Below are 63414 nucleotides of genomic sequence, written 5' to 3' on the forward strand. Positions count from 1 at the left end.
AGTCATATAAGTACATCATTTTAATTCTCTCACTTTTTAATTGTATTTTGACTAATTGTTTTTTCTTTGTTTTCAGCACTTCTTATTTTTATCTCAAGGAAAAAAGGTGGGGTGTAAATAAATAAAATAAACAAAAGAAAGTCACACAAAAATGTGTTTCAATTTTTTTGTGTGCACTTAAAAGAAATGTTATAGACAAAACTAATGTGGAAATGAGGAACTGAGAGAATCAGATATATTTGTTGCTCTCTAGCTCTCAAGACGCCTGCTTCTTGGGAGAAAAGCAATGACAAACCTAGACAGCATCTAAAAAGCAGAGACATCACCTTGCTGACAAAGGTCCATATAGTTAAAGCTATGGTTTTCCCAGTAGTGATGTATGGAAGTGAGAGCTGGACCATAAAGAAGGCTGATTGCCGAAGAATTGATGCTTTTGAATTATGGTGCTGGAGGAGACTCTTGAGAGTCCCATGGACTGCAAGAAGATCAAACCTATCCATTCTTAAGGAAATCAGCCCTGAGTGCTCCCTGGAAGGACAGATCGTGAAGCGGAGGCTCCAATACTTTGGCCACCTCATTAGAAGAGAGGAATCTTTGGAAAAGACCCTGATGTTGGGAAAGATGGAGGGCACTAGGAGAAGGGGACGACAGAGGACGAGATGGTTGGACAGTGTTCTCGAAGCCACCAACATGGAGTCTGCCAAGGAGTGTGGTGGAGTCTCCTTCTTTGGAGGTCTTTAAGCAGAGGCTTGACAGCCATCTGTCAGGAATGCTTTGATGGTGTTTCCTGCTTGGCAGGGGGTTGGACTGGATGGCCCTTGTGGTCTCTTCCAACTCTATGATTCTATGATTCTATGATTCTAACATGAGTCTGACCAAACTGCGGGAGGCAGTGGAAGACAGGAGTGCCTGGCATGCTCTGGTCCATGGGGTCACGAAGAGTCGGACACGACTAAACGACTAAACAACAACAACAACAATAACAACAACAACAGCAGCAGCAGCAGCAGCAAGCTCTCAAGTGCCCAAGAGCAATGCAATCAAACACTGTCTTATTTATTTCATGGTGGTGGTGGTTTATATACAGTCCTTTATCCAAAGTTCCCAGGGTGGTGTACAACATTAAGAACATAATTTACACAACATACAAATGAAGACATAATACATAGCATTATAATAAAATAATCACAATCACAATCTGCACCCCCCCCCACACACACACACATTTACGAGGCCATAGATTAATGGCTGAAGGCCTGGGTAAAGAGGAATGTTTTCACCTAGTGCCTATAGATATATAATGATGGCACCAGGCAAACATTTCTGGGGAGAGCATTCCACAGACAGGGAGCCACCACAGAAAAGGCCTTTTCTCGTGTTCCCACCCTTGGAACTTCTCAGAGAGGGGGGACAGAGAGAACTAAGGGCCTTGGATGACAAGCACAGAGTCTGGGTCAGTTTGTATGGGGAGAGGCAGTCCTTAAGGTATTGAGGTCCTGGGCCTTGTAAGGCTTTATAGGTCAGCACCAGCACTTTGAATTGGGTCTGGAAACTAATTGGCAGCCAGTGCAGCTGAATCTTAGGATTTCAATGAAGTCATGCCCTGAGCAGAGAACCGTCTATTTTATTTTAATCCCCTGGGGAGGCATTCAGTGAGGTTGAAAACTGTTGGGGAAAGCCAGGCTTGCTCCCTGACCCCCGGAGAAATGCTTTGGGATAAGTGCTTTGGGGGACTGATTTGTAGTGCATGTCCATTACCGCCGCCACCAAATCCTCTGGGGAATGGGAAATTTACATTCAAGTGACCTAGTTGGGGAAAGGGGTGGTGATGGAGCCATTAATTTTCATTTATGTAAAATTCTATCAATTTGACAAGTGTGGAAAGAGGCGCTGCTTATTTGCATTCACTGCCTGCTAGAAAAGATGAAGTGAAGCCCAACTTTTGGAAATGCAATAGCACTTAAGAGATAGTCTGTTCGTGGAAAAGATTTTTTGTAGTTTTATGTGAAACATCGCCATGGCTGGATCAGAGGCAGACCCATGAACTGAAAAGCTCCTGGTGCAACTTTGGAGTTCACAGGTATGCTGGGAACCAGAAAAGTGTATACATTATTGGTGCAGTTCCAAGGAAGGATGGGAAAGACTCCTGCCAGAGCTCCCGAATCTTATGTGAAGCAGTTGAGGGAGCTGGGTGTGCGTTGCCTGGATAAGATATGTTTTGACTGAGAGATGATATGATAGCCATCTTCAAATATCTGAAGGCATTGGAGAGGGAACAAGCTTGTTTTCTCAGATTTCTCCTGCTCTGGAGGGTAGGACCCAAACCAATGGCTTCAAGTTACAAGAAAGGAGATTCCAAGTCAACATCAGGAAGAACTTTCTAACAGTAAGAGTTGTTCCACAGTGGAATAGACTCTCTCAAAGAGAATGCAGCTCACCTGGGGCCAGTCACTGCATCTCAGCCTAACCTACCTCACAGGGTTGTTGTGAGGATTAAATGGGGAGGGGGAGAATGATGTGGGCCACGTTGAGCTCCTTGGAGAAAATGGTGGGATATAAATGAAATATAAATAAATGAGAGAGAGAGAGAGAGAGAGAGAGAGAGAGAGAGAGAAGGCACTTGAGACCTCCTGCGTGCAAAATGCTTGCTCTGCCACTGGCCTATAGGATTTCTACTTTTCACAGCATTTTTATTATTGCTGTAGTGGGTATGAATGCCAGAGCATTAAACACATGTGTAGCATTTATTTATTTATCTACCCAGCAGAGTCTCCTTTAAAATATGGACAGAGGCCCAGACTCAGCCGATTCACCATGTATGCCTATTAGAAAGTGGTCTGTAACAGATTAGCCCCAGGATGGAAGATTTATTACACCCTGGATTAGAAAGAGTTAATCCACCTCCAGCTTAACTGACAATGCATCTTTAGGAGGCGGGATGGTGCCCGGTTTAAAAAGGAGGGAATAACCGTTTTGGCAGTGGGAAGAGGGGGAGTGTGGTGACGAAGAGGGAAGAAGAAGGTTGTGGGGCCAGGATAGTGGTAGTTTAGGTTAGGCTTAGGATAACTTGATGGTGCTGGAGGAGACTCTTGAGAGTCCCATGGACTGCAAGAAGATCAAACCTATCCATTCTTAAGGAAATCAGCCCTGAGTGCTCTCTGGAAGGACAGATCGTGAAGCTGAGGCTCCAATACTTTGGCCACCACATGAGAAGAGAAGAATCCTTGGAAAAGACCCTGATGTTGGGAAAGATTGAGGGCACTAGGAGAAGGGGACGACAGAGGACAAGATGGTTGGACAGTGTTCTCGAAGCTACGAACATGAGTTTGACCAAACTGCGGGAGGCAGTGCAAGACAGGAGTGCCTGGCGTGCTATGGTCCATGGGGTCATGAAGAGTCGGACACGACTAAACGACTAAACAACAACAACAACTTGAAGTTAAAGTCTGACAGTTAATGTATAACTGTAACTAAGCTTATAAACATGCATCGTTAAGAAAAGAAAAACCTATGTTCTCAAGAAAATAAAATTCAACTTCTTTTTGTGCCAAAGAGTATCATCTTGGTTATTCCAGCAGCGTATTAAAACTCACAGAGGTGGAGACTCAGAAAAGGGCAAAACTTACCTAAGGAAAAGGGGGTAGTTTGTGTCCTAGAGTCACACAGGAAGGGCAGTATGGTGAAAACCTAGAGTGCCACAAGTTTGCCAGGGTGATATGGCAGACTGATACAGTGGGGATCTGAGTTGAGGAAGTTCCTGTTCTGTAGGCAAGAGGTTGTTCATTCAAATAGCCCTGAGTGTTTGTGAAATCAGGCCACGAAAGCTGGAATTAGACTCTCTTTACTGAGAAGCCCAGAATTGAGGGGTTTATTTTAAGGCGTAAGGAATTGAGTGGGGATTGCTTTACCCCTGTACCCTTTAGTCTCATAATCCATTTGCAACGTCGGTGAGGGGGTTCGTCGCATGGTCCATGGTGGTACATACATATCTGCACCTGACATGCTCATGCACAGCACATGGATGTAACAGTCAGATATCTGTACTCAAAGATGACAACAGAAACCAATAAATGTTATTATGGAAGGTATACAGCACATGTCTATAGATGTGGACCGGTCTCCCTTGGGAGGTTGTGGACTCTCCTTCCTCAGAGGTTTTCGATCAGAATTTGGATGGTCATCTGTTATGGATGCTTTAGCTGAGATTCTGGTATTGCAGGGGGGTTGACTAGATGACTCTTGGGGTACCCTTCCAACTCTGTGATTCTATTATTCTATGTGTCTACTCAGAGAGCTTAATAGCATTCACTCCAGAGTGAATGTATATAAAGCTGCAGCCCCACTGTATTATCTGTAAGCCTCAGTATTAGAAATATAATTTTGCATTTTCAAGAACAGTTTGGATCATTATTGGATGATGCTGAAGATATAAAGCAGAAACGCCCCCTACTGGTGATTAATATAACTACCGTTCACTTTGTAAATAAAACAAGGTTCTTCAACACTGAGTCTACAGACATATACACAACACACTCCAGCTGCTTTTATAGGCATTTCCTTTCCCCAGGGAATGCAGGAGCCTGTAGACTCTGAACAGATCATTCTCAGCATGTTCAGCAAACTGCATGTCCCAAGATACTTGAGGAAACATTGACAGTTATATATACATGTATAAAACCAAGATACATTTGTAGTGTAGATTGGGATAAGCAGATTTTAGGATTTGGGGTACTGCCTTCTTCTTTTAAGCAGAACACTGGGAGCCACCAGCAGAAGACAGGTGCAAACTATAGACTCTCCACGTGTCCCTATTTTCCAGGAATGATCCAGGATTTACAGGAGCTGTCCTGGCCTCTAACTTGATCCGGGAATGTCCCGCTTTTCCTTAGAATGTCCCTATTTTCACTGGAGAAATGTCAGATGGTATGGAGTTATCTGAGCCAAGGAGACAAGTAACTACACAACCTTCAGAAGTTTTATTGTTTTTATATATGTTGGAAGCCACCCAGAGTGGCTGGGGCAACCCAGTCAGATGAGTGGGATATAAATGATAAAATTATTATCATTATCATTAGGACACCCCTATTTTCATTGGAGAAATGTCAGAGGGACCCAGGTGGCGCTGTGGTTAAACCACTGAGCCTAGGGCTTGCTGATCAGAAGGTCGGCAGTTCGAATCCCTGTGACGGGGTGAGCTCCCGTTGCTTGGTCCCAGCTCCTGCCAACCTAGCAGTTCGAAAGCACGTCAAAATGCAAGTAGATAAATAGGAACCGCTACAGCGGGAAGGTAAACGGCGTTTCCATGTGCTGCTCTGGTTCGCCAGAAGTGGCTTTGTCATGCTGGCCACATGACTTGGAAGCTATACGCCGGCTCCCTCGGCCAATAATGCGAGATGAGCGCGCAACCCCAGAGTCGGTCACGACTGGACCTAATGGTCAGGGGTCCCTTTACCTTTACCTTTATATATGTTGGAAGCCACCCAGAGTGGCTGGGGCAACCCAGTCAGATGAGTGGGATATAAATGATAAAATTATTATCATTATCATTAGGACACCCCTATTTTCATTGGAGAAATGTCAGAGGTTATGGAGTTATGTGATGCCCGAGTCAAGGAGATAAAGCGATAAGATACAACCTTTAGAGGACATCTGAAGGCAGCCCTGCATAGGGAAGTTTTTTTAATGTTTAATGTTTTATTATGTTTTTATATAGGCCGGAAGCCAACCAGAGTGGCTGGTCAGATGGGCAGGGTAGAGTAAGAATAAGAATAAGAATAATAGAATATGTCCCTATTTTCATTGGAGGGTATGAATACAATTCTGGACATTGATATATACATACAGCTTGTAGGCTTTGCACATACAGATGCAGATACAGGTATATACAACTGGAAAGCATCTCTATTGCTCCAGAAATTCAAGACATAACACAGATTCCTACTCCTCAAGACTGACCCCAACACATGAACAGACTACCTGACTAATGAGATGACTTGCCTTAATCACTTATATTGATGGCACTGGGCTGTTGCCGTGGCAACTGGCTTGGCTGACCTGTTGACTTATCTCCTCTATGGGGTGATTTGTGCTCATGAAGGAAATTAACCCTTTCCTCCATGCCCAGTTCCTCCAGCATCTTGTATTATTTCTTTGGTGTGCATTGCTTTGAACCCAGGACGTTTTGCATGCAAAGCAGATCCTCCCAGCAAACCCATCACAAGGGGAAGGATCATAGCCCAGTGCTTGAACATCTGCCTTGCACGCAAAAGATCCCAGGTTTAATTCTCAGCATCTCCAGGTAGGGCTAGGCGAGACCCCAGCCTGAAACCCTGGAGAGCCACTGCCAGTCAGTGTGTAGACAGTATTGACCTAGATGGGTTGATGGATCTGGCTCAATATAAAGCAGCTTCCTGTGTTCTTGAGAGTTCATTCACTGGTGTTAACCTCTTTTCAAAATCAATGGGGTGTTTTTCACAATACTGAACTTTAGTTTTGTGGCTCTGCTGGTAATCTGCAAATGCTTTTTTCTTTCTTACTTACTTACTTTCAATGGCCCCAAGTAACACATCTCACTACAGTGGAACCTTGGTTCTCGAATTTAATCCATTCTGGAAGTCCGTTCGACTCCCAGAAACCAAAGCACAGCTTCCGATTGGCTGCAGGAGCCTCTTGTACTTAAGCGGAAGCCGCGTCGGACGTTTGACTTCCGAAAAACATTCACAAACTGGAACAGCGTTTGGGAGCTGATTTGTTCAGCAGCTAAGCCGTTCGAGAACCAAAGTACCACTGTAATTTATAAGGTGTTTCAAAATCACAATGCTAGGGGCCTTTTCACACATTACACTGTTAAGTGTACACTTATGATGTGTTAAGTGTCCACCTAAAACGTAAAGTATGAATGATGAAAGACAGTATTGAAATCTGCTCTCCAAGACTGAACATTTCCACTTTTTCTTACAGCTGACAATGGCTTTTAGATTAGTGTTTGTATGGTAAAGAGTCTAGCAATTGTCACTGCAACAGAAAGTCTCAATGTAGGTCCTTACAGTGCCCTCCAGTGGTCCAGAGATTCTTGAATGTTGTCTGAATAAGCAATATATAAAATCCATCAAAACCTGTTTTTATTTAACTGTCTCCATTGGGTTCAGAAGCACGCAAGTTTACTAGTTTTCATATTAAATAAGATGATTTGCAGATGGAATGGATAAATGTCTTCATTCTCATGACCAATCTAAAAATACTGCATGTATAAAAATATAAGGAACGCCCCGCTGGATTAGAATAAAGGCACATCCAGACTTGTACAGTATCCTCTTTCTCACTCTGGCCAACCAGATTCCTATGGAAAGATATCAGAAAGTTTCAGGAAGTGAGAAGTAGGTAAATTTGACTTTATTTTTATTTTTTTTAAATAATTTTTATTACAATAATTCACATACATAAATCCATCCATCATTGTCCCAACATAATTCTCTTCACAACACAAAAAAGAAAAAGGTATCAAAATTTAGCGTACTTAGACCCCCTTTCCATTTTGGCCTAATGGCAGTCCTGCAAAACAAGGTAGCCGGACAAATTAGCCCATGATTTCCCCCAGAGCCAGTGTGGTGTAGTGGTTAAGAGCGGCAGACTCGTAATCTGGGGAACCGGGTTCGCGTCTCCGCTCCTCCATGTGCTGGGTAATCTTGGGCTAGTCACACTTCTTTGAAGTCTCTCAGCCTCACTCACCTCACAGAGTGTTTGTTGTGGGGGAAGGAAGTGAAAGGAGAATGTTAGCTGCTTTGAGACTCCTTCCGGTAGTGATAAAGCGGGATATCAAATCCAAACTCTTCTTCTTCTTCTTCTTCACACACACTAAAAAACAAAATTAACCATTCCTGGCATGTTCCATTACAGATTTTTGCAATATAAATTAGAGCACATACTGCTGCCACAGGGAAGCCATCTGACAAGTAAGCAGGAGAAGAGATATAAAAACTTATTGGACCTGTCCAATGGCCCACCTTATTCAGCATTATCCATACTGGTGGCTGATATTCTGAAGCATACTGTCTCTGACAGTGGAGGGAGAACCTGATAGCCCTAACTTCCATGAATTTGTCTAATCCTCTGTTACAGTTACTGCATATATTAATTTTGTACAGCTTTCTTTGAATGTCTTTTTATAATGTGTTGACGGCTCTAAATTTTATGTATTCATTCATTCATTCATTCATTTACTGCCATTCAACAAAAATTTCCAAGGTCAACCAGAGCACAGTAACATTTTTAATGATTATGAATATAAAACCAGGCACAGTAGTTGTTCTAGACTAAGGAATCTGAGCTGTGATCCTGTGCATTTGTGATTTATTTGCTTTGGGACAAGTCTTTGGACCATAATTAAACACAGGCATCGTTAAACATGATGAATTGTGCTAATGATGCTACTTGCACATGCAAAAGTTCCAAGGCAGACACACTGCTTCATTTCCAATCAGTGTGTGTCCTGTAACTTCCTGCTGAAATCGTGTAGCTTTTCAGATTACAAATGTTCCCAAGATTGGTGGGTTTTTCTTGCTTTTGTTGTGTTACAGTGCAAGAGCATCCCTCCAGGTGTCTGGGACAGGTACCCTGGGGAAGCATCACAAAACAACTAATAAAACAGAATGAAGTGTGGACAGCCCAGTATAAATGCACCACTAATGCACTATTATTGTACCATCAGTGACAAATTGCAGAACACCCCTGCAAACAAATTTCTTCATGTCTTCATTGAAAGTAACAGTGAACGTATGCTTACTCAATCCAGTCACTAGAGGGAGTCATATATATATTTAGCTGGTCCCCAACAGCTAAACTTTGCTACTATGCCATCTCCCGTTACAGACAAATGCTCTAGTTTATATGTAATAACTCAGTGGTGTGCCCACATCTGAAATATTGGTGAGGTGTCTTGGTTGCCCCATTTTTCTTCTCCTTTTAATGTATGCCTGCTTCTTATTCTTCTTTATGGTTCGGGTATGTAAATACAATCTGATATTCAGTGAAGTATGATTGCGATTTGGTAAACTGGTTTGCTGTCATTATTTCATTCTGCAACTCTGTTATTTTTCTTTCTTTTTCAGTGTCTGTATGTTTTTGTATGCAACAAGCATTTTTGGGGGGGAGGGGTAATTTAATGCAGACCTGAAGAGAATATGGTATTAAAAAAAGAATAATTAATATTATCAGAGGTTTGCTCATTAGAAAGCTAATAGGGAGAACCTCCATTGAAACCCCCTGTATCTCTCCCCATACCAGAACTTGGGATTATCAATTTAGGAGAGAAAATTTTTTTTCACACAAGAACAAGAGAAAAATAACATGATGACAGCCACCAGTTTAGATGTAATGGAGAAGAGTTCTAATTCTAATCAACAGTTATTATCTTTATTAGCTATATTAGGTGGGACCTGAAAAATGCCTGGTGGAATGCTCCTGTTCAATGTTCCAGCTAGCTAGTCAGGCCCCATGGATCTGTTTTTGAGACCGAAAGTCCCCACCTCTTGACAGCTATCTAAGTCCCCTCCTCTCCAGGGCTTTTTCTAAGCAATCAGAGACTATGCCTGCATGAAGCCAACCTCTGCTCCGCCCTTTTCATGCATCTTCTGGTTCTGGGAGACAAGGGGGGAGGAGAGCTTGTCACAGTACAAAAGCACCTTGTCCAGATGCTGGATATTTGCAAAATGTCAAAAGCAATGGCTGATTCCCACAGCTGTAAGTTTATGTTAACTGCATTCATCAGGTCCTGGGTGGATGGAGACTGTTGAGGGCTGTCCGTTGGAGCAAGTTGACTTCTGTAGTCACATCTGATATTCTCTGACTCACAAATTATTGCTTTAAAGGTGCTTTATTTTTGAAACAATGCATTGCATTCATGGCATTGCATTCCTATTGTATGTCTGCATTTGGTTATACCATATTAAGGAAAAGCAATTTAACTTCTTTTTGCGATCAGGTGAGTGCTTGTTGAATTTAGTATTGAGTTTTGGGGTTGTAGTCTCATTTTGCTGGGGTTACATTAAGTCCATACAAGTGTGACCAGCTAGTTGTGTACAAGCAGTATCAAGAACAGGACAAGATTTTCCTGCATACTACTGTTAAATACTACAGCTTACTACAGAAAGACCTTGCCCCACCAGGCTCCCAGTTCAGCTCCCAGAATCTCAATAACAGACCTTCTTTGGCCTCTTTTCCCCATTGTGTGCCAAGCCAGACATCGCAATACCTTCATGTAAGCAATGCTCTCCCACTTAACTAGGATAAAATAAACTTCAAGGTGTCTGCATACAGCTTAGGGCCAATGCCGAACAGAACCAAAGATTTAATATCTGTACCACTGGCAAGTTCTGGGCACAGAGCTGGAGGGGAAGTCCCGAGGGACAGTGCCCGGAAGGGAGGACAATGGTATATATATGTAGTACGGATGAAAACTGTAATGGGTGTCACTTCATGGAAACTGTGTTGCATTGATTTGACAGTGTTCTCACATTTGCCCCTACGTAGGAAAGGGGGGGGGCCAAGGAAATTCTAGGCCTTAGGAAAGAGGCACAATAATCATTGCTATTTAAAGCACCACTAGTGCAATGTATGTCATTCTGATGGATGAAGGAAAGGCCTGTCCATTGCATGCACTTGGCACACAGATCGCTCACTGCACCATCCTGTGAATGCATCTGTTTAAAACTCTCCCTTTCCAGCTTTAGGATCATGGCTTAAAGCAGGCATCCCCAAACTGCGGCCCTCCAGATGTTTTGGCCTTCAACTCCCATGATCCCTAGCTAACAGGACCAGTGGTCAGGGATGATGGGAATTGTAGTCCAAAACATCTGGAGGGCCAAAGTTTGGGGATGCCTGGCTTAAAGGAATAAAAACAATATACTTAAAGCTGTTAATTGCAGCAGGACCTTGGAGGTAACGGGGGGGGGGAGCAAATGTGATGGAGCCCTGCATAGGATATTGGATCATTAATAACAGGGATCAAATTATGGGGGCGAGGAGACCACCTCCTACCTTCTGTGATAACCCCTATAACTGCTGTTTAAAGAAGGCATTTCAGGTGGGAGCATAGAATCATAGAATGGTAGAGTTGGACGGGGCCATTAGGGTCATCTAGTCCAGCCTCCTGAAATGCAGGAATCTTTCACCCACCATGGGGCTTGAACCCACAACCCTGGGATTAAGAGTCTCATGCTCTACTGCATGTTCTGCCTAAACCAGGGTGGTGGGGGGTGGTGCGGAGTTGAAGAACTGAGTTTGAGGGTTCTTGCTCACTGCTTTGCAGTCCTGAGTTGCTCCTGAACTAACTACATTTTAGGACCTAACTAGAACAGACACCACTCACTCATTGCATGAATGATATTTCAACAGTAAAGTCCAGGCACAGGGAGATCAATTTCAGGAGCCTGGCAGGCAGCAAGGGGGTTTAACATTTTGCTCTCTGCTGTATCCCCAGTCAAGGGGCATTCACCTGCTACTTGCATTAGCTGGGTTAACCTTCCGTTGGTTCAAAAGGTTTTGGTGAACATGTCCAGGGAAAAGCAGAGAATTAACCCAGGAGAAGTATTTAAACAGTTGACAGGAGAATCCACTTCTCTTGTTGTGGATTAATATCTATTCATGCAATCACAAGCCTTACCTCCACTGGCCAAGGTATTGCATCAAGATGCAATGTTTTTGATGTCTTTAGCTCAGGTATGCAAGATTTAATATAAAAATAAAAAGCTTGTAATGGGAAAGGAAGCTAGATTAGGACTGTGGGCTGGGTGGGTTGTTTTAATTCTTTGCCCCTCATGGTCCCAGTTCAAACCAGGGTGCTATCGGATGGCCATCTGCAATGGGAAGGCAGCACCTATTGGCATCATTACCTGAAAGTCAACTGACAGGTGCCAGATTAGTGAAGAGGAGAAGGGACAGAAAAAAAGAGTACAGTCGTATTCTGGTTTCACCTCAGATCGTATAAATCTTTCGCCTTTTGAAAAAAAGAGGACAGTCAAACCTTGTTTTTTGAACATCTTGGTTGCCGAACGTTTCAGAAGCTGAATGCCGAAAAACTGGAAGTGAATGCTTCCATTTTTTAATGTGCCTCAGAAATCGAATGGCTTCTGAGGCATGTTTCTCAATTTTCCCCCATTGAACTTGCTGACAGTCCTTTGATCCTCGGTTTTTGAATGTTTTGGAAGTCGAACGGACTTCTGGAACAGATTAAATTCGAAAACCGAGGTTCCACTGTAGCAAAGTTGCAGAGAGCAATGGCTCAAAAAAAATTTATAAGCAGACATTGCAGAACTATAAGGGGAGAACATAGGAAATATGCTTTATACTGTGTTAGACCATTGATCCATCTAGATCAGCAGTGTCTACACAGCATCTCTCCAGAGTTTCAGACAGAGGTCTCTCCCAGCCCTACCTGGAGATGATGGGGATTGAACTTGTGACCTTCTACATGCAGGACAGATGCTCTACCACTGAGTCATGGTCCTCCCCCAGGACCTGGCTTGCTGTCTCACCCACTTTAACAGCGTCCTACTCTCTGCGTGTTTTAACGACCCAAACGTTGTTTCTCATGCAGAATGTTAGATGGGAGATTTAGTGGTTTAAGATTGCAAAGCTACAAAATGAGCACAAGCTTCAATCTCAGATCAGAGACTCTCCATTCTACACACAACACACACACACAGACACACACACACACACCTCCATGCTTTCAAGAATAAAAAGAGTTGGTTACAGCCACGATTATGGGATTTGGTTGGCTCTCATTATGTAAGCGCAGTGTTGGCCGCCGTGCATTTCCTCCAATGATTTAGCCATAAATTTTCTGTCCATTAGTGAAACCAGTTTCTTTCTTAAGGAAACAGCTGTGTCCTGCCTGCAGCCTGCAAAAGAATGGCCTTAGTCACATGCCGTCCAACGCAAAGCACAATTGAAAAGTTCGCTGTATGAGACTGACAGCGGCTATTCATATCAAATCATTCCACCATCTGCCTGAATGGCAGGCTTCTGGGTAGAAGCAACTCCTCCCCTCCCCCTGCAGGCCGTCCTCATGGGCCTCAAAATTTAGCTCATAATGTAAATCTCCAGAGTAGAAGAGACAGAGAGGCAAAGAGGAGACGTGCAAGATTGTGAACTCTGCTCTACACCCAGCCCTAGAAAAGCAATGGAGTTGATTACACTAAATACCGTATATGTAACTATATGTGTGTATATGTATAGTCTATCTATCTATCTATCCATCCATCCATCCATCCATCCATCCATCTGTAACTGTCTATTAGTTTCTCCATCCATCCATCCTTCCATCCATCCAGTTTTATGGACACAAGCTTACTTTGGATGAACTGAGTGCTCTAGTGTCAATTTAGCTTCCCACTCATTCATAAGGATGGGAGAGAAGTTGGTCCAGTTTGCATTTTACACTTCTCAAATCTGTGCACAAGAATGCACATATTACTGAAAACATCTGATGAAAATGCACACGAGGCAAAATTGGGTACAAAAATGCACTTATTAGAAAAAGGTGTGTGAGAAAACGCATTCAACTTTTGTGCAAACTTTTAAGCGGGGGAAGCAAATGGATGGGATTATCTGAAATTAGGACCGGAGAAATGATCTGAGAAAAAGCAAATATTTACATCCCACCCCATGAACACCCCTTCACCCTTGAGAGGCCTTCTGCCAGGTTCCCTGTAGTTTCACTTCTTACAGTGAAGGAACTGCCAGAAGGCCCTTGGCGCTGGACCTACATGTCTGGGCTGAGCCAACAGGGGTGGAGACACTCCTTCAGGTATACAGGGCTGAAGCTGGGAAAGGAAGAGGCAAGCTTTGGAGCAACAGTCCCTTCACTAGCTGACAGATTGATATATTAAGCACACAGCCCTGATGCTACCCTCATGATGTGGCATTCTTACTGTTTTCTCTCTTTACAGCTTTAGACAGTCATTGGAGACAAGTCTCTTTTCCGTGGGCTTTTGAACTCTTATTGTTAGGGCACTTAACCCACTCCAGGACCTTACAGTGAAGATCAGGCAACATAATAAATACTACTATTAGTAGTACAGTGGTACCTCGGGTTAAGAACTTAATTCGTTCTGGAGGTCCGTTCTTAATCTGAGGTACCATTTTAGTTAATAGGGCCTCCCACTGCTGCCGCGCTGCTGCCACATGATTTCTGTTCTCATCCTGAAGCAAAGTTCTTAACCCAAGGTACTATTTCTGGGTTAGTGGAGTCTGTAACCTGAAGCATCTGTAACCTGAGGTACCACTGTAGTAATAATACTAATCTTCCGAGACAGAGACACTGTGGTTTCCAGGTCCAAGAATTTGGGGTTTTGAGTGTCCTTGATGGGGTTGCACAAAGAAGTTAATAGCAGTCACTGAGTGCACTGGAGTACCCGGAAGATAGAGAATAAACCTGGCCATATTCTGTGGTAACCCCCTTGTACCAACTGAGCACATAGGGCGAATAGTTTCTTATCTCTAGCAAAGAGTACACAACTATGACTTCTTATTAAGTCTTGTCTGTCTGTCTGTCATTGTCAGGGGGACTCCCTACAGAGAGCCTCCCCCTGTCATCCTGACCAGCACTTCGCCCAGCGACAGCACGAGCAGCGAGTCAGGGGGAGGGAATGAGGAATTGAGTGGAATGGAGAGAGGGCTCAGTGAGGCGTCTGAGCCCTGGCAACACTTTGGGGAACAGAGCATGCAGGAGGGGCTCAGAGACGCGTCAGAGCCTTGGCACCGCTCTGGTCGAGGGTCAGCAGATGAGGGGCTCAGTGAGACGTCGGAGCCCAGGCGCCGCCCCAGCCAGCAAGAGGGGAGACCTCTCCTTCCGGCACCTGAATTGAGGCATGCGCCCACACATAGGGCGAAGGGGCGGCGTTTTGGGGTGTCCAGGCTTTTATGCTGGCCGAAAAGCAGACGGCAGCCATTGCCGGGTTCTGAGTCGGACTAGGTGGTCATGTTTTCTGTTATCTCTGCACTGTGAATAGTATGCACAATAAAACTCTTAAAGACATTGCAGACTAGAGCATCTTTACTCGAGAGTAGCCGCAACAACCCCCTGACAGTCGGTATACATACATGTGTTTTTTGTATTATATTTGGATGTGGCCAAACTCAAGACATTATCTTAAGTAGGTAAAGGTAAAGGGACCCCTGACCATTAGGTCCAGTCGTGACCGACTCTGGGGTTGCGCGCTCATCTCGCATTATTGGCCGAGGGAGCCGGCGTATAGTTTCCAGGTCATGTGGCCAGCATGACAAAGCCGCTTCTGGCAAACCAGAGCAGCACACGGAAACGCCGTTTACCTTCCCGCTGTAGCGGTTCCTATTTATCTACTTGCATTTTTGACGTGCTTTCGAACTGCTAGGTTGGCAGGAGCTGGGACCAAGCAACAGGAGCTCACCCCATCACAGGGATTCGAACCGCCGACCTTCTGATCAGCAAGCCCTAGGCTCAGTGGTTTAACCACAGCACCACCTGGGTCCCTATCTTAAGTAGGTTTTTTTGAAATTAAAAAATCCCAACCTTTTCCTCTTTTGAGAAAAAGAAAGAGGTTTTGAAAGATAGGGGGGGAGGTTTGCTGCATTTTAAATGCATTTGCTTTTGTGAAATATTCCCCACCCCTTTCAAACCTTCACATACCAGAACACTCAGGAGGCCAGCTGTCAACAGAGTGACATGTCAGATATGAAGTGGTTCTACAGCTGGTCCCTGTCTGCATGCTGGGAAGGCATGTGGAGGCATTTTTTTCAACTGCTGTACGGCTTTGACAGTCTCACAGTTAAAATGATGTATCATTCTTATGCCTTTCCTCAGTGGGCACTTCAAAGTGCATTAGAAACTCCAAGAGGAGTGCCCTATTGTTAATTGTTTCTTTCAGATGTACATTGGGATGTACATGGCTAAAGGAGAGAGGAACAAAAGGGTTCCGGTGGCCTCTTTGGAAAACCCCTGTGCAGCTCAACCTGAGACTGACCTTGAAAGGTTTTCCTTTATTCAGAAAACCCGTGCTCTTCACTCCATTGCCCTATTGTCATCCAGCGGCAGGGGACGGGGTCTCTAAAGAAGGGAATGTCGGCACATCAAGAACAACTTTCTGCAGCAGCATGGCGTATTTAGCTGGGGGTCTTAAAACATTAAATACATCAGGTCCTAAATAATAATGCAAATGGGAATGTGGTGTTAAGAATATAGTATGGGATTGCATCCCTACTGGTGTTTTTTCATACACATTGCTACTAATAATCACTCAGGATCTGGCATAAGATTTCTTGAAATGACTCTGGGCTGGAGCTCATTTAGCCAAAAGCATTCACTGCTTTTCATGATTCCCCCCCCCAGCAGAATTGAATGGTGCTCCAGATTTTTCAGTGATTGCTTGAGAAGTATATGTCTGTTTGGAAAGCATTAGTTTGAATTGACTTTGCCCTCTGTGATGGAGACACGTAGCTGAATCTGACTGGCTATATATTTAATGCTGTGATATCATTCTGTTTACTGTGAGATCACCAGGTGACTGGGATCACCCATGTAATGAAATCCAGAAAAAAAGACATTACAGAAGCAGGGAAAATGACACTAAAGAAGCAGCAAACAGGGAAAGCAATAGCAAAGAGCGGGATTTCAAAAAAGTAATTTAGCAGGACGTATTTCTGCCTACTGAAAATTTTGACCTGAAAATCAAAATGAGGTAACATTCTTTGCAACTCTAGCCTAACCACAGATTTTATACCACCTCTCTTCCAAGCTACATAGCATGTCCCTCCTCCGATTTCCAGCAACTGCTATTCAGAAGCAAACTGCCTCTGACTGTGGAGGCAGAGTAAAAAAAAAAAAGGTAAAGGTAAAGTACCCCTGGACGGTTAAGTCCAGTCAAAGGCGACTAGGGGGTTTGGCAGCCATCTCGCTTCAGGCTGAGGGAGCTGGCGTTTGTCCACAGACAGCTTTCTGGGCCATATGGCCAGCATGACTAAACCGCTTCTGGCCCAACGGGACACCATGACGGAAGCCAGAGTGCACGGAAACACCATTTACCTTCCCACCGCAATGGTACCTACTTATCTACTTGCACTGGTGTGCTTTCAAACTGCTAGGTTGGCAGGAGCTGGGACAGACCAATGGGAACTCACTCATCATGCAGATTTGAACTGCCAACCTTCGGGTCAGCAACTCCAAGAGGCTCAGTGGCATAGACTACAGTGCCACCCGCTCCCTATAGGAGGCAGAGTATAGCCATTGTGAACACAAAGATAGTGCTAGGCAAACCTATCCGAGAAATATTTTCCATTACTGTACTGAAAAGGCCCTCTCCCTGGTGGCAGGAACCAGAGCAACTTTTGACTTGCATAAGCAAATCAATCTAAATGAACTACCAGCATCTTAAAATAATCTGGCTTCACCTACTTAAAAGGTGCAATGCTTGTTTTCTTATCTGTATGGCATGCTGGTGAATACTGAATTTCTACTTCATGCTGGAGCTCACCTGATCCATACATTTTGATTCAGCAGGGGAGACATAAGCACAGATGGTGCAGATGCATATTGCAGTATTTACCCGGTTGCTACTGAAGTTCATGGATGCATTCTCTGCCTATCATAATCCAAGAACAAAGTTTGTTCGGAGCTGGAATTGTTTCCTTAGAAAACTGAATTATAAGAAACTTTGGTTGCATGTACTGAATTTTAGAATATGGAGAATGAAATAAAAATGTGCAAGTGCATATATTATAAAAAGTATGTTTCTGGACTTTGAGGATGTGTTTTGAAGTTAAAATGTCTTTCTTTAGCTGAGCATATCCCACAGTACCTTACAAATTGCCTCACACTACTCTGCATTTCCATAGTTTGTGTAATATTAACCATTGCCACCTATTTCTATTTCTGTGTGAATATTGGGACTTGATATATGATGAGTCAGGATTATGTGGGATGATTCAGATGACGACCTCCAACATTACATGGTCACAGTTGTACAACTTTTTTGAAGGCAAACTGATTTCTGGGGTAAAGCTGAGGAAAGCTGGGAATAGGTATAGGAACAGCCCTCAAAAACTTTCTGTATGACTCCTAGAATAGTCCTTGATTCCAAAGATCAATACAAACATGTGCCCCTCAGCCACTTTCTCATGGCAGAAGCAAAGGACTCATTGACTTTTTTCTTCAGTTGTGAACAGCAAGAGGCTTTGGCACAGCCTTCCCGTTATTAAGCATCTCAGACGTTTGGCCCCTTGCATAAGCCAAGACAGAAGCAATGAATCATAGAATCATAGAGTTGGAAGAGACCACAAGGGCCATCCAGTCCAACCCCCTGCCAAGCAGGAAACACCATCAAAGCATTCTTGACATATGCCTGTCAAGCCTCTGCTTAAAGACCTCCAAAGAAGACTTCACCACACTCCTTGGCAGCAAATTCCACTGCCGAACAGCTCTTGCTGTCAGGAAGTTCTTCCTAATGTTTAGGTGGAATCTTCTTTCTTGTAGTTTGAATCCATTGCTCTGTGTCCGCTTCTCTGGAGCAGCAGAAAACAATCTTTCTCCCTCCTCTATATGACATCCTTTTATATATTTGAACATGGCTATCATATCACTCCTTAACCTTCTCTTCTCCAGGCTAAACATACCCAGCTCCCTAAGCCGTTCCTCATATGGCATCGTTTCCAGGCCTTTGAGCAGCTGATGTGTCTATTGCTGTTCAAATTGGGAGGCTGAAGGTTATCAAATCTATTGCCTATCCAGTAGTGTAGACTAGCTTCCAGACACTGTTGAGAAGAACTGCTCTGAGCAAGTTCACAAAAATAGCAACCTCTTGTCTGTACTACATCTTCCAGCTAAGGGTCACTGCTGTTGAAATAAATGCTGGAAAAGATTATGGGCTAGGAATTAGAACATTAAAATAACAATCGACATAATTTGAAATTATCCAAGTTAACTTTTCTTTTTCCTTGGTGAGAGAAAATATTATATGCTTCACCAACAGTTTGGGGTCGGTATGCAATTGCACAACCTACTTCTTTACATTCCAAAAAGGTTATGTGAGTTTACCCTTAATTTGTGGTAATTAACTCCAATCCAAACTACACAAATTGCCAACCAATTCACAGCTACACAGTGTTCTAAGGGGACAAATATCAAAAGAAATAAACAGTTTTGACTCAAAGGGAGATGATAAAATTTAATTATCCAAAATCTAGATATATTTTCTAGAACATTTATAAATGTCCATAAAATAGAACGCTACAGTCCCATGCACTTCATTAGGAGTAAGCTAATGAGGAGTAAGCTCCATTTATATCAATGAAATTTGCTTCTGAAAAAATAAGGTTAGGATCTGGATGTTAGTCTAATTTATTATTTCTGAAGCTCTTCTGATATTTCAACTTCAAGTCAATCATATAGTGCTGTTGTTGCTTTTTTAAAACATTGTTTGACAAGCTACTGCCCTGGTGGGGTACAGCTTTTGCTGCCCTGATCAACATCAGTATTTGAGTGTTCATACAGAATTTTATATATCCTGAAGTCCGCAGTGCATGTGCTAAGACTGAAAAACACTTGGGCTCCTGTCTGCTGCAGTCTCAGTTGTGAGTGGACGTACCACATTGCAAGCTGGCTTTATTCCTGAATGTCTAGCATTTCTGAAATTCATTCAGGGTAACTTCACTCTCCCCCCACTGCTATTCTTAAAGATCTCTGTGGGGATAGCACACAGTGCGGGACTCCCAGGTTTAGCATGCTATTAAGTTATTGCCACCCCTAAGGACAATCCTGCAAGGAGGATGAGGACTCACATAACTCTGAATCAATAAAGGAAGCAGCTCAATTAGCATTTCACATGCTTTTCTTCCCTCGCTTCTTACCTTCCCTGCAGTGGGCATGCTTTCCCCTTAAAGGATTGTCCTGTTTCTGCTCCTTGCCAGCGTTGGCAGGGTGACAGTAGTCGAGTGTGCAAACTTGTGCTATTGTCCCTGGGCCAGGGGGAGTCATGGAGACCCACTAATATGACACAGGAAAATGTTTGCTGATGGCAATTCTATGGGCTTTGTCTAACTCTTTCTCCATCATGACGACTCGATTTAAGTCTCTAACTGTTTGACTACAGATGCAAGAGTACTATCCAACTCCATCCTTTTGTCCCGGTGGTTTGAATGGGTAATTCAGCTTTTGTGTGGCTCAATTGAGGGGGCAAACATAAAGACAAGATTCTTGAGCGCTCAAGCTCCTTTTCCATGGATATCTGCACATCTCTTTAGAGATTTGTTCCATTCCTACCTTTTTCTGACATCACCCTCCCTTTGGTGGATTTTTTGGGGGGGGGGGCAGAGGCCCTGATCAAGAACAGTTTAAAAAGTAGGCTAGCCAGGTCTTCGAAACTAGCATTGTCCAGTGTTACTCAAGCATGGCTACTGCCAGCCTTCAGACAGCTTTGGAGTAGTTTAGAGGAAAGGGACTCAGCAAACTTGCTTTACTCATCCTCAGCATATCATGTTTGATTGTGTTTAAGAAAAGGGGGGCAGGGGGCTGGAAAGGGGGGAATGGTAGGCATCACAGGGAAATGATCGTATTTATTAGCTGTCTTTCTGTGGCTGTCCCCATGGTGACAATTTGTGATGGCAAAGAATGTGAGAACGGGGAGCCTAATGCCTGATTGGGATGCTTTGTATTTGGCAAAGTGGCTTCTGATTGGCCTGAGAAAGCCTCCTAACTAGAAGGACTTGATATTCATTCAGTTTACTCAAGTGCCGCAAAACACTCACAGGGTCCGGCTGCTTCTCTAAAGGTTGGTAGTGTCTAACCTATGTAACAAGATTAGCTGGTGAGCTTCTTCTCTACCACAGAGTTACAGTAACACTCAATATTTAAGAGACAATCTAGTTGGGAGGGTGTGTGTGTTTGACTTATCGAGTGCCAAGAAAATGATGCATAGATTTCTAATCAATGGTTAAATGCTGCCTGTCTAACAAGATTGACGAGTGGGGCCATAGCAGTAGAAAATGATGACTGTAAGACTGGGAGAGAGGGGAAGGAATATGTCAGATAGGATGTGAGTGTATGCATCAGTGGCGAGTTTGTAAAAGGGTTGCAAAGAAATGTGTGTTTAGTACAGCAGCACCTTCACAGTGGTCCTGAGTCTACATGGGAAGAAACAAGCATGTGAGACAATACTTATATTTGGCTAGTTATTGGGACCAAATGCATGTTTATCTAAAGTTATTGTCTCAAGTGCCGCTTCTGTATTTTGCATAGTGTAACCTGAATGCATGTGTATGACACAATTGTATTTGGGTATAATGGAGCTTTTAACAGCTTTGTGGATAACTATGTGAAGCAGCTATCAATGCCATTAAAAATGTGTGTACACACACACAAAAACAGCTGTGTATAATAGATGTTTGAGACGTGGAACACTTCAAAAATTTGGGCATTTTCATAAGCGACACTAAAAGCACATCTAGTCTCTCTTGCCCTAAGTATACATGTAGATGTCAGTAAAGCAGCACTACAGCAAAATGGGGAGGAGTCTTTTTCGTCCTTTTTAACACTGCAGGTAACATTGGCGGAACCTTTTGTGGGAAAGGATAAAGAGGTCTTTAATGTACATGCAACAGACCTGCAGCACAAACCCACGCCACTTCTTAACATAAAACTAAACACATCTCTACTTTGCATGCGGCTAAAAACAAAAGGGATGCCGCTTTCTATTTTCACACATTATGGGAGACACACGCATGTCCTGAATCCCATCCTGGCACGTGCGTTTGCAGATGCTCCAAATGCATGGTGTGTGCAAAAAGGAAACGTGAAAATGGTGCGTATCGGTTATTTTATCTTTGCAAAAGTTCTCTAGTGTGTCTGTCTTTGTCCCTTCCCTCAGGGGTTTGTGCCAAGAGTGACTCATTGTACCCCTTTAGCCCAGCCTAGTGGTTCCCAAACTTTTCCTCCCACAGACCACTTGAAAATTGCAGAGGGTCTTGGCGGGCCGCTTTATTATTGTTGTTGTTGTTGTTGTTTGCCTGTAGTATCTCTTGCAATGATCCTCGCTCAGTGCTGCATGATTTTTAATTGCCTTTTCACAGACACTCTGCAGACCACTGGGGGTGGTCCATGGACCCCCGTTTGGAAACCACTGGCCTAGCCTGAGCATCATCACCTGCCGTGTAACTCAGGGTTGCCGAGCCTCGCTGTCCGGGGAGCGCGGGAGCCGGATCCCTCCTCTTCATGGACGGGCCTTCCTCTCCGGTCCCGGAGCTGTGAGAGATGGCCTCGGCCGACAGCGAGGTGAAGACGCTCCTCAACTTCGTCAACTTGGCCTCCAGCGACATCAAAGCGGCCCTGGACAAGTCGGCTCCGTGCCGGCGCTCCGTCGACCATAGGAAGTACCTGCAGAAGCAGCTCAAGCGCTTCTCCCAGAAATACTCCCGCTTGCCTCGTTGCCACCATCACCACCACCACCTGCAGCAGCAGCCGCAGCCGCTTCAGCCCGCCAGGGAGCGAAAGGTGCCTGAGGAGAGAGCGCGAGGAGGCCTTGAGGCTCCCGTCGGCCGTGGCGACAGAGACAGCAAGGCCGCAGAGTCCGGCGAGCAGCAGCAGGGCGTCTCTGAGGCGACCGCTAGGCCCGACCAAGTGCCCATGAGGAAAAGGCAGCTGCCCGCTTCATTTTGGGAAGAGCCCCGGCCGGCTCAAGGCCATCTGGGCGGGAACGGCGTCGCCTTCCCGGCGGGAGCCGCTTCCAACTCCTCGTCACCGTCGTCGTCGTCGTCGTCCTCCTCCTCCTCCAAGGACTTGCCCGTCCTTGAGGCAAAGAAAAGTAAAAAAAGCCCGGATGGCGGGACGGTTAGCGCAGCCGAGAGCCCGCCAGGAAGCAGGCCGGACGCTGAGGCCGCGCAGGTGCTGAGCGCCTGGAGCTGCTGTCCATTTCAGTACCACGGACCGCAAGCCTCTCCCGGCGTCTACCCGCCGCCGCTCGCCGGTTCCCTTCCGCCGGTAGGCCCCTTCCCGGGCCTGGGCCTATGGAGGAAAAACGCGGCCTTGCCGGCGGAGGGAGACCCCTTCCGCAAGGCGGGCGGCGGCGGCGGGGCAGGCCCGAAAGTGCACCGGCCGGTGGTGTGGAAGCCCATCCCCACCAAGCCCGCCGCGCCGCCCCCCATCTTCGGCGTCTTTGGGTACATCTAGGCCTGGCGGGCCTGTAGTCGCCGCCGCCTTGTGAGGGCCTCGCCTCTCGCTGGACCGTCCGCAGCGCCGCCTCGATGGCGATGGAGGGAGCGGGGACAAAGGCCTGAAAGAATGGCCGGCCTGGTTCTGCTCTCCCTCTCTTGTGTGGGGCGAGAATCCGGACCCCTGCAAGGACCACCCGCGTTCTCCCCCTGGCTGTGTTGGCCAAGGAGGCATCAGGAACAGAAATCATGATGGTGAATTTATTCAGAAGTTGGCTACCTTTTTCTTTCTCCTCTCCCCGTACAGTTGCAGAAGAGGACGTGCAAGGAAAGTGCAAGGCTGTGCTTCTGCAAAGGAGAACTCCGTTCCTTCTGGCATGTAAATACCAAGGGCCCTAAAGTAAATAAAAAGGCAATGAGTTGTTTTCTTTGAGCCTCCACCCTTCAACTGGTTTCAGATGGGGAAGTCTTTGCCTTCCTGTCTGCAAAAGAAAGATGGAAGGGAGCTGCTTTGCTTCTCCTGCGTGTATGGCAATTGCTCTTTCCACCTGTAGTTGAGTCTGATCTCTAGGCCAGGGATGGGGATGTTCAGGGCTGAATATGGCCTACCAGGCTCCTCTGTCTGACCCTGGAGGTTCTCCTTAACCCATTCTGCTCACCACAGCCCTACTCTGTGCTTCCCTCCAGTGTTTCAGCTAATCTGGAATGTGTCCTTGAATGTAGTAATGCCTCTCGCTTGCCTGGATGGAGATCCATGCATGTGTAGAATAACCTGAAGCTTTTGTATTGCTGGAATGCAGCCAACTGGCCCATTGCCTCTCTCACCACTGGCATGCAGCCCCCAAAAGGTTGCTCATAAGAGAATGTGGCCCTCTAGCTGGAAAAGGACCCCCACCCCTGTTCTATGGGTGATTCCCAGCTCTGCATGATTCTCTCTGGGTGCTTTTGTCAGCTTGAAGCAAGTGGTCTTGCACTGCTCTCACCGGGCATCCATTACACACTTTGGGATGAGAGACTTTCCATCAAGATATGTGTTAAAATCTTTTTATCACTGACAAGTAACTTACGCCTTTGGAAACACATGTTTGTCACTGTGGGAAGGGGGCATACTAGAGGCAGAGGATGTGCTTTGTATACCAAAACCTAAGACTTAGGATCAGTCCCTGCAACTTGCAGGTAGAAGGATCTCATATAGCAGGTATAAAAAACGATCTCCCGATGCTTGAAACCTTACAGACTGTTGCCAGTCCACGTAGAGCATACTTGGCTAGACCAACCAAATAAAGTTGCTTCATATTTGCAAATAAATGTTTGGGGGAGCAGGGAGGTGGGAGAAAGAAGTGATTTATGTAATGTTGCATTGCATGTTATTGGAGAAAGTGCCATGTATACAACCGTTCAATTATTTTGCTGGATATAATGGCAGTGGCAGTGTTGGTTCTGAGTGAGGTTACAACCAGGTCCGGCTTGCAGGCTTCCAATGGGCATCTGGGTGGCCACAGTGAGAAGAGAATGTTGGACTTTGAGTTGATCCATTGGAGCTCTTATGTTCCCTGTCTTACCTTTTAAAAGCAAGAGTTGCATGGACCAATAAGAGACCAATACTGAAGTTAAACTACTAGCAAAAGAGCCCTAAATATTATGGATTTGGTTTTGCTCACAAATTCAGTGATATGAACCAGTTCTCATCAAAACTAGACTAGCTTAAACAGATTGGGAGACATGGGACAGATTTGAGTGCCCTACGAAGGATGAATATATTTAAATGGGGGGAAATAATGGTGGATATGGAAATAAATAATGGCTACCAGAAATAATGGCTAAATGGATTTCCATGTTTAGAGGCAGTAAGCAACTGGATACTAGTTGCCAAAGAGCAGCAGTTGGAGAGAGCTGCTGCCTTCATGTGCTGCTTGTGAGCTGCCCGGAGCCATCTGGTTGGCAACTGTGAGAAACAGGGTGATGTTAGATGCATTTTTGGTTTGAACTAGAAGGTCTCTTCTTATATTTGAAAGATTATAAGACTCTGGCAGATACATGACCTAGTCCCTAGAGGGCTTTTTCTAAGGTGTTCTCTTAGAGCAGGTTTGTAAACAGCAACTTTCTTAATCACCTGTGGTGAGTCAGAATTGGCTATAGGTGACCAAGCAGGGAAACTTTAAAAATTGAAACATAGCCTGCATACTCCACTGCTGCACTGCTTAATGTTGAATAAAATAATGGGGTCAAGAGAAATAGCACAGGCACCATTTAGGAAGGGTGATAGGCAGTCCCTTCCCTTTTCGTATTTCAGACCACATGTGATTATTCCTCAGTATCATCTACATGTTTCTGGTTTATTATGCAGTATTTTAAAAAATGTTAATGACCACAACCAGTGTTCTTGAAGCACACAGTATTTTTGCAACTTAATCTTTAACATATCATAGACTCTCCATTTAAGCCTTGCTTTTGAAATATCAGAATCATGAAATGATGTCTTAAAGTCTTGCAAATCTCTAATGCTCTTGTGTGTGAAGGTACTTGAAACTTTCCAGGGACTCTATTTGAGAGCATATGTGCTTTAATTAGTTAATTGTTATCTTCTAGATATTAAGGGACCCAGGTGGCGCTGTGGTTAAACCACTGAGCCTAGGGCTTGCTGATCAGAAGGTCGGCGGTTCGAATCCCTGTGACGGGGTGAGCTCCCGTTGCTCGGTCCCAGCTCCTGCCAACCTAGCAGTTTGAAAGCACGTCAAAATGCAAGTAGATAAATAGGAACCGCTACAGCGGGAAGGTAAGCGGCGTTTCCATGTGCTGCTCTGGTTTGCCAGAAGCGGCTTTGTCATGCTGGCCACATGACCTGGAAGCTGTACGCCGGCTCCCTCGGCCAATAATGCAAGATGAGCGCGCAACCCCAGAGTCGGTCACGACTGGACCTAATGGTCAGGGGTCCCTTTACCTTTACCGTTATCTTCTAGATATTAACTATAGCGAAAGTAAATAATAAGAGTCATGCCTTCACTAACACGGGGAATGTAGACTTTACTAGAATGTCATTTATTTACAGAAACAGGGCAGTCGAACTGTGACTGTAAGCCAGCCAGCCAGCTCTGTTTGCAAGCTGTTATCCATTCAGAGTAGACTTTAATCACTTACTGCATGCCTCAATGACTGCACAGGTGTCAAATTCAGGGTCAAAATCTGTCTTTTATATTATTCTTCCTGCACCCCTTTTGAAGTTACTTAGCAGGACAAAGCAAGTGTAAGAGCAGGCTTGTAAACAGCCACTTACCTTATCACCTGTGATGAGACAGAATTAAATATAGGTAACCAGGCAGGGAAGCTTTTGTAAATTGAAAGAAACATTTCTATTTCTTTTAGTCTGGCAATGTGCCACAAATGGCTAATGTATGTATATGTGGGCAGGCTAGTAAACATTTGTTGACTGATAACTTTGGGGAATTTATTTCCCAGGCTGTTCCAGCGTGCAAGGAGAATTATATTTCATGCCATAGTATTTTGACTTACCATTGCATCATTAGAATATTTTGCCAGCATGGGGGTGGACATGTGTTTTGAGGAGGAAGAGACTGAGGAACTAGTGTAGGAGGCTTACGCATATCGTTGTGATTCTGGCTTCTGATACCAACTTCAATAAGCTTACCATGACACTTCTTATCTACCCAGTGCCCACATTGACTTCACGTAACTTCATGTACTCCAGTGAAGGAAGCAACTCCTCCTGCTCATTGGTTTGTGCATGTGTGCAGCTATCCCCACTCCAGTGAAGTGATTAGGAATGTTTACTCATGCCAGAGCTCTGTATCAAATGCACATAGAACTCCAGATCAGCCTACAATGCCTCATGGGTTCGTAGTGTGAGGAAAACCAGCAGCACATCACATTTGAAAATGCCGTTTTCTCTGCAGCAATTATTATGGTTTAGACTGGCTCAGATTTCTTCAGTCTAAACTAATTTAGGCCCTTCTTCCATGTATACCACTTAACACTGAAATTCCTTATTTAGGTGATTAATAAATAATAGTTTTGAAAATAGTCACAGCAGGTACTTTTACTCATATTTAATGCAAGCAATAAAACCTAAAAATGTAACACTTTTATCAATACTGCACACACCCATCCCTCCCGACCAAACCCCACAGTTTAAAAAAGCTATAGTAACAAAACTGAAGGCTTCAAAAGTGCATTGTGACACAATAATTGCACACATGCCTATGGAAATTATACATCAATCAGGTCACAGAATGCTAGAATGTTAGGCTATTCCTTGAATGTTAAACATATATGTTGACTACCGGTAGGATTTTTTTGACCATCTGTTAATGCATTCTACCATTCTATATCCTGGAATTGCAGGACTTGTTATATAAAGTAGTAAATATTTTACCTTTCAAATTTACAACCATTTCTATACATCTCCATTGACTTTTATAAAAGGCAGTTGAGTTTGTACAAATTTGGTATAACTAGTGAAATGTTTGTTGTGAAAATTCACTTTCCCAGATCCAGGAATTCATTGGTGAAGCAGAAAGACATGTACCCACAACTGGGCCTGTATTTCCCCAGCACAGCCTGCTGCAGGAGGATTTAAGTGGGTTAACTTGTGCCGATTTGCATTCATTAACCCAGTGTTCAAACAGTCTTGTCCTCATCCAGTAACCTTTTTCAACTCCAGTCCAGCTAACCTGTGCATGAAAACCTTTCTGTAAATGGTTCTCTGTTGATAGATTGGTGTATGTGTGTGTGTGTGTGTGTGGAGTTGGAGAGGTAGCATGCATGCACTATGTGCAAATAAATGTAAACCAACCATGTAAAAAAGATGGTGAAAAGAATCAAGTGAAAGTACAATTGTCAGGGGAGCTTTTAAGCAGACTATTCCCCACCTCCCACCCCAATTTATGCGCATAGCTACGGTAGTGACACCTTTATCTCCTGAGGTTTGTGCTAACTTTTTGCACTATGGATCCAGTCGGCTCAACTTGGGTTGTATATGTGCATGTGAATGGGGAAGTCAGATCTCCAGGCTACGTATTCATGTATGATGGGAGAAAAACCGGGAGGGTATTGTCTCTGCTTCTTTTTCTTCAATATCTTGGATAAAAGAGTTTCTTTTTAAAAATAAAATAAGGAGCTGACCACACTCCTATATGTTATAAACACTAGACTGTTAGTTCAAGAATTAGTACTGTTGTTCCATCCACAACCAGTTAGAACATTTCAAGCTATAAACAAAACTGAAGCCTTGTTACTATACTGAACATGGGAATTGTGTGTGTGTGTTGTTGTTTTTACTCAGTAGTCAAACCTGGGCTATGAGTTCCTTATTACACCCTACCCCTGCTTTCAAATGTGAAAATCTGATACCATTCTCTCTGCAAAGTGTCATTCATTCTATTTTGGACATCTCCACCAAGCTCTTTTGAGATGTATGTAATGATGTGCTTGATTCTGCTGTGGTGTCTCAGCTTCAGAGTCACTAGGGTTATTCCTGTTGTCACTCTTCTCAAACAATGACTAACGGCTCTAAAAGAGAACTACAATGAGTGGAGGACAAATACCGGTAGTATTTACCTGAGAGATCTATTCACTGGTATGTGTTGGTAAGGGAAGGGTTGGTAAAGGAAGGGTTAAAACCTTGACACTTCTTCATGAAAGAGTTCAACATGAAGAGAATGCCAATGGAAGATAATCACAGGCATCAGTGAAAGTGGGTGGACAATTTGCCTCACAATGGCCTATTTAGCTCATTTAAATGCATCTCAGTGAAGTCATGGTTCCACTTTGAAGGATTTGTTCTAAGGTTTAACAACAAACTTAGTTACTGCTTCATAGTCATTCTCTGCTAAAAATATTTTGCTTGGATTGTTGCTCTAGCTAAGCATCTGAGTTTCCAAATCACAACCCAAGTTATGCCAGAGTATTTGATCCGAAGCTGATTCAGTGTTTTTCTGAAGCCCTGCAAATAACGGTCAGTGCTTTCCATGCTTTCCAGCAACAATACATCGATCATTTTCTTCTTTCCAAAGCAATGCAAGTGCTGAATCACCTCTTTCCTTCATTACTGCTATAACAGAAGGGTTAAATACCATTGGTTCAATGACATAAGAATTGAAGGCTGATGTAGTATAATAAACTAAAACAGAATTCCACCTCATTCCTTTGCCTATTTAATATAATACACATAATTATTGTGGGTTAAATCCTTCAGCTCACACACTTTGTTAAGTCTTTGTTTAATTTTAATTGGGGGTCACAATTTTTTTTACTAGATTCAGTATTTATTAAGTGACTAACGTGGGAACAAAAATATTGTCAAAGACTTTTATCACTAAGGAAAAAAGTCAACTATATATCCAGAAAGACCAACTAAACTAGACAAAAATGAGACAGAAATAGCAGCCAGATGGTTTGATCAATCCTGCAAACTAAACTAAACTAAACTAAACTGCAGCTCAACCAATGAATTGAAACATACTGAAATGTAACCATTCCTGGGGCATTTTAGATCTTTGCATTAGATTGAGATGCTTTTGAGTATAGGACCATTCCAAAAATACATTTGCTGTCCATGTGAGCAATCCTGATTGCTTCTGGTGTGCAACCAGTTATGCAGACAAATACAATGTGTGAACTGGCAGATGATGAATATAGTTGACAATAATTCATGTGATTGCCACAGGTGCAAAAACAAAATAAAATGCCACTACATTTATTAAAATTGTGTGGGATCATCTGGTTTATACATTACATTTGTCTGTGTGACAGCATACTTAGAGATTGCCTGTGTCTTGTGAACTCTTTCATATTCTCCTTACATGTGATACTGAGGTGTTTAGAAATTTTAATGTTTCTCTCTACAAAATAGCATAGTACTTTCTTGCCATGTGCTACCAGTGTCTTTTATCCCAACTTCTTCACTTATTTCCTATACTCTAAATACTGTTTCTGAGTTATCTTATTGCGATTGGGATTGTTAGTCTCCACTGTATCAGAGGAGGTTTGCCGGTCTTCTAAATACTGTTGGATTTGCCTTTTCTGCAATTCTGCTTTTCAGATATCCTTTTCCTTCTTACATAGCAAAGCTGGCCTTTTCTTCCATTATCTCAGTCTGTCTCCATCTTGTGGCTGTCACTCTAGGAAATGATTGACTGCCAAGTTCACCTTAGGTCAGCGAGTATAATCATATTGTAAATAGCGCATCAGTCTCCCTGGAAGAGGCAAGGTGTCAATAAGAGCAATACGGCTCTTCCCAATCAGACTTCGAATTTTGATCCGGCAGAGGTGAGCAAGTGGCCTTGGTGGCTCTGGAAAAGAGAATATATGGTAGGATAAGTGAGTGAGCAAGCATAAATACATTTTTATGCTGATTTTTGGGTCCTGAAATAGTCACCAGAGAACATTATGAATTTTTTTTTACAGAAGCAAATGTCTTCACTAATTAGTTTTTGAAGTTTCCAAACTTAAACCCTTCAATAAAAAAAAAAATCCCAGGGTGGTTTGCATAGTTAAGTCTCAGGCTCTCACTTCCCCCTGCCTCTTCTGGTGAAGGAGGAGTTTGAAAACTTTAGTTTCTATTTTAGATTACTCAGAATTATTCTAACCTGCTTTGTATTTAATGTTAGCCCAGTCTTCATAACTGTCAATGTGCTCCTTGAGCCGGGAACAAAGTTGCACATTGCCCACATAATCCAGAAGAACATCGATAATAGGCCCAGCCCAACGACTCATCTCTGGAGTTGATACCATTTCACAAAACTGGGGGCAAAAACAAGATATACAAAATTCGTTATTGTAGGAGAACAGCAACAGACCCCCCCCCCCAGCCCACCCTTTCCCCAAATCCAAAGTAGACCGCTAGCAGGCAACCTGCAAAAGAGATGGTGGAAGGTCATGCACTTTGCAGGGAGAGCTCAAGTTTACAACAGATTCACCTGGTTGCCTCACAATTAAGGTGTGGGAAAGCAGGTCTACATGTCATACAGAAGGATATCGCTGAATCCTTGACCCTATCATTTAAAGTAAAATAAAAAAAATTCCTTCAGTAGCACCTTAAAGACCAACTAAGTTTTTATTTTGGTATGAGCTTTCGTGTGCATGCACACTTCTTCAGATGCACACGAAAGCTCATACCAAAATAAAAACTTAGTTGGTCTTTAAGGTGCTACTGAATGAATTTTTTATTTTACTTCGATCCAGACCAACACGGCTACCTACCTGTAACCTATCATTTAAAGTTAGAGGTGGGGAGAATGCATTCTGAATGCTTACATTCAGCATAAAGCTACGTACAGGGAACCAGGCAGAGGGCCTTCTTGGTAGTGGTGCCCGCCCTGTGGAATGCCCTCCCATCAGATGTCAAGGCAATAAACAACTATTTGACTTCTAGAAGACATCTGAAGGCAGCCCTGTTTAGGGAAGTTTTTAATGTTTGATCTTTTGTCGCTTTTTTATATATTCTGTTGGGAGCCACCCAGAGAGGCTGGGGAAACCCAGCCAGATGGGGCATAAATTTATTATTATTATTATTATTATTATTATTATTATTATTATTACCCATTCCTGCATGTAGCAAGCAAGTATACTGGGGAGAAATATTTAACTTAGCCCGCTCTCTGATGTGCTTGTTTACATCTTGATCAGAGCTTTCAAAACTATGACCACATATATCCCGAAGTGGTAAAATCTAGAATTCTACCACCTCAATTTGTGTGCTGGGCAGATCAACTCTAAAATGTGACCCTTCGTGGGCGGCCTTTGACAGTGGCTGTAAGTTCCTGTATTTATTGTATGTCTGGTCGTAGGAAACTCTGAAATGCATAGGCTAAATAACTTTTTGTTCCTCGTCCTTCACTCCATTCAGGAATGAGGAACTTGTGGCCCTCCAGATGCTGTTTGATCCCAACCCACCTCAGCCCAAGCCAGCGATGCCAAAGCATCCCTGTTTCTGCTGCATAGTGCTAACACTATGATTTGCCCACATGCATTCATAATGGATTCATAATGGAAAATGCAAGGCTGCAGAAAATCTGAACATTGCATATATGCCTGGCACATTGCAGCACCCAACTCCAAACAAACCAGCATCATCATTAGAAAATATTGTTCTAGACATTAAATTCAATATTAACAGAAGCATCTCCCAATAAGATTGCCCTGAAAGTAAAAATAAGTAATCTGCAGGTGTATGAAGTGTGATTCTGGAAGAAAACAAGAACGAATCACGCTGCTGCTTGCAGCTCTTCTTTCACTCTCTGTGAAATAGTTTAAATGCCCTCTAGTGGCATTTAGTTAAATTACGTCTCAAGATTACATCCTATATACTAAGAGAGCAAACTTATCCCCCAAATGCCTATTTTAAAGGTAAAGGGGACCCCTGAACATTAGGTCCAGTCGCAGACGACTCTGGGGTTGCGGCACTCATATCGCTTTACTAGCCGAGGGAGCTGGCATACAGCTTCTGGGTCATGTGGCCAGCATGACTAAGCCGCTTCTGGTGAACCAGAGCAGCACACGGAAATGGCGTTTACCTTCCCGCTGGAGTGGTACCTATTTATCTACTTGCACTTTTGATGTGCTTTTGAACTACTAGGTTGGCAGGAGCAGGGACTGAACAACGGGAGCTCACCCCGTCGTGGGGATTCGAACCGCCGACCTTCTGATCGGCTCTGTGGTTTAACCCATAGTGCCACCCACATCCCATAATGCCTATTTTACCTTACCCCAAAACAGCACCATTTATGCACTGGAGGGAAGTATCGACAAGCTTTGGTAAGCCCCAGTGTTTGCAGAGGTACAAACAGCTTCAGAAAATAGTGTCCTGGAAGAGGGTGTTGCTAGGTGGTTGGAACTCTGAACAGTAAAATTTCACACTGCAACATTTTGCTGCAGGCCCCACTTCTAAGACAGGCAACTTCTGATTTAGGTGTGTCCGAATGATGCACAATTGCACACATGCAGATGGTTCCAAACCTGGAAGTAGCCCCAAAGTCACAAAAATGTCGCAAAAAGGGATGGGGCGGGCAGGGCAGGGTGGAGTGGGCTTATATGCTCTCCACCAATGTGTGCAGGGGTCTGGAACAGGACCTCCGCACAAAATGAGGGTTGCCTGTATCCTATTAACATTACCCATTACCCATTTATTTATTTATTTATTTATTGAATTTGTATGCTGTTCTTCTTTTTGAAGGAGTCCAGGGCAGCAAAGAAAGAAAAATATATCTAAAACAGTTAAAACTTTATAAAAACAGTTACAATTCCAAACATTATTTCAGCCACTGATCTCAGATTTTTCCCTGAACTTCAGCTACCAAATGCCTAGGTAAGCAGGAATGGTTTCCACTTCCACCTCCCTGGGCATGTGATTACGGTATTTCAAGATGTTTTGGTCTTAGACATTTCTTTACAGTGCTTAGGACCTCACTTATCTCCATCGTAATCCTGTGAAGTTGGTAAGATTATTATTATTTATTAAATTCATATACTGCCCTTCATCACGGGGTGGGTTACAACATTAAAACACAAAATACACAAGATGGACAGATGTTGCATTCAGTGACCATAGTTAAACAGAATTTTTTATTCAATAGGAAATATTGGTAGCTAACTCGAGAAATATATATATGAGCTATCTAATATGAGCCCATAAGAAGTTTCAAAAACATCCGACACCCAGCAGTTTGGGAGTTTTATCAAGTATCATTGACTTTTCTATGTTGCCTTTTTTCCATAGGATTATGCTGTTCAGCCAATTACTCAGCTAGCTCTCTGCTGTGTTGTCACCCAGACTGGTAATGGTTCTCTCGAATTTCAGAACGAGGCATTTCCCAGACCTACTTTACATACTTCAAACCAGCCTTCCCCATTCTACTGCCCTCCAAATGTTTTGGACTACAATTCCCATCATCCCTAACCATTACCCATGCAGGCTGGCACTAATGGGAACTATAGTCCCAAAACATGCTGAGGGCACTGGATTGAAGAAGGCTGCTTTAGAATGAAAAAGCTGGTGACTGGACCTGAAGCCTTTCCTAAGGAAAGGCCGTAACCACAGTCCTCCAAACGTCATAGAAAATACGAGCTAGTAAGGGAGACTCACCTGTACAACGCTCTGCTCTTTATTCACCTGGGGATCATGATACCTGTCGCTCTTAGCTTCAATGGGAGGATGTGGGCCACACCCATACTGACATTTAAAGCAGGAGATGGCATCGCAACCTAGATCCATCAGAAATTTCAGCAGAGCAAGATACTTCATCGAGAACATGATGGTAGCAGGGAAGGTCGTTGGATGGGAAGCGACATAGGCATCAATATTGGCTCCATAGTCAATAAGCAGCTTTATCATCTTCAAGCAGCCATGGCGGATGGAGATGAGCAGGGGGTTGATGAGGTCAATGTTGGGATTGGCCCCAGCCTCAAGCAGCAGCTGAGCAGCTTCAATGTTGTTGTTAAAAACTGAAAAGTAGAGGACAGTGGTGCGCCTGTCCTCGTAGAGCCGCGAGCGCTCAGGAGAGAGAGTGAAATTCACGTCAAAGCCAGCCTCAACCAGCTCTTCCAAGACATCGTCGCGGTTGCATTCAGCTGCCAAATGCAGAGGGCTGATGCCACTGCGTTTGGTTCTAGTGCGGCTGGTGACCGGGAGCAGCATTTTCACAATCCTAGCAGAAATGAATCAAGGGCCAGACGTGAGCTTAAGCTTGCTTTTCTAGCAAAGTTATTGTTTCTATAGCAGTATCTGGGTGTCCCATTATGATAGGAGCTGCAGGCATATATAACAGCAGTGAAATCATCTCTGCCCTCAGATTGCTTATGATTTATTAAGGCAAGGGGAGAGAGGTGGCCACAGCACCTGAGGAATGATCTTGGAAGCTAAGGCTGGGTACGGGTGGTATTCTTCCTTAGCCTTCAATACGAGGCTAGAATACATACAGATAAAAGCAACCAAAAGCCCAAAATTGTACAATGAAAAATTCCTATCATGCTCATCCAACACCACAACCGGAAGGACAAGTCTGTCTCTGCACCACTGGAAGATTAGCACCACAGCAGACGCCAATTTAACTGACAAAGGCCTGGGTAAATAAACAATGATTTAGCCTGGTTCTTTAAAGATCAACAGTGGAGATGTACATGAGGTGCTTTTCCTAGGGGCGATCATTGCACAAACTGGGGCTACCACTGAAAAGGCATGTTCTTGTGTAGCCAAACTCCATACCAACCTCGGATACCGTAACTTTATTGAATAAAACTAAGCTGTTCCATCCCAGCTTGCAACTCCCCTTTCTTCCGTTTTCAGTCCTTATAATCCTGTGCTTTTCTTAAAGTGGCACTCTTTCTAAATGAGTGCCTATATTGATATAGGCTGCCGTGGTGAATGGTTTCCCCCTGATATTTCTCCTTACATTGCATGAGCATCGTCATTGGTTTTTATGGAGTGAGGCATGTAATTTCACAATGTGGACTGAAAGAAGCTCATCTGGTCCACAGGTAAGCACCCAGTGCTCAAGAGTGGGGTGGGCAGACAGGCAGCATGAGTGGTTCTATCAGAAACATTGTTGAGCAAATCAGTTTGAGACAGGCCTATGGCATGAAGAAGTTCAACATGTGCAGTTAAAGTAGGGGAAAGGTCTAGGCAACAGCTGGAACGGGATCACTAGCGGAAAAGTCTTCAGAACAACAGCTACCAGCCTGCCTTGAATTATCCATGCTCTTGAGACATTATGCCCTCATCAGAAGAAAATAATCAAAGCCACAGGAGGAAATTCATGTGCAGATCATTTCTCAAAGCAGAAAGGCTGACCTCACCCAGCAGTGATGCTCCCTGGAAGGCGGGAAACCTGGGTGCTGTTTAGCTGGCATACATCCACCACTAACAAATGCTTTGTAATAGCCATAATAGCTGAAAAGTCACACACAGTGCCGAAATGAGAGTTTGCCAAGCACTAGCATTAGTCATCCTGGATTCTACTGGGATTTATTAACATTTAAGGGTTGAGATTATTCTGCTGCTCAAGCAAGCTTCTTAGAGCTGAGTTAAAGAGGAACTGCAGGCTTTGTTTTCAGTTAGGGACCTTGTTGAACAGAAAGAATCATAACCTTTATGGGTATTAAAGAACCTAGTCAAATGCAGCTCTGAAACAGAGCAAGCCATGTTCTTTTGGATGTAAATCTAAACTAAATTATGGCAGGCAACTAGATGGGGTGGGATGGAAGGATCAACATCAAAGAACCTTCAGATTACCACCAACACTTATCCACCTGGTTTGTGAAGAAAGGTGCTTTTAAGGGGAGGTTGTTTTAATTAGTTGCTCCTTGTGCCGCTGTGGTTCAATTTTTTAAAGGAATGATCTTAGCCAGCATGGCCAGTGGTTAGAGTTCATGGGAGCTGAAGTCCAGCAACATCTGGACTTCATCCCTTGATCTGAAAGGAAATTCATGCAACTCTAAGAATAACAAGAGAAGAGTATTACACCAACAGTCTAAGGAGAATCATTCCAGCATGACTGTCACTGCTATGTAAAGAATATACCAGTACATAAGTTGCTTCTCAGTTGCTGGATGTTGGAGAGACAGATGGTTTAGTACATATCTTAAAAGCCAACACTATGCAAAAGCTTGACCTATGGTGTAGGTCAGGGGTCCCCAAACTAAGGCCTGGGGTTCGGATGCGGCCCAATCGCCTTCTAAATCTGGCCCGCAGAGTAGAATGTGACCTTTTATTTAAAATGCATCTCTGGATTATTTGTGGGGCCTGCCTGGTGTTTTTACATGAGTAGACTGTGTCCTTTTATTTAAAATGCATCTCTGGGTTATTTGTGGGGCATAGGAATTTGTTCATATTTTTTTCAAAATATAGTCCGGCCCCCCACAAGGTTAGAGGGACAGTGGACCGGCCCCCTGCTGAAAAAGTTTGCTGACCCCCGGTGTAGATCAACCCTGTTCCCAATACTTGTAGTGGATAATTATGAAATTAGAAAACTAATCTATAGCCCTGAATAATACCAAAACAAAATACAGTTTAAAAGGCATTTGTCAAGTAGACTATGCAAACACATCTTCCTCTGTAAACAGACATGGCACTAGAAGTTGCAAAGTTACATTATTTTATTCAGGACTAATTCATACAGCTCTTCTCCCAGACTAGATTGCACTGTGCATATGGTTCCTAAATCAGGGTTATCTGACTCATCTTTACAAACCATGGTTTGGTATGCCACAACAAACCATCATGGCATGAGTTTAGCAGTGGCAATTTGTGCTTTTGAGGAAGAGATATTCAGGCAATTGATCTGCACAACACCAGCATAGAGTGATCATGTGAATCATCACTTGTTAGCCTGTCTGCTCCTTTTTAGTCTGATCCTGCTGTCGGGTTTGCTTTTTAATATTCTTCTTCTCCTCTCCCAGCTACATCGATAGGTTCATCATACTGTTCATCAGGTCCCACTCTTCTAAGTCTTCTAAGTCTCTAACTGCTAATAAAGAACGCAATAAATACAGTACTATATCTGTAAATAGTATATCTAGAAAGGAATAAATTCCAACCACTTCACAGCTACAAACATTCATGATTGTATGAGTTAAAGAATATGCCCCTAAGGTCATGGAGTTGACAATATACTGTTTCACATTAGCCTTCCAAACAGGGTGAGAGCATTAGGTACAATAAACAAACATCAAGCAACAAGAGTTTTTTAAAAAATAGAAATGATCCCCTTGGCTTTTTTATATATATTATGGAGGCTTCGTGTCCTGGCAATGAGTCTGAATGCAGAATTCCTGCAGAATTATGTATTAAATCCACATGCTTACAAAGAGAGGTCACTGTGAAGAGTGTTGTTATTCAGAATACCAAAGGGATTAAAATGACTGGCTATGCGGGGGCAAAGTTTGCCACTTGGATAAATATTTTGTCCAAGCAGCTAAAGATGGGAAGCTCTTTAATACTTTCACCTCGAAACCTTTTAACAAGTGCTTGGTCTTTACTATGCAGAAACATTGAGTCTTCAACCTAATTCTGATCTCATGTATCAATGCAGTTTTACATTGACAGAGCTTTGCAAAGTAAAAGAATCTACTGTACTTTTTAAATTTTATTTTGGGCAGAGCGGAGTCCAATAACTTACTTGCAATGATTATGTTTGGTTATTACATTTCAGCCAGCATCTCAACCTGTGTGCTTTTAGCAAGTGACGTCTATTGATCTATTTATTTTGGATCATACATGACAGATGGCGACCCAACCTCTGCTTAAAACTTTCCAAGGCAGCTTAGAAACATTTCAAACAAACAAACAAACAAGATAATAACCCCTCCAATCACAGAGATAAATTGTGCATTAGATGTGAGATTACTGGCAGAAGATGATGGCAGAGAAAATGCCTTCTTAGAAGGCAACATGACCCCAGTGCAGACTCAGACTATTCTAAACAGAACAACTTGTTTAGGATCTTGTCTGTAGTACATTCATTGCTACCCAAATCCCCATGGTAACTGTGGATTCATACACAAAAACATATGGTGGTGTGTGTTTTTTTAAAAAGAACTCCTGTTAACCTTTATGCAGAAATGCCCAAATCTGTCAACAACCCGCAGGAATAAAGTAACTTACTCATAATAGCCTCTTTTGGAGGCCACGTGAATAGGCAAGAGGCCATTCTTGTTGGTTTTATTAGCATCAGCTCCTTGGGACAAGAGAAACTCCACAATCTCCTCATGTCCATTTTTACAAGCTTCAAAAAGGGCAGACGCTTTGTCACTGGCTTGGGTATTGATGTCAGCACCTGCAAATGAAATAAATATAAAGCAAGGCTCACTTTCGGAACATCGGGAAATCAACAGCATGTGTCTCTATGCAGTGCCGGATTTATGTATAAGCTAAACAAGCTATAGCTTAGGGCCCCACTCTCTTGGGGGCCCAAAAAAAATTACAGAAAAAAATTACCATATAGCCTATATTCAACACAAAAAACAGTGACAATTTGTTGCTGCAAAAGGACAGCTGGGCATATAAAGGGCCCCATTACCTTCAGTAGCTTATGGCCTCAACAAACCTAAATCTGGCCCCGTCTCTACGCCTGAAATTTAGGTAACAAAAGAGGGCCTTAAGACTTGTATATGCCAATGAAGTGGGACAAACCACATGTGCTTGGTTTTCAATGCACACACAGGATTCTTGTATTCAGGCATCATGCTTGTCGCAACGAAGGTTGCAATGGCATGCCCTTTAGAGGAAGGGGCCCTGACACAATGAATTTAGCAGCCACTATGATCAGGGCTCCGTATCTCCATCAGAAGTAGGTTCCTAGGGGTGCGCATTCTAAAACAAGCAATTAGAGAAAGGAGTCTTGCTCAGTTCCTCTTACTTATAAAAATGAATGGGAATTCAAACAAATGAGATCTGAAGGGGGGGGGACCAGTTGGTTCATATTAGCTGCACGTTGTTTCTATTGGGATGAAAAATGGAAACTGTCTGGGACAGCCTGTACAGGTCAGAGAAAGATTACAGGGAGAAAAAGCAGTGAAAAATATACAGTGGTGCTTATAAAATCATGAGTTTTTGTACTATTTCTCTGAAATTTGTCAGGTCAGATCCTTTTAGCTGCAACTCCTATTCGAAGCAATGGGCAGCTTAAAGGATGTGTGGCCTTTTAAATTAAGCATCAACCCCTTTCCCCACCTGTCTGAAATGTGGCAAGGGTGATGCTTTGAATGAATTGTAGAATTCCTGAAGAGGCTAAGTTATTTGGATGAAAAACACCGGTGTCTTTCTGGCAACAAAAGACTCACTAGGTCTTGCCTTGAAATCAATTGTGGAATCATGAATGGAAATAGTCTGATTCAGAGTAACCTGAATTAGTTATGAAAACAAATGAAAAGCAAATGAATGAATAGCAGAACAAATGGAACTTCTAAGAACAAAATACAGCGGAGTAATTAAAAGTTAAAAAACTTGCACACCCTCTACAAATTACTGGATCTGTACATTCACACTCAGTGTAAAATGAGACTGGATGTACCCACTGCTTCCCTTTGCTACACAATTTCCCTCTCTGTTATGTGTATTAGATGAATACACATAACACGAATAAGCTATTCTATAATGTCTATTCAGACATATGTGTCTCTGACTTCAGTGGGGCTTACTCCTAGGGCTGCCATAAGTCAGGAATTTCCTGGACATATCTGGGAAGTGTTGATTCTTTGGCGAATTTTTAAAAGAAAAATAGCTCCAAAACTTTGGCCAAAAAAAGAGAGAGAAAAGCTCAACAATTGTTGTGTCCGGATTTTCACTTTTTGAAATATGGCAACTCTACTTACTCCTAGGTAAGTGTTTGCGGAATTTCAACCTTAGTCCCGTACTAGGAAATTCTAATGTGCCAGAATTCTATCTGCTTGATTACAAAAACCATGCACACTTAGTTTGGGAGTAAGCTCCACTGAACAGGGTGAGATTTGCTTTCAAACAGACATGCGTAGGAATCAGTTGTGCAAGTGTCTGCCAAAGAAAAGCTTGCTCCTTTGCGGCAAAATCTTTCCATTGCATTTGAAGCTTTAATGTACTTGCAACTGTAACTAGCAACACAATTGCAAAGCCCAACATGGGGCTACTTCTAAATGTGGGAGAGAAACGGAATCTTTATTTTATGACAAGCGCTGTGCATTGTACAGATGCAATAAAGTTATTATAGGGGTTCTCAGAGGGGCTTTAAAAGCTTGGAATAGTAGTGCAGTTTTATTGTATATTCCTGTTGCGATTATTATTATTTGTTCATAATTGACCATGGGAAATGAAAACCAAGCTCAGCCACTCTTCAATTTCCCCTTAACCTTTCAGATACTGAACTTGTGATTTGACAATGACAATGACAACATTCAGTCCCATACGCTCCAACTGCTCCTCTTTACCAGGGACAACCCCCTTGTTGTTATTCCTGTCTCTGGTAAAGCACTGCTATTATTCTGTCCCCCTTTTTTGCCTCTTGGAGAAATGTTAAGTCTCTGTAAGATACATCTGAGAGGAGGACAAGTAGGACCTGAAACAAAAGTTGGCCATGCATTTTAATATACGTAGAGTTCTCCTGTTCAGGGTCCCTGCCAGCCAGCAAGCCATGGATAAATAAATACCAGGGCCGCCTTGAGCCTATCTGGCGCCGTGGTGCACAGATCCCTCCGGGGGCCCCCACCCCACCCCTACGTTTCCCTCCGGGTAAGCAGCAACTGGAGGGCTGCACCTCCGGTGGGACGGAGGCTCCGGGCACGGCGTGGCATGGCGGGCGAGGGTGGCACTGCCGGCAGGGCTGGAGGGAAGCTCCTCCAGCAGAGAGGAGACTCCAGCCACAGCGCGGCATGGTGGGCGAGAGCGGCGCTGCTGGCAGGACTGGAGGGAAGCTCCTCTGGCAGGGAGGAGACTCCAGCCGCGGCACGGCGTGGCATGGTGGAGGCGGGCGAGGGCGGCGCTGCTGGCAGGGCTGGAGGGAGGCTCCTCTGACAGGGAGGAGGCTCCGGGCGCAGCGCAGCATGGCAGAGGCGGACGAGGGCAGCGAGCTGATGCCAGGAGGCGCTGCGTCCAGCCTCCACCTCTTCCCTGACGCCCTCCAGAACTTGGCGCCATGGTTCCCTGCGCCAGTAGCCTCTATGGCTAAGACACCCCTGATAAATACTATACTATACTATACTATACTATACTATACTATACTAAGCTCCAAGGAGCTTAAGAAAAGCACCACACAGAGAGTTTTTCATTTTTCTTTGCCAACAGACACTCAACATTCCATGGTTAATGAGTATGATAAATCCTAATTTGGTGTTTTATCTCCTTAAGGCTTAAAATAAATTCCTGTACTTCTGTATCCTCGGGGTTGGACTAGAACTTGGAGATCAAGGTTCTAATCCCTACTGATCCAGGAAGCTCACTAGGTGAAGAGCTTGAGACGGGTGGGGAATTGTGTGCACTCCTTTGAACTCCTGAGAGAAAAAGTAGGATATAAATGTGAATCACCATCTTTGAGTAGATTCAAGTATGGGTCTTTCAATCATCTCAAAATCGCCTACTTGAAATCTGGAAAAGGTTCTGCCTTCTTTGTACTATAATTTATGAAAGTGTGGGAAACCAATGTACAATAAGCTACCTCCAACAAGAACTTGTAGAAATTAGAATTTCAGCTGTCTTCCTTTGCAAGACTGCCATATAGGATGAATAAAAAGCAAATCCAAAATTATGAACTGGCCACTGAAAAACCCAACACACAAAATCAATAGATGGTTTTTGCATATCTCAGCCGCTGTACATGAAATGGGCATGCTTCTGCAATTGTGCTTACCACACTTGGCAAGGTATCGCAAGGCTTCTAAGTGGCCACTCTCAGCTGCCACGAAAAAGGAAGTGAGCCCGTAGGAATTTGTGCTTTCGACCTTGGCACCTCCTTTGACCAAAAGGTCTATTATTTCCAAGTCATTCCGAGCGACAGCTTCATGGAGGGCTGTCCACCCCCGATTGCAGCGATGATTTGCATCAGCATTGTACTCCAATAACACCTGTACAGCTTCGGCATTTCTGCGTTCACAGGCTGTGGTGACAAAAAAGAAAAGAAAAGAAGATTTAGGTTTCCGTATCTGGGCCTCAAAAGCAAGTTTCATTTGGGACAATTTCACCCAGAAGTTGCTCGTTGTCTAAGAAAGGCCTCGTTTTATTCCACATATATTTTCTCCTGCATTTTTAAAATGAATTTATAAAGTTCAGTTTGCTTTGGGGGGTACAAGAGGATTGTTTTCCAAATGTTTCCCCCCACAAAAAATGCAAAATACACTTTCAAGATTGTGGCATTGCTTCAGATGCTCACACAAAAACAAGCCCTTTTTTTAAATCTGTTTATAAAAAATATGTACACGCCACTTTTCAGCCCCTCCCAAAAGTAATGAACTTGCAACTCTGATGAATATCCATATATAAAGGATATAAAATGACTCCCTCTCCCGTTGATTTCATTATCTCAAATCTCCGTTGTATAGAGTTTCCCCTATCTTCTTTCCTGCTCTGAAAATGGCAGCAGCCTACTAACCACATGGAAGGGATGGTATATTTAGCCTCTTCCTCATCACAAGGCAGTTTCAGGGAAGGGAAAAATTAAAACACAGAAAGCATAAAGCAAATTACAATAATTTAAAAAAAGATTAACAAAGCAGCAACCAGTAGAATAGAAACCATAACAAACCCAGACAAGGCACGAATACTGTACCTTGCAAAAGTCTGACCAAACAAATAGAGAGGCTACATTAAGCAATATGTTTGAACACTGAATATGTAAGTTTATGTCTAAAGTCAATGGTGAGAACAAACACCATTATATGTACTGCTGGATAAGTGTTTAATGGTTCTTGTATTTGTAAACAACAACAACAAAAAACACCAATAAAAATGTTGAAAAAACGAGAAAAGCTCGTATCACTGGATCAAGTTAATCAGTTTTGTTGACTTAATTGAGCTAAATAATTTTAATTGAATTTGGAATAAATGTACAATTAATTGTTACTGTTTAGAATTTTGTTGTGTTATCATCTTCCTTAGCATGTCGTGCAAACCACTATTCTGAATAATAATAATAGTTTGTTATATTATTCTAATTTATTATTGTTATTAGACTTACTACTACTACTACTAACAAACTAATGCTTTTTATAAGGTAGGGGACACTAGGGATGAGTTTATGCCACCAAGTGGGAAGAGGCCCAAAAACGTTTGGAAACCTCTGAACAACTTAGACTTTGGGCCTGATCCAGCAGGACTCTTTTTATCTTCTTATTTCAACAGCAGCTTGAAATAAGAGCACTGCCTCCCCAGCCAGATATGCCTACCAGTACCTACTAACAGAGGAGAAGAATCCCTAGGGGACACTTTGCCCAGCGCCTTCTCAAACCTGGAACCAGCTCTGCTTCTGAACTACTGCGGGCCGGGGTAGCGGTGGCAGGCAGTGGGGATGGCGGGGGGTAGCAGCAGCAGTGTGCAGAGCCCCTGGGGAAAATGCAATGTGAAAAAAATTGGGCCTGCGTAGGCCCAGTCCCAGGTTTTTTTTTATGGCGCCGTCACATGCCTGTGTGCGCTGCAACATCATGACGTCACATGACATTGTGCACGACACGCTGGGCGCCCACAGTCAGGGGTCCAAGTTCGTGCCCCTGGCACACACTGTATCCAACTGGAAAAGTAGTCTACTTGTGGGCACTCAAGACCTATGAGAATCAAGCGGCTTACCTTTATAAAGTGGGGTCTCCCTAGCTTTGTTTGCAATATCAGGTTCTGCTCCAGCCTGCAGCAATAAACGCACACACTCGAGATTCCCTCTATTTGTTGCTAAGTAGAGCGCTGTTTCCTCCTGAAGCGTACGCTGATCAAGTAACCCAGGATAAGCTATGGAGAAAGCGTTGATCCATACTTAGTGAGGCGTGTAATGTACACGAATAATTCTCACATCATACACTGAGCTCAATATTGTCAAACTTTTATGTGATAGCTAACCACCGACATACAATTGCAAGTCCCACTCTTTCATCAGGGTTAAAAAGATTCTTGCTCCAATTGTCCTAGAAGACATTTTCAGAGTAAGTTTAGGAAGTCCGATCGCCTGAGTTCACCACCCTCTCCTGCCATTGTTACTGGCGAGGTTTTTTGGTACATTTAAGTGAGATCACAGTATTTCTATTAAAAGCCGCCACAAGAGCTTATTGCCAAGCAAAACTGGGGTGGGGCAGGAAGAGTTTAGAGGACATGCAGAAAGAAACCTTCAGCACATGCAAAGAGAACTCTCCATAAAAAGGCCACCAAGATGTTTAATTTGGGTAACATGCACTCTTGCTTGCTATGCCTGATCCACTGGGATGGGGGTGAAGGGCAGAAGATATGGTGAAAATGCTATTTATGATCAATACATTACCCTTTAACCTTTTTTGGGGGGGGGGGATGTGTATAATCATGAAATTCCCTGCATGTACAAAAATAGGCTGAATAAGCAAGCTTGCATCTTTCAGGGAGTGATATGACTCAGTGGGTTACTCTATACCCTGTGATGGTTTTGTGGTTTGATCTTATCAGTTCTCCCCCCCCCCCCCCGATACTTGCATTTATACAGCAGCTTCAAGCAGCGCTCTTGTCCATAGTAAGCAGCTTCGTGGAGGGGCAACCATCCATCTTTGTTAGGCTGTGCAAGGTTTTTTCCTGACTGCATCATTTTAAGAAGTGCGTTTTCATCTCCTTTCTGGATTGCTGACACCACAGGATCCAGCACTCTTTTAAAACAAAGTTGAAAACCCATCACTTTTTGCAGGATTGCTTCTGACATCTGCAATGGCATGCCAGCATTATCCATGCCCTGGCTGTGAAACCTTCCACTATGGTGGTTGAACTTTTGCGGCTGTTCTCCCAGCCCCTTGAAGTCACTCATACAGTCATACCTCAGTTTAAGTATGCCTCGGTTTGAGTACTTTCAGTTTAAGTACTCCCTGGACCCGTCTGGAATGGATTAATCCACGTTCCATTACTTTCAATGGGAAAGTTACAGGTAGGTAGCCGTGTTGGTCTGAGTCGAAACATCTGATGAAGTGTGCATGCACACGAAAGCTCATACCAAAATAAAAACTTAGTTGGTCTTTAAGGTGCTACTGAAGGAATTTTTTTATTTTGTTTCAATGGGAAAGTTTGCTTCAGGTTAAGTACGCTTCAGGTTAACTACGGACTTCCAGAACCAATTACACTCATACTTCGGGTTAAGTATGCTTCAGGTTGAGTACTCCGTGGAGCAGTCTAGAACAGATTAATCCACTTTCCATTACTTTCAATGGGAAATTTCGCTTCAAGTTAAGTATGCTTCAGGTTAAGTACAGACTTCCGGAACCAATTGTGTACTTAAACCGAGGTACCACTGTATTTTATGTGGCTGAATAAACTACACAGAGGCCCAGACAAACTCTCCCACCCACCTGCAAGCCAGCAAACACAGAGGGCTATATATTCCAAAAGCGACTGAGATCAAATCCCTGTGTCCCCATTTTCATGCTCTTTAGAGCATTGGCTCTCCCATTTTGCACACTGAAGGCACACATGGCAACACAGCTAAAAATAATTCCAGTCAGCTTTGTTTACTATTTTGACATGGGAACTGGTTGATCTAACTAAATTGCTAGACGAGGATCCTGTTTCCGCTGAGTCAGCCACTCCAGTGCAACGGAGAGAGTCCTAAAAGATGGGGTTAGAAAGGGGCGCTTTCAAGATCAGCAGGCCTCCAGGATGGATGGAAGGGGGGGGGAGAGAGAAGGGCAGGCAGGGAGAGGGAATAGGGAAAGTCAGTCCCGTTTCCCTCGGCCACTTATGCAAACTCCTTAGAAGACGTAAAATGACGCTACCTCTGTCACCACACGCCTCCCCTCCCGCACAAAAAAACCCTTCTAGCTGTTTAGTCAAGCCAACACATGACAACAAATGTAGCCTAATAATGAAAAAAAGAACAGGAAAGAAGGGAAGGAGGACTTACTCTGGCTGGGATGTTTTGAACAGGCTGCCATCGTACCTCCGTCTGACCCCTGAACTGGCCGCTTGGTTCTGTGCTGATCGCCTGGAGTGATGACGGCACGAATGAAATAATGAAAAGTACTCCGAATAAGAAAAGCAGGTCATGTCTTGGGTGGCTTAGCAGTGGGCCTGGGGGCTGAGGAAGCCACTGGAGGAGACAGTTTCCAATGGACCTGCAGCCCCCTCTGGGTCTTTAAACAAAGGCAGGCTTGTCCTGGCTCAGCTGCTCTCTCGGTTCTGGATTATTTTTGGCCTTCAGAGGAAGTGTCAGGGGATTTGAATGACCATATAAGACAACAGGGGAGATGAATCCCTCCATCCCCACACAGCAGGCAGAGAAAGGGTTTGAGGGCCTTCTTCCCTTCAGGGAGAAGGGTGGCTGGATAGTTTTTGTTGTGAAACAGCTGTGGGCATGAAAGCTTCGCAAGAACCTTTCAAATCAAGGCCAAGAAGAGATCGCTGGGGTTGCCAGGTCCAAACAAGATGGCTTGCTATATCTTTCAGAAGTGCATTGAAGACAGAATTTCACCAGATGCATAAGTGTGTGAAGTGAGCTTCATAGCTGAGCAGGGATTTGAACCCTAGACTCCCAAGGCCCAGTCCAACACTCTAACCACTACCCCACACCAGCTGTGACCATTGCACCATGCTGTGGCAGATTTCCTATCACAGATCTACAGTGAAGGGAGAGGTTTCCCTTGGAGCTCTGTTTTAAAAAGCCTTTTTAAAACTGGTTTTCCTTTCCAATCATATAAAAGGCAAGACATAATCAACAGAGGAACAGGAATATTAAAAATATAACTTAATAAAATAGGAAACAGAGTGGGAGGCACTAGTTACCCTTTTCCTGGGCCATTAGATAAAAACATCAGACAAGAGAAAAGATGAAAGAGAGTTTGTGCCCTCCCCCAAAAACTTGTAATACATGATCTTAATATGGTCTGATGAAGTCTTTCCTTTAAGAAGGAGGGGTAAATGCATATTGCTTTGAATTTATTGGATCTTAGCATAACATTGATCTCTATCAGCATAATATATTATGAATATGTCAAGCACTTCCTAAGCCATATGCAACTCAAGAATGGTCTTGCATTGAACTTTGCAAATCTGGAAAACAGAGTACCCCCCCCCCCTCCCCACAACTGCTCAAATGACTTTGCTATACTTTCCTGGGTCATGCTGCTCCTAATTTTGCAACTGCCAAGTCAGCTAATTTTAAAATAATCATGTTTACTGTGGTCAGTGGGGATTTCCCCAAAGGGTGATTTCATACATCTATGTAATTGCTACTATTAGCCAGTCATCTGACCCAGTTTGTAAACTAACACGGTGAAGTAACACATAAACATAAGGTATTGCACAAGGTTACAGATGCTTCAGGTTACAGGCGCTTCAGGTTACAGACTCCGCTAACCCAGAAATAGTACCTCGGGTTAAGAACTTTGCTTCAGGATGAGAACAGAAATCGTGCGGCGGCAGCGGGAGGCCCCATTACCTAAAGTGGTACCTCAGGTTAAGACAGGGGCGGAGCAAGCAGGGGGCGGGGGGGGCCCTGCCCGGGGCACCGCCCTGGAGGGGGTGTCACTCGGGGCTGTGCCCCTGCCCCTCACCTCTGCATGGCAGCCTCGGGGGGGGGGGGAAGCTACAGGCATGCCAGCCGAGCGATTGGGCGTCACGCGGGTGCCTGCTGGAGGGGGGGGTGGCACACGATCGGCACCTGAGCCTGGACGCTCCGTTTAGGCTCCGTTTAGAAGTCACAGGGTGGGCGCAATCTCCCTCTCCCAAACCGCGCCAGTGGGCTATCTACCTGGAGCCTGGACGCTCTGTTTAGGCTCCGTTTTGAAGTCACAGGGGTGTGTGATCCCCCTCTACGTAGCGACGCATGCATCATTACATAGTGACGCCGCGCCCCCCGGCAGCATGGCAATTTGCCGCCCCGGATGTCACAGCGCCTCGCTATGCCCCTGGGTTAAGAACAGTTTCAGGTTAAGAACAGACCTCCAGAAGGAATTAAGTTCTTAACCCGAGGTACCACTGTAACACTTTTAAGTGGTACTGACATAAGGGTGTTCAGACACACGTGGAAAAAACTATTCTCAAATGTGACATTTTCTGTTATTTCTCACCCAAAGTTTAATCAAGAGGACAGGACTGGGTCCAAATGTTAGTTTCACTGGGGAAAAGTTATATCAATGAATAATTTCATCTTAACCAGTAGCTGCTGCTGTATGCTCAATGCATACATGTAAGCTCTAGTTGCACTTTCCTTTTACTCTGTAATGCTAAGATGAATAAGTTCTACTGCATACATCTAAGCTCCAACTGAATCGTCTCAGGCTGCAATTTGTGATTCCATTCTGAAGGAAAAGCAGCTATGGAGGGCTTCAATCTGGATCATGCTTGAAAGTGTGATCCAGACTGCAGGTTCATGCACTGCTTTTCCTTGAAAATAAAGCGGCACTCTAAAAGCACACTTTAAAAAATTGTGTTTAATGTAATGTGTTTTAGTCCTGTGTATTCAGTCAAATATTTTTTTTGCCAGAAAATTCAAGTAACAATTTCAGGGCTTGGCAGCTAATCAATATTTCACTTGACCCCAAAATCTGACATTTAAAACATCACCACCACATTTCTGCCCTTCTCTTCCTCCAAGGATTTCAGACAAATATAAGACATATCCTGCTGCATCAGAAAAATGCTCCATCTAGTCTAGCATCCTATTTTCAATGGCCTGTAGAAAACCCGCAAGTAGGAGATTAGCAGAAGAACCCTCTCCCCTTCTGTGGTTTCCAGCAACTGATATTCAGAAGCATTATTGCTTCCAACTGTGGAGGCAGAGAATAACCATTGTGGTTAGTATAGCCTTTGATATCATTATCCTCCATAAATTTATCTAATACTCTTTCAAGGCCGTCCAAGTTGGCGGCCATCACTTCTTGCAGGAGCGAATTCCATAGTTTAACTTTTTCGGACCATAAAACGCACCTCCCCCCCCCCTAAAATGGAAATGAAAAAGTGGAGCGAAGGCAGCAGCTTTCACACTGACCGCTCCTCGACAAAGGCGGCAGGGGAGGAGCTGGGGGGAGAGGAACGAGCAGCTCTTCCTCCTCGGAAGCCGCCGCCCGCCGCTCGCAAAAGCGGAGTGCACTGGCAGCAGCTTCCGAGGAGGAAGAGCTTCTTGTTCCTCTGTCCCCCACAGCCACCAGTGCGCTCCGCTTTTGTGAGCAGCAGGCGGCGGGGGCAGGGGGGGCAGGAGAGGAACAAGCAGCTCTTCATCTGAAGCCGCCCGACGCCGCTCGCAAAAGTGGAGCGCGCTGGCAGTGGCTTCCGAGGAGGAAGAGCTGCTCGTTCCTCTCTCCCCCACTGCCGCCAGCACGCTCCGCTTTTGCAGCAGCGGCAGGAGGGTCAGACAGGTTTGCCCCTGGAGAGCCAGCAGCGGCATCAGTGCGCTCATTTCGGGGCTCTGGTGCTGCCACTCTCCCAAGAGTAGGGGGCAGACGGGCTTGCCCCTGGAGAGCCGGCAGCTCCTCACCCTTTGCCGTTGCTGTCAGCAAAGGGGGAGAGGGAGGAGTGGACAGCACGAAAAGAACCGCTTTCCCGCTGCCCGCTCCTTCCCCTTCCCCGACAGCAGTAAGGGGGAGGCAGCAGCAGCCCGAAATCGGGCTGGTGCTGCCTCTGCAGCCAGCAGCTGAGGCTTGAGAGAAGCAGCCAAAATGGTGCTGCTGCTGCTGCTGTTGCTGCCGCCTCCCAGCCTTTTAGAGAAGGAAAACCAGTAAAATATTTTTTCTTGTTTTCCTCCTCTAAAAACTAGGTGCATGATATGGTCTGGTGCGTGTTATGGTCCGTAAAATACGGGTAGGTACTGTGTGAAATACTTTCTTTTGCCTGTTCTGAATTTTCCAGCTTCGCTGGATATGTCCCTGAGTCCTTGTGTTTTGCAAGAGAGAGAAAACCTGTTTCCCTACCAACTTCCTCCAGATGCATCGTTGTATAAACTTCTATGGTGTCCCCTGTTACTCCCCTTTCATCATAGGGGACTTGCTCCATCCCCTTGATAATTTTGGTTCTCCTTTTCTGGAACTTTCCCAACAATAGAATATGCTTTCTGGGGACATTGCGAGGTGTCTTTCTGGACTATCTCCAGCCCGGTTACTAGTCAGGGTAGGACATCGTAGCCCCAGAGCGGCAACCATATCAGGCAACAGAGCCAGAATTATCATCTAACCCAGCTATAACAGAGTAATCACAGAAGCATTAACACAAATGTTTAGGACTGGGCTGCAGAACATGCAGTGAATTTACAGTAGGAAGGGGTGGGGTGTTTTATGTTTGCTTTCTTACCTTTGCCAAGGGTAAAGGTAGAAATTCTGACAGTAAGGGTCGTTGTGGGTCGGCATGGTTGTCTTCTGTGTAGCTGTTTGCTCTGCAGGGTCTTCCGTCAGGCTTTGCTCGATAGCTAACTGAATGAGCTCATCTTCACTCATACTGCTATAGAGGCTGTAGTCCTCATGTCCTATAGCTCCCGTCTGCGAATTCCTGGCCACCGTGACCTGTGTCGCCATCTTCCGCTTCCCTGTTAAGTCGGGAAGAGATGGCTCCAAACACCTGGAATGCACAGAAATGAGACTTAGGCTGTGTCTAGATGGGGGCGGCTTTATCTTGCAAACAGGCCGTGTAGATCTGATATTCCTGTGTGCATGACTGGCAGGCAATCGATCGCACACTCCCTTTCTTTTTCCAGTCGTGGTCGCCTATTGAAGTTCTACTACTTGCCCTCACACTCCCAGCTACAAAAGGACTCCTGTGGCAGTGCCTAGAGGGTGGGGCTGGACTCATTTGGAACAAACTCTTGGGGAAGTGAGGGGTTGTTCTGCTTTTGCTTCCCTGTTCCAAGTGTCTAATGTGTTTAAAATGTCCTTAAGCATTTTAAGTTTTTTCTTCTTCTTTTCCCTTTTTGCTTTGTTGGGGGTGGGTGGTGGGTGGGATGGATATCTGGTTGGGGATTAATTTTATTATAACCGTTCTGCTTTTGTTTTTGTTCTGCTATTGGTTGTTGTATAGTTTGTGTTTTGTTTTTAAGGGGCAGGATCAGGGCTGCCTGGGAGTGGGCCCCAGCCAACAGAATGGCTGGGGCAAGTTCCACAAGGGGGGATGCACTGGGACATCCAATCTCAGTGATCATGGGCAGGAGGAGGAGTTATGCTAAGACCAGACCATGTCATTACTGAGGAGGCAGGCTTAGTCATTGTTTGAAGACTTTCCCTGCTTCCGGGTCCGGCCTTGACCGGATGGATACTGGAATCAACAAGGGAAACCCACATGACCTGAAGGTGTTGCTGTGCAATGCTAGGTCAATGATTCATAAGACCACTGTCATCCATGACTTGATCGTGGATGGAGGACTTGACCTGGCATGTGTAACAGAGACTTGGTTGGATGAAGCAGATGGGCCTGTCTCAGCTGCTACTTGTCCACCAGGTTTCTCTTACGCACAGCAACCCAGGTCATGTGGGTGGGGAGGGGGTTGCAGTAATTTCTAGGAAGTCACTAGCTTGCATCAGGCGTCCTACTGGGAAGACCTAGTTCTCTGAGTGCATGTTCTGGAAGTTGGGCAATAGGGAAGTACAGGATTCCTTTTGGTGTACCGACCTCCCCGCTGCACCAAGGATTCCCTGCCTGAGCTGCTTCAGGTCATGGAGACACCTAGTTTGGTTGTCCTAGGGCAGGCATGGCCAACAGGTAGATCGGGATCTACCGGTAGATCCCCAGGACGTTTCTGGTAGATCCCGGGTAGATTGTGGGTTCCTTAGTGATCGCCAGCCTAAAAGAAAAGAAAGAGCTCTCCCCCTAAAAAAACCCCCTCAGTAACTCTTGTCTCTCCCCCACAAAAAAGCTCAATAACCGTGAGCAATTGCAGGGAGAGCTCCTTCCCTCTTCCCAATACTGAGCTTACCAGTATGTGTTAGTGCGTTGCACAGAATGGCTGGATTGCTCCCTGTCCCTCTTGCCTGCCTAGAGCTCCCCGGCTCCTCCTCCCTCATGCCGGCAGAGAGGGAGGTGTGTGTGTGAGTTTGCGTGCGTGGGAGGAAAGCGGGAGCCGCGACTCACAGAGGGATTTCCCCCCTGTCCCTGTCCCTGGAGCCAGAGAGAGAGAGAGAGAGGTGGATGGGTTGCCCTAGCTGAGGGGGTGGGAGAGAGAGAGAGAGAGGAGAGAGAGAGAGAGAGAGAGAGAGAGAGAGAGAGAGAGAGAGAGAGAGAGAGAGAGAGAGAGAGAGAGAGATGGATGAGTGCCCCTAGCTGAGGGGGTGGGGGGGGGAGAAAGAGAAAGAGAGGGGGGGAGGTGGATGAGTGCCCCAAGCTGAGGGGGTGGGAGAGAAAGAAATAGAGGTGGATGGGTGCCCCTAGCTGAGGGGGTGGGGGGGAGAGAGAGAGAGAGAGAGAGAGAGAGAGAGAGAGAGAGAGAGAGAGAGAGAGAGAGAGAGAACAACGTTCAAACATGACAGATGAGCACCTTAAGGATTCCCTGAAGCTGGCCCTGACACAGTACCTGTCTGATATTGAACAGTTGGTTACCAAAATGGTGATGCAGGTGTCACACTAACAATGGATGAAGGCATGTATTTTTTCAGAAATCTTGATAGGTAGGTTAATGGAGTTGGTAAAGGAGTTTGTGCGGCGTACAGTTTTGTGAGTGTTACCAAATCTGGTCACCCCCCTTTCCTTCTCCCTAAAAAAAAGCTCAACAACTTTGAGCCGAATCCCCCAAAATGGGGGTAGATCACCGCCAGATTTTGATTCTGAAAGTAGATCACAGTCTCTTGGGAGTTAGCCACCCCTGTCCTAGGGGATTTTAACATCCATGCCGACACCACCTTACAAGGGGCTGCTCGGGACTTCGTGGAAAGCATGGCCTCTATATAGTTTGGGTAGTTCTGTCCCTATAATTCCCTTTCATTTTCCATTCCGGGCATCCACACAGGTACAATAAGTTTGCAAGAGCACAAGAGCAAAGGTTATAAAAATTGTCCACAAGGGAGGAAATGGAGGGTTGTGCTGGCTGCTTTCCTTCAACGTAACCCCACTTTCCACACGCACACGGAAGTCTGTTCATATATAAATTGGAGTTGGAGAGGTGACACCTTATAGAATCACATTGTAGAGTTGGAAGGGACCCTGTGGGTCATCTAGCTCAACCCCCTGCAATGCAGAAATATGCAGTTGTCCCATGTGGGGATCGAACATGCAACCTTGGTGTTATGAGTACCACGCTCTGACCAACTGAGGTTTAAAAAAGCAGCCTTTCAAAGAGCACCTCTCCTTCGTGTTCGCTCACAAAGCTTTGCCATTTTGCGCAATTTTCTTTCTGCCCTCACTTCTAGTAGCAAAACCAAACTGAGAGTGAGGTGGGATACTTTTTTATCATGGAAAGCTGATTATTCCCAGTAGTTGGTGTTAAGTTTCAGGCCCCTATATGCTTTTTTGCAAAACCAAAAAGAGACTCTTGCTAGAGTTGTCACATACCAGCTTTCCCCTCCTCCTACCTCCCAGGTCCTCCTTTCCTGAGTTGTGTCACCCTTTAAAAATACTCCAGTAGAGATCAGGTTGCAACTTGACATTTGCCAAGTATTTCATATGACACATAAAGGAAAATAAACAGCTCACAGGAGGTCACTGTGTGAGGAGGAGCATTGCAGGGAAGAACATTTCCTTCAGGAGGGCACAGCGTGAATCGCAATTGGTGTTTGTGACAGTACTAAGACAATTGTCTGGATATACTGGAAGAGGGTTCAAAGTTCTGTACACACACACACACACACACACACACACACACACACCATGGCAGCCATTTTGTTTTCTAAGCTTCTGAGGTTAATATACTGACTGTTCACAATGAGGTAAAGCTGAACTCACGCTGAATTTTTAATTCAACTCCCGTTGCCTGTCTAAATTTCACCCTCTCTGCTCTTAGCATATAAGCCAGCTAACCAGTTTGATACAAACTGGTCACTGGCACACAGACAGAAAGAAGTGATTGCTAGAAACAGTTCCAACATAGTATTCTACCAGGAGGGTCTTGCCTTCCACCTGACGGCCATTTCACACATTACCCTGAGGGAAACCTGAGTATACCCAAGAGAGAGCTGCCACCATCATGGTTCCCCTGTGGAGTGTATGCATATGGCACACGCATCTGCCACATTGGACACTTTTTTCAAAGAGGGCCAGATTTGATGAAGTGATGGGCCGTGGGGGCCCACCAAAGGGCCAACCACAGTTGTTGACCTTTTTTTAGGATTGAAGTTGTTGAAGCTTTTGGGGGGATTTTTACCCCAGGAAATAAACTGCCACAGGGGCCGGATTAAACCGACCGGCCGGCCGGATTAGGCCCCCGAAACGGACTTGGGACATGCCTTCACTGTAAGGCAACCCCAAGGTAAACATTGGTGTAACAACTTCAGGGAAGTTTGCCAGGGCTGCATTTTCACACTTGCATTTGCCTATCTTTGAACACATATCTAGACATCCCCAATCCCATGTCTTGCTGTGGAACAGAAGAGAGAGGAATCAATCAAATTATTGGGATTTGCTTCCTCAACTCAGCTACCTGCCTCACGGCCATGTGTTAAGTGCCAAGCCTTACTGGTGTTTCTATCAGCTGTAGGGTTGCCATATGTCCGGGATTTCCTGGAAATGTCCTGCTTTTGGGGGGGGGGACAACACAGCACCCCCAATTGGGAGGATTTTTGCATTTTGGATTTAATGTCTGGCTTTGCGGTTTTTATTTTATTGATTGTGTTGTTGTTTTTTTAAAAAAATGTTTTTGGTTTTAAAAATATTTTTTGTGGGGCACACACATGCTCAGAAGGCGCTGTGCCCCATAAAAAGAAAGCGCACTTCGGGTGTCCTGGAGCAGCCTGTCGGGGGTCGTGCTAGGTCTGGTGTTGTTCCTGGCTGCCACCAGGCCTTGCACGACTTTCCCAGGGCCATGTTAGGCCTCGTGGTGCTCCCAGCGGCCACCAGGCCTTGCTACTCCCCAGGGCTACTCAGCCTCCCATCAAGAGCAGGTGGCTGAAGACAACAAAAGTAAGAGAGGGGAGGGAAGAAATGGGGGGAGCAGGCGGACAAAGAACGGGTTAGCGGCAGGGAGGGGGCGAGCGAGGGAGATGTGAGATGGCAGGGTGCACCAGTAGCGGGGTGTGTGTGTGTGTCTGGGTTCTTGATCACCAGAATATGGCAACCCTAACCTGGTGATCTTTATCAGACTTCCCCAACCTGGTGCCCTCAGGATGTTTTGGACTCTCCTAATCTCTGCCCATTGGCCAGGCTTGCTAGGGCTGATGGGGGTTGTAGTCCAAAACATCTAGAGGGCACACACACACCGCTATCAGCACAAAATCTCACGAGAACACGGTGCCCAAAATAACCACTGTGCGCTCGCAGAGCGGAAACGATGGCCCTTTCTTCTGGGACGCTTGCAGGGTTTGTGTTCATTTCAACCAAAGGATTAAATGTGCAAATATATTTACAATAATAAAATGCACACGCATTCCTTTCAGAGGCAGGGGGTTCAGATTGGCCACCTTTAAATTCTATCTCCTTGCCCTGTTGTTGTTGTTGTTTGAATGTTTTTCTTGGTTTAGCTCACCAGCTGCTTTTGTACAGTGGGAATCTTCTGGTTTGTTCACCACAATTGCCTGTTGTAAGATCTGTAAGTTTCCAGCCACCCGAATCCTAAAAATGTAAGATGGAACGTGCAGACCTTGAGAGCTAATATTTTTAGATCAGCTACATAGGATGTAGGTCAGGCAAATATATTTTTGCCGCAATGATTACTGCAATCTGCTAAAGCACGGGGAACTAAGTTTCCAGATGATGAAACATTTCTGAGTAAATGAATCCCGCCAGTCCCCAGCTGCCGGGATACATCAAACTGTTTATGAAGTTGCCTTGGCACATCTTGGACGCCAACAACAACAGTTGCCAACCACATGCTTATATGGGAACCCACAAGCAAGATGTGAGCACAGAAGCACTCACTCCTCCTGCAGTTTCCAGAAACTGGTATTCAGGAGCATAATGCCTCCAACTGTGAAGAGCAAAGCCATCATCGCTAAGAGCCATTGATAGTCATTTCCTCCATGACTTTGTCTAATCCAAAGTTGATAGCCATCACTGCCTCCTGTGGAAGCAAGTTCCGTCGTTTAACTATGTGCTGCACAAAAAACTGCTTTCTTTCATCTGTCCTGAATCTTCCAACATTCAACATTCATACCACTTGGTATGAATCATCACAATTGTTGTATCATCACAATTGTTCATCATCACAATTGTTGTATCTTGCCATAGCCATGGAAATAATAGAAACAATCTGGATGAAATAAATGGTAACTTAAGATGGATTTAGCATTTCCCTGTAGGGTCTGTTGAAAGATCAGGCACTACAGACATTCAGATTCCTCTTTTAATATCAATTACTTCTGCATATAATATTTCAGAAGTAAAGAAATCAAAACATTCCTTTTGAATGGATGCATATGCAGTGGTGGAGGAGTGTATAAATTACATATTTACATTTTAGTGAACCACTTAGGATGCAAAGTAAATTCTGTTTAAAAAGTCCTTTGTCTTCCAAGATTTCCCATAGTTAATTTAATGCATTCCTACACTTGGAGAAAGGAACGGTTATGCACATTGTAAACAAATTACAGGTTCTGCACCCAACCAATACATTCAAAGCATGCATAACTGCATTACCTTATAGCTTCTGTAGCTAACAAAGTTTACCCCGAAGTAATTTTGCTTGGTGAACTCTTAATTCAGAAAATCCCCTTTCGGGTGCATCTCTCTCCCATCTCTGTGTGTTGATAAACTGCAGAGCAGCTCTGAACTCTCTCCCTCTTTGAAGTGCGGAGTTTATTTCTGGATCACCCCATGATCGACGATTACAAGCCAAAATATAAGTTGCTCTGAATCTCAGATTTCCTGTGTGAAGTCTGTGGCAAAGCGACTTGTTCCCCTCTCAAGTTTTCTCCCTGCAGCATTATAATCTGTAGAACTTCGCTTTCTGCAACATCCCTTCCCGAAATGACATAAGCCTGACCTTTTTGTTACATCATTATTTATTTATTGCCCTGTACAAGTAAACCATATATGGCCATGTTGCTGAAAGTTGGAAAGGAGTTTACAATGGCCATGCAAACTTCAAATGACTATGGCCGGACTGATATTTTTCAAGGGTTGTTTTTAGCACATGTAATCTTATTTTTTTTATCCCATACTTCCTCAAAAGAGTTCAGGGTTACACACACACAGTTACACACATCACACACACACACACACACACACTTTTTAAACCACCAAGACAACATTGTAAAGTAAACCATTCTGGGTGACACTGGCTTGGTTTTGCAACATGGTAAGCCAAACTATGGCTTACCAGGATTGTGCAACCAGCATGCTGAGTCAAGTGATGGTTTGGTTTTGTGTGATGTACAAACCCAGGCTTATGGGAGAGCTTCCTACTCACTAACTATGAACTGTAGTAAAAACAACAACAACAACAACAGCTTTACTACAAACCTGAGTTCAGACAAAAACAAACAAGCAAAAAAACTTAGGGGATGAGCAAAGTTTACACATTTGCATAGTCCCAGTAAACTATGGTTTGGTTTGTGTATCCTACAAACCAGACCAGTGGAAGGCCGAAAGGTACCCAATGTGTTTCATGTCTAAGGCAAGGATTTGAACCTGAGTTTACCCACTTTAAGTCCAAGTGTCTGTCTACTATGCCCTAGTTTAGCAGCTAACTTTTGTCACAAGTAAGGGAAATCCAAACAGGACAACCTATTAGGCTGCAAAGCTGGACTGGCTACCGAAATGGTACATTCGTTCTTTAGACATCAAAAGATGTGTGCCTGAACTGACTTCTTCCAGGGAGAGAATTAGGGTTCTGAGGGCAAACAGATGTGTTACCTTGGCTACTTTCAATCTTCAGTTACAGAGCCCAACAGGGCCGTCTTAAGCACCTTTGGCGCCCTGGCGCCGTGGTGCGACAGATCCCGCTGCCCTGTTTTCCAGCGCGGCGGGTGGGCCCAGCACGCAGCGCGGTCGCCGAGGGCACTGCTGCGCAACGGGTAGGCGGGCTTGCTGCACGGCGGAGCGGCTGGCGGGTGGGCAGGCGCAGCTGCGTGGCGCCCCCCCTGCGCCACCCAGCCTGGCCGTAGAGCCGGCCCTAGAGCCCAAGTCTCAGAGCGTTACGTATCTTGAAGATCAGCAATTTCATATTTGAGTTCTTTACAGTTGTGTACATACCACACCTTTAAAGCACATTTGAAGCACATTCTTTCCATCAAAGAATTCTGAGCACTGCAGTTTGTCAAGGGCTGCCAGGAATTATAACTATGTGAGGGTTAAACTACGATGCCCAGAATTCTTTGAGGGACAGAATGCGTTTCAAATATGCTTTGAAGGTATACACAGCCTAAGAATAGCCAAGCTGGTGACTTAAAAAAATGTTTAGGGGTGGGTACTCTCATTTTCCTACTCTGCCCCCCCCTCAGTGAGGCCATACTTAGATTCACAAAATGTTTAGGGGTATGTGTTCCCCTGCATCCCCCCTAGAAAAAAGCACTGCTGCTATCAAAGGGTATTTGTGGAGGTGGCTGCGAGCTACGATCCAGGATCGGGGCAGCATCCCTCAAGCTGCAAGAAGCACACCTACCGGTATGGTCTGTGATTTTCTAAAGCACCTTTGGACCACATCAGCGAAGCCGAGAGAGGGGTCTTGTCATCTGGGCAGCCCAGGGCCTCCATACACACTGCCCAGGATTGCATCGCAGGGAGGTCACTTCAGTGCTGCTAACGCAGCAGTTTTACTTCACCGCTGAAGGAGCACTTCATTGTCTCTCAAGACAGATGGATGCCAACAATGGGAAACAGGAAGTTGGACTAGCTGAGCCTTTGCTCTGATCCACCAGGCTCTTCTAAAATACTGGTGACTTGTTAATTATTACATTGTCAAGAAACCCTAGAGCTGCATCTCTTGTCAGACGGGGACTCTGGTAGGACAAGGAGGAGACTTTAACCCTTTGTCCCCCTCTGTAATCCCAGTCCCGATTAAAACATAGGAAACTTAACATGGAACTCGGAAAGATTGCAGTCTAAAGCTGCAATCTTTTAACCTGGAGTAGGGGAGTGGCCCTGCAAATCTTCCTGAACTACAACTCCCATCAGCCCCAGCAAGCATGGTCAATGAGCAGGGATGGTGAGAGAACATAAGAAGGTGATGATTGCCAATCTAGTTCAGAGTCCTAGCCTAGATCTACACTGACCTGTTTAACATTATTTCCCCCTATTAGAATATTAGATATGTCGTTCTAAAACATCACAGGGCATACTTGTTAGTTAAAATGTCTTTTACCTTGTTTCCCGCCGTCCAATGTAAGTAATACCACACCATTTTCCAAAATGGTTTCTTTTCCTGCTGCTGGTCGCTGGTTGCTCTGCTCTGCCCTCTGGTGCCACATTTTAATTCTCCCTCCCTCCCTCCTTGTCCTTTGTTGAATGGACTGCAAAAGAGAAACCGGAAATGAAAACAATAAAATGAAAACAAACAGCCAGGGCAGTCTCGAGCAGGTCGGGCGCCCTGGCGCTGAGGGGCGGAGATCGCTCCGGCGCCCCCGCCCTCACAGGGTGCAGCATGGTTTCCGCACGGCTTTACTGCACAGCGCCCCACCTACCGGCACGGCGCCCTGGCACACCGCGCCACCGGGGCTCTAAATAGAGCCAGCCCTGCAAACAGCTAGGATGGAAGAAGCAAAAGGCAGGAGGAGAAACTGAACACTGCCCCTTGAATATCTTTGGAGAGGGGTCAGAGTTTGAATACAGTAAAAAAGAAAAAGAAAAAATGCTACATAGAGACATATGGGCAGTATTTCACTGATACAGCTGCAGAAAATGATAAAAAAGTGATAAAAAAAGACAAGGTAATAACGCTTTATGAATGTAAAAAGTAGGACTTCATGTGTCCATCTGTGTTATCAAACCCCTTCCTTAATGTTAAAAAGCATGAGTGTAGATCCGCCCCTACTTTCCCAGGTCAGCAACATCTGGTGGGCCAAAGGTTCTCCACACTTACTATGTGCACTTACAGGGGAGTAAGAACCTTCAGATTCATTGACACTTACTTCAGAGTAGGTGTACACAAGATTGTACTGCTGGGTTGCAATGTTATTCTACAAACTTACCTGGAAGTACATTCAATTGACCTCAGCTGGATGTACTTCTGAATTGACGTGTATAGGATTGCACAGTAAATTGATGAGGTTCTTTCAGGTGCTATCCCAGGTGTCCTAGATCCACCTCTACTTCGTTTAACATTCAGTTCGATGAAGCATTTTGTAGAACTTGAAAGCTCACTCAGTAATTTGCGACATCTTGGTTAGCCCTAATAAAGTTTTTGTAGTCATGTAAAAACACCTCTTCTGTTGTTTTATGTACTATGTTTATCAAAATTGCTGTTTAAAAAAAATCCCACACAATTTGGAGAAACAGTACATAAAACACAGGAAAGGACATTTGTTAACACTCTTGTCCGTGTTAATTTTGTTGTTGCTGTTAAGTCTTCTGCAAACCTTGAGAAGACTAACTGCAATGCAGTGTCTTAGACATGACATTTCCTGCCATTCCTAGAACAAAATATAGCTCATCATTTCTGCATTCAAGGCATCTATCAAGGAGAACATCTGTTTGTGCTATTCTTTGAACTCTGCAGGCTGCGAAGACACCATTGGTTGTATCAAGGAACGCAAGGACATTGCTTTCCTTAGAAATATCAGATGCAGCTGACCATCATTCGTGGCGAGACTTCATACTATGGGAATTATTTGTCACTCCTAAGACAAGACCTTCAGGCGGTGATAAAGAACATTATTCTGACTGATCTACTACACCAACAAACATTATAAAAATCTGGCCTCTTGTTTTGAAGGGTCACTGTAATAAATAGACAGGCAGGCAGGCAGGCAGAAAATGCTTAAAGGAGAACTTTAAAATGATGTTTCAGGTTGCCCATATGACTTTTGTCCAATTTTGTTTTCTGGCTTCAACTATCTGATTGCCATCCATTTGGTATCTGCTGACATTAAGAAAAAAAACTGAAAAGAGGGAGGTTTAGCAAGCAATCTGAACCCCAGATCCACTAGGATGAGGCGTCAGGCGTGGAGAATCCTCCCCTCCCTTTGGTAACTTCACAGATAAGAATTAACAAGCAGTTGATAGATTTACTGTATAGTCCTTTTATTACAGCATCATCTGATACGTTTGGACCTCCGAGTCTGTGGTGAGGGCTCCCCCCCACACTCTCAGCTAGCTTCCTCCTCCCTTCTGGTTCTGTTGTCATTATCTCATAACTGGGTAACTCCCCCCTAAGATGTTCTGCTCCTGTCTCTCTCTCTGCTTCTGAACACGCTGTGGACAAGGGAAGCGACTCTTCTTCCTCCAGATCTCCATCGGATCAGCTGGCTCAGCCCAGACTGTGATAACTCATGGAACAAGGGTGTTCTGGGATGCAGTACGGCAGAGGCCAACCAACCTCTATTCCAAACTCCTTTCAGCTCAGCTACATAACCTAGCAACCCAGAGACATATGCACCGATGAAAAAGATGGTGGAAGTCAAACTCTATTTCAAAGGCTCATTTTTGCTTTGGCCAGGCTTGGGCTGGCTCAGAGAGCAGTCAGCCTTACTCCTGAATGGAATGGGGGTAAGTTACACCAGCCTAACTGTACATTACACTAACTTTCTATAATTTGGAATGCTGTGCCCAACCAACCATTAGCTTTGAACCTCTCCATCTTGTGTTCACAGCTCCATTACACTAATGCAGGGATCAGCAAACTTTTTCAGCAGGAGGCCAGTCCACTGTCCCTGAGACTGTGCGGGGGAGGTGGACTATATATATTTTTTTGGGGGGGGAGAATGATTTTCGCCCACCCACAAAGAGGCCTCCGCTTTACCTGTCCCAGTTGTCTTCCCAATAGCCGCAGTTAGGCTTCTCCAGCCAGCCAGGCGCCATGGCGGGGTAGGAGGCTGCGTTGGCTGGTGAAGACAGAAGCAGCAGCCCCAGTGGAGGAGCCGCAGACAGAGGTAGGGGAACTGGGGCGTCGCTGGAGCTTTTACCCACCACCTGCTGCTGCTGCTGCCCAGGAGGCACCACAGAGGAGAAGACAGAGCCGCCCACCAACCCGCAAGTGGCAGCCACAGCCTCTGCAATGACCCGTCTGAACACCATGGGAGGAATGAAGGAGGGAGGCAGGCAGGCAGGCAGGCTGCGACAAAGAAAGCACGCGAGGAAGTGGTGCGGAAAAGAGGCACAGAGAAGGAAGGAAGGAAGGATGGACTGAGGGAGAGGGAGGAGGAGCAGGAGGAAAACACAGCAGCAGCTGGCAGCTGGCGTCGTACGCCCCCTTCACAGCACCACTCTGCTGAGGCGGGCAGGCGGGCGAGCCGACTCCTCCTGTTGACAGCGCCCAGCATGGGACGAGATTGCTCCGTCCCTGAGGAGAAAAGCACTGTCATGTGAGGGAGAGGGAGGGAGAGGAAAAGAACATGTGCGCTGGAGATCCACGTGCTGGCGATCCACGCGGCGATTCCCGTACCGTCCGTGGGCCGGATCTAGAA

The 63414-nt window shown here is 44.6% G+C and overlaps 2 protein-coding genes across 4 annotated transcripts; one reads left to right on the plus strand and one right to left on the minus strand.

Moving 5' to 3' along the window:
- The first annotated feature begins 19179 nt into the window (after positions 1-19179).
- FAM181A (family with sequence similarity 181 member A) lies at positions 19180-23596 on the plus strand. The gene has a single exon (XM_088655316.1). The coding sequence runs from the start codon at positions 22277-22279 to the stop codon at positions 23189-23191; it is 915 nt and encodes a 304-aa protein (XP_088511442.1). The 5' UTR covers positions 19180-22276; the 3' UTR covers positions 23192-23596.
- A 3625-nt stretch (positions 23597-27221) lies between these two features.
- ASB2 (ankyrin repeat and SOCS box containing 2) lies at positions 27222-57609 on the minus strand. 3 transcript variants are annotated; one of them, XM_035106896.3, is made up of 11 exons: positions 57491-57609; positions 56382-56467; positions 51077-51340; positions 46698-46778; positions 45290-45456; positions 44426-44581; positions 42498-42743; positions 38786-38957; positions 34271-34832; positions 30777-30930; positions 27222-30479 (listed from the first exon to the last, which is right to left on the minus strand). In XM_035106896.3, exons 3-11 carry the CDS (start codon positions 51295-51297, stop codon positions 30343-30345), a joined length of 1896 nt encoding a protein of 631 aa, XP_034962787.3. In that variant the 5' UTR covers positions 51298-51340; positions 56382-56467; positions 57491-57609; the 3' UTR covers positions 27222-30342. The 3 variants fall into 3 exon arrangements, with proteins under 3 accessions (XP_034962787.3, XP_034962778.3, XP_034962798.3); XM_035106887.3 differs by lacking the exon at positions 56382-56467; XM_035106907.3 differs by lacking the exons at positions 30777-30930; positions 56382-56467.
- Between the last annotated feature and the right edge of the window lie 5805 nt (positions 57610-63414).

This window comes from Zootoca vivipara, chromosome 1 (genome assembly GCF_965207765.1).
Source record: "Zootoca vivipara chromosome 1, rZooViv2.hap1.1, whole genome shotgun sequence".
Lineage (NCBI taxonomy): Eukaryota > Metazoa > Chordata > Lepidosauria > Squamata > Lacertidae > Zootoca > Zootoca vivipara.

Excerpts from the sequence above, each read along its gene's own strand:
- FAM181A (XM_088655316.1), top strand. The coding sequence starts at position 22,277 with ATGGCCTCGGCCGACAGCGAGGTGAAGACGCTCCTCAACTTCGTCAAC.
- ASB2 (XM_035106887.3), bottom strand. The coding sequence starts at position 51,297 with ATGGCGACACAGGTCACGGTGGCCAGGAATTCGCAGACGGGAGCTATA. Across the intron at positions 42,744-44,425 it reads GGAGACCCCACTTTATAAAG|CCTGTGAACGCAGAAATGCC; the intron begins GTAAGCCGCTTG and ends TTGTCACCACAG. Across the intron at positions 34,833-38,785 it reads TCCAAAAGAGGCTATTATGA|GATTGTGAAAATGCTGCTCC; the intron begins GTAAGTTACTTT and ends CATTTCTGCTAG.